The 72,089-nt window shown below is 37.5% G+C and overlaps 5 protein-coding genes and 1 pseudogene across 5 annotated transcripts; 2 read left to right on the forward strand and 4 right to left on the reverse strand.

The window, feature by feature from the left end:
• Window positions 1–6,455: 6,455 nt before the first annotated feature.
• On the forward strand, window positions 6,456–7,024 carry LOC143570725 (MLP-like protein 31; annotated as a pseudogene).
• Window positions 7,025–12,662: 5,638 nt separating this feature from the next.
• Window positions 12,663–13,481, reverse strand: LOC143570720 (MLP-like protein 31). The gene is made up of 2 exons (XM_077056301.1): window positions 13,014–13,481; window positions 12,663–12,940 (listed from the first exon to the last, which is right to left on the reverse strand). Exons 1-2 carry the CDS (start codon window positions 13,198–13,200, stop codon window positions 12,669–12,671), a joined length of 459 nt encoding a protein of 152 aa, XP_076912416.1. The 5' UTR covers window positions 13,201–13,481; the 3' UTR covers window positions 12,663–12,668.
• Window positions 13,482–15,625: 2,144 nt separating this feature from the next.
• Window positions 15,626–16,618, reverse strand: LOC143570718 (kirola-like). Its single transcript, XM_077056299.1, has 2 exons — window positions 16,344–16,618; window positions 15,626–16,271 (listed from the first exon to the last, which is right to left on the reverse strand). The coding sequence occupies exons 1-2, from the start codon at window positions 16,612–16,614 to the stop codon at window positions 16,000–16,002; spliced, it is 543 nt and encodes a 180-aa protein (XP_076912414.1). The 5' UTR covers window positions 16,615–16,618; the 3' UTR covers window positions 15,626–15,999.
• Window positions 16,619–20,371: 3,753 nt separating this feature from the next.
• On the forward strand, window positions 20,372–23,533 carry LOC143570724 (MLP-like protein 43). Its single transcript, XM_077056303.1, has 3 exons — window positions 20,372–20,745; window positions 22,860–22,867; window positions 23,204–23,533. The coding sequence occupies exons 1-3, from the start codon at window positions 20,559–20,561 to the stop codon at window positions 23,465–23,467; spliced, it is 459 nt and encodes a 152-aa protein (XP_076912418.1). The 5' UTR covers window positions 20,372–20,558; the 3' UTR covers window positions 23,468–23,533.
• A 3,880-nt stretch (window positions 23,534–27,413) lies between these two features.
• LOC143570719 (kirola-like) lies at window positions 27,414–28,156 on the reverse strand. Its single transcript, XM_077056300.1, has 2 exons — window positions 27,867–28,156; window positions 27,414–27,792 (listed from the first exon to the last, which is right to left on the reverse strand). The coding sequence occupies exons 1-2, from the start codon at window positions 28,051–28,053 to the stop codon at window positions 27,491–27,493; spliced, it is 489 nt and encodes a 162-aa protein (XP_076912415.1). The 5' UTR covers window positions 28,054–28,156; the 3' UTR covers window positions 27,414–27,490.
• A 1,664-nt stretch (window positions 28,157–29,820) lies between these two features.
• On the reverse strand, window positions 29,821–30,486 carry LOC143570710 (kirola-like). The gene is made up of 2 exons (XM_077056293.1): window positions 30,201–30,486; window positions 29,821–30,122 (listed from the first exon to the last, which is right to left on the reverse strand). The coding sequence occupies exons 1-2, from the start codon at window positions 30,385–30,387 to the stop codon at window positions 29,851–29,853; spliced, it is 459 nt and encodes a 152-aa protein (XP_076912408.1). The 5' UTR covers window positions 30,388–30,486; the 3' UTR covers window positions 29,821–29,850.
• Between the last annotated feature and the right edge of the window lie 41,603 nt (window positions 30,487–72,089).

A 72,089-nucleotide genomic window follows, 5' to 3' on the forward strand; every position in this document is an offset into this window, starting at 1 on the left:
CCTTTAGAGGGTGTCCAAATAAATGATAAGCTCAACATTGTAGAGGAGCCCATAGAAATAGTAGACGGGAAAATCAAACAACTTTGACACAATAAGATCTCGTTGGTCAAAGTTAGATGGAACTCGCTACGAGGCCCAGAATATACATGGGAACGAAAGGACGAATTTCGGAAGAAATATCCCCACCTATTTCCGCAAAAGAAAGTAGTTGATGCGTAAAATTTCGAGGACGAAATTTTTGTAACGGGGGGAGAATGTAACGATTCCGGCAAATTCAGGTATACCCTAGCCGGAATATACTATTTACGTGTTATTCAATACTGAATATATGAATTATAATGTGTTTATACGAGTATATAAGATTCACAGTACGAATTATACTCGAATATACAGCTAGTCGTATTGAAATTACGATTAATCGATGAACGATTATTGAAACCCGAACGAATCGGGGATTACATTATAGACGAAATATATAATGTTTAGTGATGTGTACGAAGTATTAAAGCTTCGGGATAAGTGAATTATAGCACAGAAAAAGGATTTCGATTTATTAGTACGTCGGTACGATAAACGAAACCTTTAACATCAAACCAAGCAAGTGACGATCGATCAAGCCGAAAAAGATGCACAATTACCGACAATATGATGTGTTAAGTCAATAAATGTCATGGTTTAAGTTTTTAAAGTTTTTAAATCGGTTTTATATAAATTTAAATTTTAAGCCGAAAAACGACCGTTTTGGCCTCGTTTTGAGCGGAATTAAACGTTTAACCGAAAAACGAACTGAACCAGATTATCCACAACATTATCCGGATTACACAATCCGAATGTGTGGCCAAGGTTGAAGATGTGGGCCCCACCCCACACCTTACTAGGACCGATCGGTCCATGATCACACACACACACACTTCATTTTCTTTTTTCGAAAATCACAACTCCACATTTCTCTCCATCCTTCACTCATTCAACCAAAAACCTTTGATTTTTAAGAAGATCCACAAGGTATAAACATGTTATTATGGTTTGATCTTGCTTTTTAATTCCAAATCATGAGAAAATGAGGTTTCAAGTGAAAAATGGGTGAAAACCCGAGATGAAACCGATTCTTGCATGATCAAGTGATGTATACAAGTTATACAAGGGATCTTGGTCCAAGAAAGGAGTTAAAAGAGTCAAAAACGAATTTTTACGGTTAAAATCTTTGTTTTGATGTCTTAACCGAAACCATGAAAGAAATGGCTTGATTGTGGGTATAACTTGCTTGGTGTGGTGTTGTTGCGCTTGTAGGTGTTGTAGCTAGTTGCTAGCAAAGGCTAGAAAGCAAGATCTTTGCGATCTAAAGCTAGAAACACAAGGTAGTTCGGTTTTTCGTATGATTTGTAAGATTTGGACAGATTGTGGTAGACTTAGAGTTGAGTCATGAAATTTCACAGAGATGATCTACACATGAAAATATGAGATCTGTGAAATTTTGGTAATTTTTAGATAAAGGATGAATATTTGGTGAATTTAATGCTCGGTTTTGGTTAAAAATGGTGAAAAATAGCTAAACATCATGAAAAATTCTGGAAAAATTTAGATAAGCTTTTTATAACAAATAAAAGTCACACACAAAATTTTAGGTCCATTGGAGAAGTCTAAGTAGGCTTTTCGGTAAAACGAGTTCTAGGGTTTTCTAGCTCGGTTTTGGTGAAAATGGCATGAAAAATGAGATTTTGGTTCTGGAAAAATTACAGGGGACTATGTGGCTGGCAAGGGTCATCCCAGAAAAATTTGGGATTTTTCTAAGGTCATTTGGTATTTTTGACATATTTGGTGTTTAAATGACGTTTAAAAATAGATAAATAAATGTTAAATATAGAGATTAAATCTGGAAATATTTTTATAAAATTCCTTACTGTCAAAAACTGAATTGTGCAAAATTTCAAGATCCGAGACTAAACGGTTATTTATTTGTGCTAAATGGAACTTAAAAACAAACTTTTAAAGCTTAAAACGCGTAAACCGGCAAAGTTCGCCAAAGCGAGCTAACCGGTGTATAAAAACCTTAAAAATGGACTATTTTCATGAAACTAAGTTAATCAAGTAAAAATAAATCATCCGAAAATAATTCGGATGATTTGGGTAATTTTACCCGATTTAGCCGTCTCCGGTCTATTAAAGACGGAAACGGGCCCCGCGGCCAAACGGGGTGTCTAAACCGAGCTCTAATTTCACAACTTTAATTAAAATATCAATAACAACTATTTTCGGGTCGTATGTGGCCAAGCTCATTTTTGAAAACATAAAGACGAATAACCGTGCTAGGCACGCAAAACGAGAAAACAAACTAATGGTAGTTTTGACTAAAGAACTCTAAGTGATATCACAATCTAAGTCCTGAGAAGTGTTTCGGGGTTAACATTGTCCCCGGATCGTGTACAGTACTGGGTTAACAGTGTCCCCGGACGTACCGGTTAACACGAATTTAAGTTATATTAATAGAAATTGTGTAGTAACGACTTAGGGATCGTATTACAGATCCGGACCGGTAGCTGTGCACGATATTACATCTTTGCTCACAAAAAGGTGAGTTTCACGAGCCCCTTTTTATTGAACTGTTTTAAATATTTTCCCGGGGCGGAAAGCATGTTTTTATCAAAGTGTTTAAGTACATGCCGATCGCATGGAAATGAATGTATTTATATAATGTTTATTGTACGGGAATCGTACGGTAATGTATTAAGATGGTAATTGTCTGAGTTGCTAATATTGTAAGACCCGAAACAGTGTTCTGGGTTAACAGTGTCCCCAGAGGTTATTAAAAGTATTTCTGGGTTAACAGTGTCCCCAGAGGCTATTAAATGTATTTCTGGGTTAACAGTGTCCCCAGAGGTTATTAAATGTGTTTCTGGGTTAACAGTGTCCCCAGAGGTTATTAAATGTGTTTCTGGGTTAACAGTGTCCCCAGAGGTTATTAAATGTGTTTCTGGGTTAACAGAGTTTTCACTTGTAGGCTCAGCATAATTACATCATTAATTTATGATTATTAAAATGATTTGTCATGATTTATTTAAATTAGTGAAACTCACCAACTATTCGTAGTTGACCCGTTTTCTTTACATGCTTTCTAGGTACACCCAAATTGGAATGAGTGATACGTGCTTGATGATGTGTGCTATTTTGTGGAAGCTTAAGGGTCTATATTTTGTTTTAAACATGTTAACGTACTATTGGTAAAACTTATGTGATAACGCCTAGTCGGTAACGAAACTCGGAACAATGTAATACGTTTAAATTATTGTAGTGGTGTTTTCTTTATAAGCAATGCTGTTGATATCAGATGTGTCTGTTGCATCCCGTGTACGTTTCCGCTGCGGTTACGGGGTGTTACAACTTGTGTCGTTCATATAGCCACATTCCCACCACTCTTTGGTTCAATACGCAATATGATTGCGAAACTCTTGTATAGCTCATCCACGAGATCTCCGTCAATTACCATGAATACAATCATGTGTTTTCCTCGTTAATTGATTCAATTATCCGTTTTGATTATTTTATTCTCTCCCTGTTTTAAATTTAGAAATTCGAAATGTAAAAAGTAATCAATATATGACACAACAAGTCATGTGTTATGTACCATGAGTGTAGTGCTAAGAGATGACTCACCCTATGACCCCTCTCACACCCTCATGTAACTCCCAATCATGAACCTAATTATAGGTTATTGCAACTATCTCGTGCGGTTTGTGCCTAAAGAGATCATGGAAAACATCATCGCTCTGACTGATATCCACGTAAACTTTCCTGATAGAGCTATTATCTTAAGTATTCTCACAAAGGTTGCAAAAAACATTTTACCAAGATTGTACTGATTTTATGGAAAATGCTGGTAGACATAGATGGGTTTACGTATAGGTTTTTATGGCATAAACAAAACCATAAGCTCTTCATGGGTAAAATGCGTAATATTAGTGATATGAGAAGTCGGACGTTACATATGACCATTGACATTATATAGGGTTATTAATGACCAATTAGGGGTCAACATTGGAGTTACATAAATCTAAGTGACATGTTATGGCTCGTTAAGAATTATCCATTGGTCAATATTGGTCACATAGTCAATCTGGGTTGGTATTGCTTATCAAATTTTGATTAATATAGTCAATGGTGGTATATCGTGGTTTGTGGCGGTGGTGTTTTATATAAATACATGTTTGTATTAAAAACTAGGTTAGAACCCGTGTGTTACACATGTTAGTAAAAAATATATAATTAAAGAAACAAAACATAAACACATGTAGTACACATGCTAATAATAAAACAAAAACGATAAAAAAATGATAATATAAACAATTAAAAACATTTTTGTTAATATCATAAAATTACCAATAGCATACACGTAATAGAAATTAGTGTTTTGTAGTAGTTAACAAACTTTATAAAACTTTAAAATTTTCTATTAGTAATCTTTCATAGAGACTAAATATATTTAGGCCATGTTATACAAAGTTATATAGAAATCTGAATAAACTCTTTAATTTCAAACCAAATTTATAAAATATGAGAAGTCCTATTTCATAAATTGGATTTAATCAAAGAACCAAAAGGATATAATTAATTTATCGAAACCCATGTTTTTACTAACGAATCTTCTATGCATGTTTTAATTTTTTGTTGCATTCGATAACTCGATGCCCATGTTGATGAGTATCGATTGAAACACGTGTAAAAAGAAAAATCAAACAAACCTTATAATTCTAATGTAGAAGATGAATGCAAAAGCAGACGACGATCGTTAATTGAATATGTATAGTCTAATCGCATTTATACTTTGAATTAGAGTATAATCATTATAAAATTAGAGTTAAGGATTACATAAAAGTGTTAGTTTCAAGCATGAACGATGGAAATGAAATTGCCTTTGACATAGTCCGGTTGTTTAACTTTATTAAAAATGAAAAAATAAAAAAAATGCCAAAATGTCATGAGACAATTTAAAGAGATTTGATGAAAAGTATTTTAATGAAAATAAAAAAATAAAAAAAATGTCAAAATGCCATGTGGTAATTTAAAGAGATATGATGTAAAGTATTTTAATGATAAAGAAAAAATAGAAAACATGCCAAAATGCCAAGAAACAAATAAAAAAAATGCTAAAATGTCATATGCTAATTTAAAAAGATTTGATGAAAAATATGACCAACCTGTTGCTTGAAAATTCACTCTTTTATTATATAGATAGATATACAACTTACATAGATCCTATAGAAATAAATAGTTTTTATAACAATTTAATTATAAAAACTTTCTTTAAAATTTGAACATCAAATATAATTTCATAGAAATAGCAAGTTTCACTTAATTTCATTTAGATATATACACGTTTTTATATAAGGCCCTTGTAATTTGGCTCATTTAACCTTTTCCGTTCAAAATTGATTTTTTTTACATTTTAAGCCATGAGGTTTGAATTTGTAACCATTTTCCCCCCTGTCACTGGATCGATCTGTTAGATTTTTTTTTCTATCGACTCTAGGTAATATATTAAAGGCATTTTACAAATATGGACTATTTATGTTAATTTGGCAAAAATCTTTTTTCTAATTAAGCCATCTAAACATTCAAAAAAGTTATGTTGTTGACTTAAAAATACTTAAACAGAGGTAGATACTGAATTTTCAAGTATCGACAAGGATATCTATAATATATATAAACAAAAACATAAAAATCTTAGGTGTCGCGATGTGGTCGCTTCCACTTTTTTTGGAGTTACCAGATTTGCTTGATTTTTAAATGGAGTCTTCTTATGCATTTGACCCGAATTCACGGGTATGGGTCTTACCAAACCCAGATATTCCTTAAACGGGTTATAACATCTCATTAAATTAAAAATTATTCTTACCAAATTATTGATGTAAAAATCCTATAAAATAGGATATACTAAAAATTATTATATTATTTTTTTAAAAAAAGATATTATTTATAATTAAGAAACAATTTTACTGTAAAAAAAAATAAGCGGGTCTTGGGTCTCACCAAAACAAGATAACTTTTAAACTGGGTTATAGCACATCTAAGTTATTTGTGAAACATTTTTATCATTGAACTCTAAGTATATTATAAATTTCTTTACAATAAATAAAATTAAACTTCGAAAAAATATATAAATATTAAAAACGAATAATGTAAAACAGCCTCGTAATAAAGGGGATAGAAAGTAGTATAATTATATACAAATGATACGATTTATGACGAGGTATGGACATTAAATTACATCTACAAATGTCAGTTTTAAAAGAAACAATAAAAAAGTGTAGAATTAATTAAATATATTTTCCTAATTCATAGTGTTTGGTAGCCAAAAAATTCTATATAAACTCATCTCTGTCTGCCAATATTTATCAACAACTTAGTACCGCTATCTTGTTTAAAAAGTTGTTTGGCCATTGTGAGAAAATAAATTAGAAATGGCTCTATCAGGAAAGTTAATCGGTTAAGTGGAGATCAGTAAGAGTGGTGATGTCTTTCATGATCTCTTTAGGCACAAACCGCATGAGATGGTTGCAATTGTCCCTGAGAAGATTCATGACTGTGAATTACACGAGGGTGAGAGAGGGGCCGTTGGATCAGTCATCTCTTGGCACTTAACTCGTGGTACGTATCACATGACTTGTTTTTTCCCGTATCTTGTGTCAACATATTGCTTAATGCTAATATTTTGCATTTCTGACTGTAAAAACTAAAAAAGACGGAAAGAAGAAAATATCAAAACAGATAATTGAGTCGGTTAACGATGACAACCAGATGATTGTGTTCAAGGTAATTGGTGGAGATCTTGTGGACAAGCTATACAAGAGTTTCAAAATCATATTGCATATTGAACCAAAGGGTGATGGGAAGGTGGCTGTGTGGACCTTTGAGTTTGAGAAACCGGACACAAGTGTACCCTATCCAACTGGTGAGATGGATTACCTTTGTAATCTTATTAAGGATTTGGATGCTCATAACAACGCTAAATAGTTCAAATTAAAGATGAATATGGCCGGATTGAGGGAACTAAAGTTATACGTGATGTGTGTTTTATTTTCTTTGGTAAGAATAAAGTTAAGGTATGCATGCATGTTACTTGTGTGTATGTATGCATGCTCTATTAATGGCTTGTAAGTTGTAATGTAACTTCTTTTAATATCATGCATGAATCTTTTTCGTATTGAGATGTGATATTAGGGATGACAATGAAACCCACACCTGATGGAGAATCCCGAAACCCGATATAATTGGGACGGGTAATACTCGAACCATTAGGGTTTGGGACGGGTTTGGGATGAATTTTGAAAATTTTCGTGGGTTTGAGACGGGTTTGGGATTTGTAATATACCTGATTAATCGTTCCGATTACCCGATAACATTAACCCATTTACCCGATTATAAACCCGATATACCCGACATAAATTTATTTATGGTTAATATAGTATAGTCTAGATATTTTAAATATATTATCTGTTGAAACTTGTTATTTACAATTATTTGAGACATTTGATTTTTATGGTGATCATTTTTTGTAATCGATTAGTTATATTTTGTCAACACCCGATAGAAACCCGATGGATTTTAGGCCGCGTATGCCCAACGGGTCTTTTGACAAAACCCGATTGGAAACCCGGAACCCGGTGGGAAACCCGATGGGTAATTACCCAATTAAAACCCGACGGGTTTGGGAGAGGTTTGGGATGGATTTTCATAACCGGGTATGGGATTGAAAATACCTAAACCCGACCCATTGCCATCTGATATTAATTATTTCATTTGCTGTTTATTTACATTGAAACTTGATCATATGTTCAGTGTTCTTACGTTATTCACTAACAACCCAACTATTTAAAGATCTACATAAAATGGGAAAATGCTAGGATCGAAAGAATAAAAGAACGCAAATTCTTGATCAAACTTGATCGACACTGTTATATAGATATAATACTAAAAAACCCAAACCTGCCGTCACTATAATCCTAACAATTTGTGGCAATACGATTGAATTAAGAATACGAACACCAGTTTTTTGGGAGACAGACTCGTCTCAACCCGTTTCTACTATACTCAAAAAACTCAACACTAGTAAAACAATTAAACTACTCTACATTAATATTAATACTAAACCTCTACTAATCCTGTGACGTAAATCAATTAAATAAACAAAAATAATCCTAACCAATAAACCTAAACTAAAACCAAAACATTAATTAAAACAATAAGCCTAACCTCTAATTTATCTTCAAATTCAAATCTTTATATTATTTTCTTGATCTTTGTCATGATCTTGAATTTTTTTTTTTGTCTTTTCTTCCTTTGATCCGATAAAATGGTGTAGGAAATGTGTGGTAAATGATTTTATACGAGCCATTTTTCTGTTTATTGCAAATTAATATGGATATGGACTTATCACTTATGAAATACTTTAAAATTTTGTATGGTTTAAAGACGTAGTGTTTTAAAAAATTTAAATTTATATACTGAAAGTACATTCAATCAGATAAGTAAACATTATTTTGTTAAAAAAATGAAGAAATGTTTTTAAAAAGTAAATTATTTTATAAAAGAAATGATTTAATTAAATACGAAATCCGACGGTATATACATTCCATCTTCCGACAATATATATGCGAGGCCGATGGCATATATTAGAGTATAAACTATAAAGGACACATGACAAATTGACAACTAACTAAACTCTTAAAATACACGAGTTTGACGAAATTTAAGGAGCCAGATCGATATTCGCTATAGACATTTGAGGAATTTATGATATATGGTCATGAACAAAGCCTTAAACATCTTATTCGAAATGGACATTTTAGGAATTTCAATTTGAAAAAAAGAAACACGGAATAAAAATAGCCTGTTATAAAAAAGGAATTTCCCCTATTAAATACTAGGTTGAGAACACGTGTATTACATGGGTTGGACAATAAAAACGGTATAATTAATAAATCTTTTTAAATATGTTACATGATTAAACTTACGTATTATAATAATGAAAAATGAAAAGTTCATAAATCACTAAACTTACAAATAAGTTGCAAGTTTTATATATACAAAAAAATTGCTATAGTTTTACTGAAACATTAACAAACCATACGTTGTATAGCAAAAAAGCATATACAAATCATATACAATTTTTTTATTTGAACTAATTGCTAGTTTTCCTAACCATTGATGAGGCCATCTGATGCCCAATTATTGTTTCTACTATTACCTGCATTTCATAACAAAAAATAACCAAACTAACCATGATTTAATGCCCAACACTTGTCTCATTCATTCAGTTCGATTTTTACCTTCATAATCAGTCACATAGATCGAAAGAGAGAGAAAAAAAAGGAACGAAAGATTGGCTAAATTCATTTCAGCTCGATTTCAAAATAATAAGGCTTTTGTATTCATATGTGACACCCATATTCCTAATCAAAATACTGGACAAGGAGTGTTCCAGACGTTCCAACCGGTCCATACGAAACTAGTCACTTTGACCTTCTACCCAACGCGCTTATGTTTTTGATCTTGTAAATAAGGTTTTTTTTGTCATAATAACCTAGAATAATATGATCGATTGGTTTCTACCCAACTCTCTAATGTTTCTGATTATGTTTGTATCATGATACATCCAAATTTGTCATTGACAAAGGGGATCTATTGCACGCAACTTGGAACAAACTATAAACCAAGAGTCAATATACTTCAAGTTTGTGAGAAGAGTAAATAAGTCATTTGGGCAATCATAATCAATAAAAGGGGTGGTGCAGTGAACATGACGTTATAATATGAATCAAACTCCCTTAGCTGCAATCCATAATAAGGCTAGATAAGGAATGGATGGGATAATGATAAGGCTATATAAAGAATGTTCTAAATCTAAGTTAAATTTTAGTTTAAATTAATAAATTTAATTAGAAATTATAGGTTAATACATGAGAGTGCCACTTAGCAAACTATTAGACCAATTAAGGAGTTTGTGGTTCAATCAACATTTTTGTTTATTATAATAGTAGATGTTTAATAAACACCCTTTAATTTACTAAAAAACTTACAATATACGTTTCAAGCTTGTTAGTTTAACAATCTAATAATCATTGTTGTTAGCCCTAGGGGTATACCTTAACACTCAGGACGTTAGAGTTGAGTTGGTAAAGATTAACGAGTGACATACCACTCTCTTTATGAGTAAAGGGGGTTAAATACAAGATGAGTTAAAATGTTAATTACAATGGGGTGGTGATGGGTTGTTAAACATTTTCCTTAGCTTGAGATTAATTGAAATGAGATAAAATAGGTGATGCGGTGACTGTGTGGAATGAAATAACGTGAATTTATACTAGATAACCTTATTGTTTTTTAATATTTAGATCCACTATAGTAGTTGCATTCCATAATATTGGTCAAATTATTAGCGTCGTATCTTAAGTAAAAAATCAAGTATTTTGTCTATACGTCCATAACTTGTATCAACCATATATCCATATGTATATTTTCTATACTTAACAATCAAGTATCTACCTTTATTTAAGTCTTTTCAAGCCAAAACAAATTTTGTTTTTTTGGATGTTTAATTTAGATAGTTTAAGAGAAAGAGAAGTGTTTTCAGGCGGTTTAAAAGATGGGAAAATCACTAAATTAATCATTTTGATCAATTTAGTTAACCATATAAACCAATTAAAATTATATCCATAACTTGCCATAAAGTTTTTTGTGTCAAGTCTTCATTAAAGACACCAATCCGACATCTATACTGCAAGAACATGTATCGTTGCACGGAGATCATTTAGTAATTTATAAATGTCATCCATCTACCAGTTTTAAATTTTTAATAATGCATCCACATGTGCACTACTTTATGATACTGATAATCAACAGGAATGAAGTTTTTCTAGGCGCGGCTGATCGTTGTGAAGAATAATAATGCGAAGTAAAAATTCGAGGCCATTCCATATTCTCTAACCAGCGTTGGAAAGGGGCGGACCTATTGGATTAGCATGAGTATAGTGCCAATCAAATTAAAAATATTTCATATAGATGTCAACGCATTTGTACCAGCTTGTTAATATAGCAATCTGATAATCATTAATCATTGTTGTTACAATTCTTTAGACTGAGATTGACAAAAGTAGCCAAGTCCCGGATCGATAATCAAACACGAATTAAACGACTAACTCTCGTTTATATTAATCAGAAAATCTAACTCTAAAAGCTGATTACAATCTCTCAAACCCTAACTCGGTTTGACTATTGATGAACCCTAACTTGGTTGCATCTAGATGACCCTAACTCGGTTACATCTCGTGTGTGCCTCTTGGATGAACCCTTAACTTGGTTACACCTCACACCACAATCTATAATGTCTAACCATGATTTGGTTTATATAGACTGATCTAACTTGCTAGCCAAGACATTACCTATTATAAGCACAATACAATTATGAAACCTAAAGAATTCGGAAACATAACAACTATGACCCACCTGTCATTGTCATTCTTGGCCCCTCAAGTTCACCGAACTGTGACTTGGAGCCCGAAATTACTTCCAACAAGTAGTTGCATAAAATATTGGTATTAGCATATTCAACCATCTATACTAATACAAGTGCTAGCATCTCTTATAACACTGGACCATGCATATAATAATTAAACCACTGTCGTGATGATCTTCAATGACATGCATAGCCCTTATCTTTGAACCACCGTCTCTGGCTACCAAACCAAAACTCGCTTAAAGTACACATGTGCGTAAATCGACTCAGAATTGCATCCTTGATAATTACTTGAATCAAAATTTCCTTTAAACCAAAATTCAATATGTTTTGATTTGAACCGTAAATAGTGTTGGATTTAATCATGTTTACATTAGAAACATAATTAAACACGCTAGTGAAGTTGGATTTCGTGTAGGGGCGTTATGGAATTGATCGAAACGAGTCATGGGCATATGAGTCATTTAGTTTGTTTTATTTGGGTTTAACAGTTTGGTGATTACTTGTGAAATTAGTCAGAGTTTTATCTAGGGTTTAGTTATTGTTTATGTTTAACTTAATGGCAGAAACTATTGCAGTTTGTGACACAATATTCCGTTGCAAATGCGTACCAAATAGAAGCTTTTTATGCATTTGTGAAAAAAATATAAAGATGGCATAAAAGGACTCGTTAAAAATCATTCACTACACTTTTTATGCATTTTTGGTGTCGCAAGTTGAAGGATTATAGCTATAGTAAGTTTGGTTTTAGTCTTATATAATAGGTCGATGTTTTGTATTTGTAAAAAAAAGTCAATTTACTCTATCAATAACACATTGTCGATCAATTTTGATCAATTGCTTGCTTGTTTGTTTGTTTGTTTCCTTTCGATTCTTGTGTAACGGACCTTTAAATAGTTGGGTTGTTTGTGAATGATGTAAGTACAAATCAAGACCCAAGGCAAATAAACAACATTTAGTGTCACTTGACCGGGGAACGATAATTATGATCGATACATATATCTCAACACGGCAATGATCCATGTATGATATGATCAAAAGAAATTATTACAAACCATTTCTAAAGCATGTATGCCTTGGCTTTATTCTTAGAAAACACACATCTTACAATAAGAGACTAAATGACGTAAACATCATGCATAGATAACTTTGATTTGAACTATTTAGTGTTGTTATGAGCATCCAAATCCTTAACAAGATTGCATAGGTAGTCCATGAAAGAAGTCGGATATGGTACACTTGTGTCCGGCTTCTCAAACTCAAAGGTCCATGTAACCACCTGCCTATCACCCTTTGGTTCAACATGAAATATGATTGTGAAGCTCTTGTATAGCTCCTCCACAAGCTCCCCTCCAATTACCTTGTACACAACCATGTGGTTTTCCTCATTCAGTGACTCAATTATCTCTTTCACAAATTTCTTCTTTCCATCTTTTTCCATTTATAAAAAACATCATTAATCAATGTGTTACACAACTAAAGAAACAAGTCATATGATACGTACCATGAGTATAGTGCCAAGTGATGACTGATCCAACTGCTCCTCTCTCGCCCTCATGCAGCTCACAGTCATGAACCTTGTCAGGGACTACTGCAACTATGTCGTGAGGTTTGTGCCTAAAGAGATCATGGAAGACATCACCGCTCTTACTGATCTCCACGTAACAAATTAACTTTCCCGATAGAGCCATTTCTTAATTATTCTCACAAAGGTTGCAAACAACTTTTTACCAAGATAATTAATGGTACTAAGTTCGTGGAAAATATTGAAAGACAGAGATGGGTTTATATAGAATTTTTTGGCAACCAAACACAATGATAGATTCACCCTACAACTTTTTTTATTGTTTTTTTTTTCCTTTCTAAAACTGACATTTGTAGATGTAATTTAATATCGATCCATACCACACCATAAATCGTGTCAACGTACCCATACGTAGATATCCTTATCGATAATTTAAAATCAAGTATCTAGCTACCTTAATTTAAGTCTTTTCGAAAAAAGTTCTTTTAGATGTCTAGATGTTTTAAGAATAATAGAAAGTGTTTGTAAATGGTTTAAAGCATTTCTAATGGGCAAAACTATATTCAAATTTGAAATCACTACAAGGAAACTGTTCGAACCCCACGGACATTTGTGTTTGGGATATCATCCTCTATAGCGACGACATGTCACGGGTATCGGGTTTGGCCATATTTCATTTCAGAACAATTCTATTGCGACAACATGTCGTAAGTAATTGATTACAAATCTATACTATATTTATTGAGGGGGTGTTTGGCCTAGCTTCTATTTTTTAGCTTATGCTTATATTTTTAAAGTAGCTTATAGCTTATTTTCAATTATTTGATAAGCTTCCTTTAAGTGTTTGGATTAGCTTATATTCTACAAGTTAATTATACTTCTTAATAAGTTGTTAAATCCATCCTTATTTAATTTGTTTTAGTAATAAGTTGCTTCAATATTATTAATCCATCATCATTTGAAGGCAAATGGGTAATTTACCCCATTAAACAAATAAGCTTCTTCAAATAAGCTAAAAAACCATCTTCAAATAAGCTTATTCAAATTAGCTTATATAAGCTTATAAGCATAAGCTAAAAAAGCTCAACCAAACACCAAATTAAGCTTATTTTATAGAGAAAAGCTAAAAAAGTTATAAGCTTTGCTAAAAAAGCTAGGCCAAACACCCCCTAAAGGAGACACCTCATTTTTAAGTAATTTACACCTTATATAGCATGTAAAATAGGGACAAACTTGTTACAATATAGGCCCTCAACTTTTGTAAATTTATGAAATAGTTACTACTTTGGACATTTATCTTTACCCATATATTACTTTTAATTTTAATTGTAAATAACTTCCCACAAACGATTTTGCCAACGGTCATAACTTTTTCGTACGGTAATATTTTTTATAAAAAATTGCACAATAAAAAATGAGCATTTTATTGTCTTTAATTTGGGTATGGTTTTGCTATAATTTTTCAAATAGAAAAATATCAACATATTACGTACGTATGGGTGTTCACAATTCGGTTTTAACGGTTTCTAAGTTATATCGTGAGCCAAACCGTTGATTCGATTTTTTGTTATTGAGAACCGCAACTGAACCGTTGAAACTTTAAACCGAATCATTACTAATTGTTTGGTTTCACGCATTGAGCTTCATTAATAAGTTTACCGTCCGTTTTATATGGCCAATTTTCTGTATAAACCATAAACCAAACCGTTTGCTATGGTTTGAACATTCGAACGCCGGCTGACCAAAATTGATGATTGGTTCAAACGCTTTCAAGGTTTCAAACGAACCTTGAACATCCACAATTGTTACATGAATACTATAATTTTTGTTCCCTGCTGCATTACACGAGCACCCGTCTAGTAAATGTCAATGCATTTGTACCAGCTTGTTAATTTAACAATCTAATAATAATACTGAAATCCATAAAAGTAGTTGCATTAAATATTGGGCAAATTATTGGCATCGTATGTATCTCAACCATCTATACAAGTGTTAGTATCTCTTAATTGATCTGGCTCCACCGGACCGGACCATACATGTTCCTATCCCGTTATAATAATTAAACAACTGTCGTGATAACCTTCACGGCTTCACAGCGACAAGCCTCCTATCTTCGAACCTGTAGCCACCAAACCCAAACTCGATTAGAGTACATAAGGTGTAAATCATCTCATAACTTATTGAATCCTTGATAACATGAATCAAAATTTCATTGAAACCAAAGTTTAAAAATCTTGTAGCACAAATGTAGGTTTTGATTTGAAACATATATAGTGTTAACTAAATCCTGTTTACATTAGAAACATAGTAAAACACGTTAGAGAAGTTGGACTTGGCGTGCAGGGCCTGCGTTGTGGAACTAATCGAACATAAACATGACATAAAATGGCTCGTTAAAAATTATTTACTACACATTTCCTATACAATTTCTACGCATTTTGAGTGTCTCATATTCTTAGGATTATAGTTATAGGTTTGGATGTTTGAGTTAGATAATGTGTCGATGTTTTGTATTTGAAAGAAAGTCAATTTACTGCTTATCAACGAAACGGCATCGATCAAGTTTGATCAAGAATCTGCGTTAATTCTTTTTTTCTTTCGATTCTTGCGTTTTGAATTTATTGGTCTGATCTAGAACTTTAAATAATTTGATTGTTTGTGAATAGTGTAAGGACAGATCAAGATACAAGGTAAATAAGCAACAAATTAGGATCATTTGGCCGAGGAGAACGCACAGTTATGATCAAATTAACATGTATATGATATCAAAAGAAATTACAATACAAGCTATTTCTAGAGCATACATGCACACACACAAACAGCATGTATATATGCCTTATTAACTTTATTCTTAACATAGGAAGACTAAAACACACATCTTAGAATTGGATATTAAAAATTTTAAAACACACATTAAGAATGCATAACTTTGGTTCCCTCAATCCATTTTCATCTTTGATTTGAACTATTTAGGATTGCTATGAGCATCCAAATCCTTAACAAGATTGCAAAGGTAATCCATAAAATCAGTTGGATAGGGTACACTTGTGTCCGGCTTCTCAAACTCAAAGGTCCATGTAACCAACTGCTTATCACCCTTTGGTTCAACATGAAATATGATTGTGAAGCTCTTGTATAGCTCATCCAAAAGCTCCCCTCCAATTACCTTGTACACAACCATGTGGTTTTCCTCGTTCACCGACTCAATTATTTCTTTCACAAATTTCTTCTTTCCGTCTTTTTCCATGCATACAAACATCAATAATCAATGTGTTACACAAGTAAAGAAACAAGTCATATGATACGTACCATGAGTATAGTGCCAAGTGATGACTGATCCAACTGCTCCTCTTTCGCCCTCATGCAGCTCACAGTCATGAACCTTGTCAGGGACTACTGCAACTATCTCGTGTGGTTTGTGCCTAAATAGATCATGAAAGACATCACCGCTCTTACTGATCTCTACGTAACCAATTAACTTTCCTGAAAGAGCCATCTTTAATTGATACTCTCTCCAAGGGCCAAACAATTTTTTTACAAGAGGTTCTGGTGAGTTTGTGGAAAATATAGGTAGACACATATGGCTTTAAATAGAAAATTTTGGCCACTAAACATGGACAACATTCGTGTGTCTTTACTAGAGCTGTTCAAACTGCTCGCCGCTCGTTCATCACTCGCTCGAAGACTTCTTGAAAAATGCTCGTTTGATTTTGGCTCGGTTTGGAAATGAGCCGTTCGGCTCGGCTCGGTTCGATTTAAAACCAAGCCAAGCATGAGCAAAGCCTCGCTCGGTTTGGTTCGGTTTGTTTTGCTCGAATATATTTAATTTATTAGTTTTATATATAAATTTTATGCATATATATAAAAGTATAGTATTTTTTTGATTTTTTTTTAATTTTCCCTCTTTTATGTTGACTTCAAAGTTTAAAGTTAAACCCTATCCTCTAGTTTAATATATGTTTTGTTGTTAACTTTGAGTTTTAAACATTTTAAACTTGATAGTTTAGATATTTTAAAGTTAAAAGTTTTAAATTAATAACATTTTGAAGTTTTAATCTAAAATTGAAAACTTTGTATGAAATCAAGCAAAACCAAGCCGAACCAAGCCGCTCGGTTTCAAACCAAGCCATGTTCAGGCATCAAAATATCGCTCGTTTATTTAAATTCAATCCGCTCAGTTCGGGTCACCTTCAATCCAAACCAAGTATGAGCAAACATGTGTTCCGTTCGGTTCGGCTCGGTTCGTGAACAAACCTAACCCTAGTCTTTACCCATTTTACAAGTCAAAGCACTCACTTATCACTATCAAGATTTTTTGATTTTTTGATTTTTTTTTTTTTGCATGGTTAGGTGGTTTGGCAAAGTCACCTTAATTATGGGTGATTTTGGCAATCTCTTGCATAAGTAATAGGCAACACAATCACGTTAGGATACACCATGTCGAGTCGGGATGGCATTGAAAAGGTGACGTAGCTGGACCACACGAACACAGCCCCTCTCAAATCGTATCGTGATTTTTCTATTTCCAATCTAGAATTTCATGTGTCCACATTTAATAGTGAAAATGAAAAGCTTATAACTAGTTTAATAATTTTATGTATATAATATACACATTTTTATGTAAAAATAAAATTTATTAAAACTAAGAACTATTCATAGAAATATTAATGTGCCTTTATATTAATTTCATGACATGGAAAAACATATCCTAGTGACTTTCGGTGATGATGTTCAGTTGGGAGTGGAAATCCCATTCATCATTTAGTGCATGTGTTTTACATGTTCTTTTTTTTAACGGGATACACTCGCCTTTCTGTTTTCAGTTGGGAGTGGAAATCCACATAGGGATACAATCATCTTTTGATTCGGGAAAACTCTCACCTACAGTCAACGCCCGTAAACACTCGTCCGAGAGTGAAACTGCGATGAGTACTAAAACCCGTTTAGTTTAAGGATTCAACTAGTGGAAGCCATCTACTTGTCTAGTTTCTAATCATCACTCTGGTTCCGGTAAAACTAAATGATGGGGGGCATGAATCGAACTCGTGTCACATGGAACATCAAGTCTCTTCCTTACCACTCCATCACCAGCTCATTGGCGTATTTTACTTGTTCTATGTGGGTCACATGCTAGCTTAATTGTGACGTGTTGGGTTGCATTCTTAGGCCCGATTATCTAACCGTAGTGATATATTTGTATCTCCTGGCGTCGCCCTATTGATTTTTAGTTTGTCTGGTATTTCTGAATGACAAACGAGCACTATGTCTCCACCCACTTTATCTGATTTCAAATTGTCCAAAATCGGAGAGAGATTTCCAAAAGAGTCTCAAAGATTTAAATATTCCCAAAATAATCCAAGGAAATTCATCTCCAGCGACACATTGGTATTCGTGACGTGATATTTGATTATCCAGTCACATTTTGACACGTGTAAATGTGACATGAAATTTACAATGAAATCTGTCTTCCCCGATAGTATTTAAGCCAAAATCATCTCCACAGAAATCATGGTTTTCGAATGAAATTCACCGGGCCCGTGAGTTTTAAAAAAAAGATGAAATTCGCGTTTTTTGAAATTCATCTCCTCGGACGCATTTTAGGTGAATTTCGTTTCCTACGATAAATTTCAAAAAAATTGCAAAAAAAAAACGATATTTTTCTAGTGAAGTTAGTCTTGTCTGATAATTTTCAAAAAAGTTTAAATAAAATGATAATTTTTCAAAAAAATTTAAAAAAAACGAGAATTTACCTTTGAATTTTATCTCCTCATATGATTTTCATTAAAGTTTTATAAATCCGATAAATGTGTATTTTAACCTTGTTATATTATGTTTTCCCTTATATGATCTCCCACTTCAACAAAAATCATTTGTAAAAATAATGAAAATTAAGAGAGGTGATAGGAATGAAGTTGTTGATATGGGTTCTGGGTTCGTCGGTTCGTTTTATGATGGCAACATAATGTCACGGGTTGGGAAGAAGACCTGCATCGTTCAGTTCCGTACCCTGTTTGAAGATGATCATTTAAACTCTCATTTCAGTGCAAAAAAAGATGAGTTTCATTTAAAAACCATCGAATACGATAATTTGTAACAAAATTCGTCTTTTATCACAACTATTCTTTTTATGCAAAAAAAGATGGCTTTCGTCTAAAAACCATCGAATTGAAAAAATGTGTAACAAAATCCGTCTTCTCTGACAACTCTTCTTTTTATGCAAATAAAGATGAAATTCATCTAAAATGCATCCGAGAAGATGAATTAAAAAAACGCGGAAAACGATGATTTTTGAAAACTCATGGGCCCGATAAATTTCATTCGAAAACCATGGTTTATGTGGAGATGATTTTGGCTTGAAAACTATCGGGGAAGACAGATTTCATTGTAAATCTTACGTCATCTTTACACGTGTCAAAATGTGTGGATAATCAAATCTCACGTCACGAATACCAATGTGTCGCTGGAGATGAATTTCCATGGACTATTTTGAAATTTTTTAAATCTTTGGGACTATTTTGAAAATCTATCTCATATTTTGGACTATTTTGAGAATTTTCTCTTCTACAATTGAATGAGCATCTACATTACTACATGAAACCATGAACCTTACCCTTGCATGTCCCCCTTCCCCTCTTAACTAAGATTATCACGACTAGGGGTTGTGAATTTATGACACATCCTGAAAGCCGGACAAGAAATTTGCGGGTTTGTATCTAGTATAAATGGTTTAGGACAATTTCAATTTCGGGTTGAACTTTTTAGTTACAGGGATTGGGTTCGAGTCGACTCATTTAACCCATTTATTTTTTATTTTATTTTTGCTAAAAATTGTTTTATGTAATAAATTAAACTAGTTGGGTATCTTATGCCAAAATTTAACAAAAAAAGGAAATTGATATAAGAATTTATAATTAAAATATAATTTTTTTTATATAAATTAGATTTTTGTGTGTGTGTAAAAATGTAAATTTAAGTATTAATATAAGAAAAAATAAAAAATAAAAACTTTCTAGTCAAACGTGTTGTGTTTGGGTCAACTCGTGAATATGCTGGTTATGTTCAGGTTCATGTGCCTTGCATGATTTCGGGTTTATGTTGGATTGGGCCGCAAACATGACCCGTTTAACATCCCCACTATTCAAGACTTCATTAGTTGACATCTAAAGGCCAAATTATGTCCAAAATTTTGAACATATAGGTTGCTATTTTGTTATCTTTATCATGTGCAGGTGGGTTAGACCGGATCCAATGGTTCCTAGTTCCTACATATATATATACAAATCAATGTCAGTTTTAGAATAAAAATTTAATTAAAAAAAAGGGTGTAGGGTGAATCTATCATGGTGCCCTTGTTACAATGTTTTCTCCACAAGTAAAAGAATTAATTAATATTTCTTAGCTCATGGTGTCTGGTAGGCAAAATTTTCTATATAAACCCTCTATGTCTGCCCATAATTTCCATAAACTCATAACCACTATCTTGGAAAAAAAGTTGTAATTAACATTTGTGAGAACATTTAAGAAATGGCTCTATCAGGCAAGATAACCGGTTACGTTGAGATCAGTAAGAGCGGCGATATCTTCCATGATCTCTTTAGGCACAAACCACACGAGATGGCTGCAATTGTCCCTGATAAGATTCATGACTGTGAGTTACATGAGGGTGAGAGAGGTGCCGTTGGATCAGTCGTTTCTTGGCACTACACTCATGGTACGTTACATACGTATCACATGGCTTGTTTTTTTGTTTTTTTTCCGGAATCTTGTGTCACATATTGATTAATGATAGTGTTTTGCATTTCTACATGTTAAAAGAGGGAAAGAAGATGTAACATCCTACTTTCGGTTATATTAATAAAATAAAGTTCGTTTATTTTATAGCGGGTCGTTATCGGTTTAGTTGAATAGAATACGAGATGGACTTGTGTTGGGTAAATGGATATGGGTTATGGACTTGGGTTATGGAGGAATGAAGGAAAGACCATGGGCTTAAGCCCATGATCAAAAATATATATACCCTTAATCCTCCATTTAATTCATTTACACATATCCCTTACACCATCCAAAACACACACTTAAGATTCTCTCTCTAGTTTCTCTCTCACTCTAGCCAAAATATAGAAGAAGAAACGGATCCCGACCCAAGGTATGATAGTATTTTGTTGTAGGAGCTTAAATCCGTTAGATATAATCATGAAACAACGAGCCGACACCGTTAAACCTTTTAAGTCACGAGATCCGGGTGGAATCGGGTATAAACCGAACCTATGATGAGCTTAGGGGTCACCCTAGCTCAGATCTGGATCGAACGGGACGAAAAACGGTGAAAAACGAGTTAAAACTCGTTTTTCCGACGTGTTCGCGGTTTTCCGGCGGCTTTCCGGCAAAGGCGGCGCCGGAATAGTGGTACGAGGTTAAGGGGAATGTCAGGGAATGTTCTGACATTCCTGACCTAACCCTAGTTCGCTATGGGGACTTAACGAACTGAGGGTGATTCGCTATGGGGACTTAACGAACTGAGGGTGATTCGTTAGTCGATTCGCATAAGGGGGCACAGCGAACTAGCCCTAGTTCGCCTATGATTCGTCTCTGATTCGTTAAGGGAAAAGGGTAACGAATTACCCTTGATTCGTTATGACCAGTTCGTTAAAGGAGATAACGAATTAGAAGGTCCAATTCGCTACTTGGACTGGTTCGCTACATGGACTGATTCGCTAAGAGTCCAGTTCGTTAAAAGTCCAATTCGTGTAAGTAAGCAGTTCGTTAAAGGTTCCAATTCGTTACAAGAACCAGTTCGTCATGGCAAGTCAGTTCGTTAAGGATAAGTAACGAACTAGAAGTTTAACAGAATGACAGAATGGTCCCTGGACTTAGAAAAGAATGATTTAATTATAAATAAGCCATTGAACTTTTAAGTAGCATATTATTCAATGATTCAAAATGCTAATGGAAAATGTGTTAAGACAGTTAATGAAAATAAAATTTTTCCAAGCTGACCTGGCAGCTTAACCCCAGCCAGGGGCTCTGCCCCTTGGACCCCGCTAGGGGCTGCCGCCCCTAGAACCCCGCTGCCAGGGCGCTGCCCCCGGACCCTCGTTCGTTGAGGGTAATAATTAAACTAGAAAGACGATATGTGTAGTGATAGTTATTGATACGTATAATTATTATACAGTTAGTCGCGCACGGCTAAAGAAGGGGATAACCGTAAACGGTGAACGCAACCGCCTTGAGGTGAGTTTCTCGCCCCACTTCCTTGTTATGTTTTCGGGGCTGTGTGCATACTCGATGTGATAGTGAATACACTTATCTTAAGTGATAAGTGTATGCCTTGTATGATTTACGTATGATGATTGCTTGACGGTGCGTGAACGATTTTCGGATATTGCATGAACCGTCAGGTGGTAGTTAAGACATGATTGATAAGTATGATGAGAGATATGATGTATGTATGAATATATGATGTATGCATAATGTATGTATGTTATGATGATGGTACGTGAACGCTCTTCGGAGATTACACGTATTGTCAAGGAAAGCATGTATGAACAGGTATGGTGCAGTTACACGAAACAAAGGGACCAGACCCTTATAATATCTGTGATGTTAGGGACCAGAGCCTTATAATATCTGTGATGTTAGGGACCAGACCCTTATAATATCTGTGATGTTAGGGACCAGACCCTTATAATATCTGTGAGGTTATAGGGCGAAAGGTTCTTTAAAACGTATGATTATGTATATATAGAAAGTATGAAAGTAAGAATGAAAGTATATGCACTTATGTGTGTATGAAAGAAAGTTAAGAGGTTAAGTATGAAATGTAAGAAGGTATTGTATGATTATGTGATTAACTAGAACTCACTCAGCGTAGCTGACTTTTAGTATGCACGCAGGTGAGTAGAATGAGACAGGTAGCTTGAGGAGGACACATGGCAGAGTTGGACGAAGCTGGCATCTGAAGATTTTGCTATGACGTTTTATTTTAAAAGACTATGTTTTGTTTTTAAATGACCATAAATGCTCGATAAGACCAGAATTATGGTTATGGAATGTAATGGTTTGAATGTTTTTAATGTTCCGCGAATGTTTTAATTAACTCTGATATTTAGAACTGCGTTTATGAGTAAATCCAACACGAAAGTAGGGCTACCGGTAACGGGGCCTTACAGAAGAAAACATCAAAACAGATAATAGAATTAGTTAACGAGGAAAACCAGATGGTTGTGTTCAAGGTAATTGGTGGAGATATCGTGGACGAGCTATACAAGAGTTTCAGAACCATATTGCAAATTGAACCAAAGGGTGATGGGAAGGTGGCTTCATGGACCTTTGAGTTTGAGAGGCCGGACACAAGTGTACCCTATCCAACTTCTCTTATGGATTACGTTTGCAATCTTGTTAAGGATTTGGATGCTCATAACAATGCTAAATAGTTCAAATCAAAGATGAAAATGGATTTAGGGAACCAAAGTTATGCATGCATGATGTGTGTTTTAATATCCTATAAGATGTGTGTTTTAGTCTTCCTATGGTAAGAATAAAGTTAAATAAGGCATATATACATGCTGCTTGTGTGTGTGTGCATGCATGCTCTAGAAATGGCTTATAATGTTATTTGTTTTGATATCATGCATGGATCTTTTTCATCATGAGATATATGTTTTGACCAATGTCGTTCTCCCCGGCCAAATGATAGATTTCTTGTTTATTTACCTTGGATCTTGATCTGTCTATGGAAGAAACTAAGAACAAGATGCTGGAGTGCCTAGCATCTTGTTATTTCTGCTCAAATTTGTTTGAAAGGGATTATATATATAGTTGTTAAAAAAAGTAGGAATAGTAATAAAATATAAAACGTCGATGGAAGAGGTTAAAGAAGTGTCGGCCGCCACCTCTTGCAAAAAGGAATTAACCAGAGATGGTAAGAGCAAACGTAATGGGGCGTTTTTCCCATGACATGGCCTTTGAAGAGCAAACACCACTAAGATGATTCAACAAATAGAGCGTTGCCCATGGAAGGCAAAAATTGGAGACCATTAATGTCTTGACTAAATACTAAACCTAGGGGTGCGTTGGAAATTTTTGATTTAAGGAAAGAAAAAAAATGTGTAATTGTTTTTCAAAATTTTGGTTTAAAGGAAATTTTGATTCAGGTTATGCAATCAATTCGACAGTTCTGAGTCAATTTACTCACTTGTGTACTTTAATCGAGTTTGGGTTTGGTGGCTACAGACAGTGGTTCGAAGTTAGGGGGCTTGTAGGCTGTCCATGTGAAGGTTATCACGCCAGTGTTTAATTATTATAATGGTATCAATTATACAAATTCCAAACTAATCTAGCTACCACATAAATAATGCGTTGCAAAACTTATTTGGTGGAGAAGATTCAACTTTCGGAGTGTTAGATGAATATTAGGCCATGATGATGATCTTGATTAAGAGTCTAATTGCCCTTCAACTTTGATGGATAGAGTTATGGTGTTAAAGAATTTTGTATTCACGTTGTCGCATGAATAAGAAACTATCGTATCAGAATAATCTTTTAACCACTATATTTACATTTTGGGGCTACACACATTTAGTCCATATAAACGGTATAAAAGGTCATATAAATATTTGTAACAAGATTCAATCATTTCGCGGTTCTCAGACGATTACGCACTTGTGTACTTTAGTCGAGTCGAGTTTGGGTTTGCTGGCTACAAACGGTGGTTCAAAGATAGGGGGGCTTGTCGCTATGAAGGTTATCATGAAAGTGGTTTAATTATTATAATGGGATATGGAACATGCATGGTCCCGTGGAGTCAAATCAATTAAGAGATGCTAACGCACTTGTATAGATGGTTGAGATACAACGCCAATAATTTTCCCAATATTAATGCAGCTACTATTAATTAAAAACTTGTAACAATTATTATTAAAGAATTTGTAACAGGTATTCTATGATATAAGAATGGTTCTTTGTATTATATAGAGTGGTTGTACGTAGATGAAAGAGAAATATTGCTGTTAATGAATACATTTATAAAAAAAACATTGTTCACCCTGTTAAAAGTGTTGTGTGTATAGTAGTGAGAAAAACTAATGATAAATACAAAAATGGTATTTCACATGGCAAATGAGGGATGACCCGGCCTTTGGCCTGGGTTCGAATCTCGATGCCGCCTGGATTTTACCGTTTGTTTCCAGACTCGTTCTGGTTAACTCGACTGTCATGCCTTCGGGCGGGTTGGGGCTGTCGGGTTTTACCAGGAACGCCCAAGCCAAACTCGGATGCCAGCGTGGATCCGGCTAAGACAACATAGTCTGACCTGAGTGGGGTGGTGGGGCTCTTCTCGTAGGAGTTGTGATTATCCTTAACTGAGAAAGTCACCGTTCCAAAAAAAACTAGTGATTTTTAGTATGATAATAGAGATGAAGATAGAGAAGCTATTAAGTAGCAGCATATCTCTATAATTACACTAAAAAACACTATTTTTTCTTTTCTTTTCATTTAAATAATACTTTTATAATTAAATTTTCATCCACTCACAACAAAATAAAATGTCGGTTTATTTACAATAGCTCATAAGATCACGATGAGTTTAGAACACGTGCTCCTAAACCTGTTTTTTTAATTGATTTTTAAAGTTGATAATTATTGATGCAAATTGATATCCATGCCCATAAATCGTATAAACCATACATATCCTTTTCCCTACTAACTAAAAAGGCAGTATCTATCTCTATCATCCTTAAATGTCTTTTTTTTTTCTTTTCTTTTTTCTAATAGTTGTGATACGTGTCTATGGTAGCCATCATGAAGAACTAGAGAATCAACCACGTTTATTATTATTATTATTATTATTATTATTATTATTATTATTATTATTATTAATCTGTTATATTTGTTTTTAATCATTGTTAATGGTTAGTTTATTATGTTAGTGCCATGTTCTCCTAATTAGTTGTATCTACACGTTTAGTATTTTGCATCTTTGTATACATGTTCAAGGGCTTTATCATTGAGTAATGAATGAATAGAAGAAAATTGGATCAAATGTCTTGTTTGCTCTCGTCTATGTTCTTTGGAGTTTAACCTGCTCAAAGGGTCACTATCAAATGGGAGATTACTCGTCTCAAATCGGCTTACTATCACAATGTTGATGGCCAATGATCCTCATCCCAACTCCCAAGTGGTCAAGGCACATAGCACTCAATGATTTAATTTTAAATGGGAGGTCTTGTATTCAAGTCTCACCTTAGACAAAACAGGGTTTCAGGTTGGGTAATAGTGTTTTCTCACCTATGTGGGTCTCTTGCTGAGGGTGGTCTTCAGGTCGAGACTGATGGGGTGGACCGACGTACAAATTTCCCTTTGTGAACATGTAAAACTAGTGGTCTGTCAATGATTCACATTGCTGTAAAGAAAAGGCAGTTATTGTCGGTGACTCAAACAACGGTGTAATCTACTGGTAGTGGCGGATATAAATTTTTTTTGTATGGGGAGATCAATACGGATTGACTAAAAGCAGGTCAAACAAAAAATGATAATAAAATACCATAGTTGATTAAATATTAAAATAAAATTAAAAATACATCGATTACAGTTATCCGCTACATTCTTTCATATTGTAGGTAAAAATTTGGCATCTTCTTTGCTTCATGTGAAGACATGATGTAAAATCACTAAACGATCAAGTCACCAACGCAAATGTAAATTAGCAATTAAATCTGTATTAAGTATTAACAATAATATATGTATTAATATTAAGTTATAAAGAGTTCAAGATTTCATGAGCCTCGTTTGTAATTCATCTATGTAAAAAGAACGAAAAGAATGAAGAGAAAAAGAGATGGGATTTAAAAATGAAGAAAATGTTTTTTTAATTTTATCTCGATGGATTTTGAGTTAAAGCTGATTTATCCATGCTAGCTTAACCGTGACGCGCTATGTTGTGTTCTTAGACCCGATTATCTAATCATAATAGTGTATCTAGTTGGATGTTGTCGCCCTATTGTTAATTTGTGTAGTGTTTCTGTATAAGAAAACTTGCATATTTTACATGATGAAACCAAACAATAAACAGACTATGCCATAACTATATTCAAATGTATCAGTGAAAGTCGAACAAGATTATATTAACTAAGATTATATGGACTAGGGAATGTGAATTTATGACACACTTTGAAAGCCCGACAAGAAATTCGCGGGTTTGTGTTTAGAATAGATGGGTTTCATCAATATTCTCATTGAAATCTATATCAGAGTTTCATCAAACATGTAGTTGATTGCCCCTCTTTAACTATTTATTTGCATTACAACAATCACAAAGATCCATGCATTACTTTAAACGAAACATATTACCTATCAAATATGAAATATCACAACATACACACACAAGAAGGCATATCCGCCTCTAACTTTATTCTGCTTACTACCATCTTTGCTTTATTCTTTTAACCTAAAAACACACTTCAACCCACTCCATTTTTATCTTTGATACTATAACTATTTAGTTCGGTTATGGGTATCAAGACTTTAATAATATTGCAAAGGTAGTCCATGAAAGAAGTTGGATATGGTACACTTGTGTCTGGCCTCTCAAACTCAAAGGTCCATGTAGCCAACTGCCCATCACCCTTTGGTTCAACATGAAATATGATTGTGAAGCTCTTGTATAGCTCATCAAGCTCCCCTCCAATTACCTTGAACACAATCATGTGGTTTTCCTCGTTCACCGACTCAATTATCTCTTTCATAAATTTCCTCTTTCCATCTATTTATGTGCATAAAACATCATTAATCAGTATGTTACACAAGACACCTTAATAAACAAGTCGTGCTACGTACCATGAGTGTAGTGCCAAGTGATGACAGATCCAACGGCCCCTCTTTCACCCTCATGTAGCTCACAGTCATGAACCTTATCAGGGACGATTGCAACCAAATCGTGCGGCTTGTGCCTAATAAGATCATGGAAGACATCACCGCTCTTACTGATCTCTACATAACCGATTAATTTTCCAGATAGAGCCATTTCTTAATTAGTTATTGTCACAAATGCCTGCAAACAAGTGTTTACCAAGATAGATGGTGAGTTCTTGGAACATGTAGGAATGCATGCGTAGATGAGTTTATATAGAAAACTTTGGCAATCACACACGTTCCTAAACCTGTTTTTTTTTTATTGATTTCAAGGTTAATTATCGATGCAAATTAATATCCATACCTATAAATCGTATAAACCATATCTTAATCATAAATATATATAAACGAAACCTTTAAAAAGATTCCTGGTTGTGTCCTACATTCTCTTAAGTCACCAGCTTGTTTATTTGTAAATAGAAGTTTCTCATGCATTTGACCTAAAAATCACGGGTATGAGTCTCACCCATAAACAGATTATAGCATATCATTAAATTAAAAATTAATCTCACCAAATATTTGATATTAAAATCCTATAAAATAAGGATATACTAAAAATTAATATTCGTCTTTAAAAAAAAAGATATTTATTATAATTAAGAAACATTTTATAGTAAAATAAATAAGCGGGCCATAAGTCTTATCAAATCTAGATAGCTTTTAAATTGGACTATAACATCTCATTTATTTGTGAACACTTTCATCATCAAATCCTAAGTATATTATTAACTTTCTCACAATAAATTAAATTATAATCCAAAAAATATAAATAATATAAACGAATAATGTAAAACAACCCCGTAATACAGAGAGAGTAAAAGCTAGTGTGTGTGTATATATATAGGGTAAGGATCCTAAGAGAACTCTTTGGAACTTGAGAACTTTGAGAACTATTTTGAGCCACAAAAGAAACCTCTAAAAAATTATATAAAAAAATTATAGACCGTAATGAGAACCATTTTGAGCTACAAAAGAAACCTCTAAAAAAATATTTAAAAATTAAAAAAAATTATCGGTGGATTTAATACGCCCCATAAGATGGAGGATGCGTCAGAGACTCCAATCTTGGACCGTAATGAGAGAAATGGCGTATAGGACAGCTGTTTACTGAGCACGTCAACAAGTTGATCTTTGGAATTAATGTGACGAACCTTCAATTTGCCATCAACAACCTTTTCACGTACAAAGTGGTAATCCAAGGCAACATGCTTCATGCGATAATGATAAACCGGGTTTGCACACATGAGTACGTTGCGTATACATGGTGGAACAACACATGTTAAAAGCAGATTTTCTATACACATGCTTATTCAGCGGCAGCTGGTGCTTTGTACTCTGATTCGGTGGAGAACCGTGAAACTGATTTCTGTCTAGCAGATTTCCACAAAATGATGTTAAAACTAGGTACAAAAATGTAAGTACAACCGACACAATGTTGATACCCGTCCCCAATCTGAATCCGAGAAGCTAGACTGTAAGTTCCATTGGTGTGATTTCTTGTTTAAAAAATCGTGATACAAAGTCCCTTTGAGATAACGTAGCAAGCGCTTAAGAGCAGGATTAGTATCGATGGATTTAATACGTTTAAAACTAATTTTGCTCGAGTATCATCGTTGATCTAAACCATCTATAAATAATAAATTATGCAAAAACATCTCAAGATTCTATAAATAAACAACAAATTAAGATTAATTTGGAGAGAAAGACAATACCGATGGATACATATATATATCTCAAGCTCCCAATTACGTCCATGCAAATATGCATTGGTATAGAAACAAATAACTTAACAAACCATTATTTTTACATAAGACACACAAAGTCAAACACACAAGCAGGCATATCTGCTTATTTTTATTCTTATAATAGGAGATTAAATTACTTCAGTTCCCTCCATTTTTCATTAGGCTTATTTAGTGGTGTTGTGGGCATCCAAATCCTTAATGACATTGCAACAAACGTCCATCAAAGAAGTTGGATACGGTACACTTGTGTCTCGCTTCTCAAACTCAAAGGTCAATACCGCGACCTGTCCTTCACCCATTGGTTCAACATGAAATATGACTTTGAAGCTCTTGTATAGCTCATCCACAAGCTCCCCTCCAATTACCTTGAACACAACCGTGTGGTTTTCCTCATTCACTGACTCAATTATCTCTTTCGTAAATTTCTTCTTTCCATCTGTTTCCATGCATAAAAACATCATTAATCAATATGTTACACAAGATACTTGAAGAATTACGGTTATGTGATACGTACCATGAGTGTAATGCCAAGTGAAGATTGATCCAACAGCCCCTCTCTCACCCTCATGCAGCTCACAGTCATGAACCTTATCAGGGGATATTGCAACCAACTCGTGCGGTTTGTGTCTAATGAAATCATGGAAGACGTCACCGCCCTTACTGATTTCTACGTAACCAATTAACTTTCCAGAAAGAGCCATTTCTTAATTATTCTTATACAAATGCTTGCAAACAAGTTTCTACCAAGATAGATGGTGAGTTTATGAAAATGTAGGAACTCATAGATGGGTATATATAGATAATTTTGGCTACAACATATGTGCCTAAGGAAAGCATAAATAATAACAAATAAATAAATAAATAAATTAAATTAAAAACATTTACTAGTGCGGTATGATGGATTCACCCTACACCTTTTTCTTTGTTGTTTTTAAAGTTGATAATTGTGGATATCATATCAAATGTCAGGGCAATTAGAGACTCATACCTCTAGACTCACGATTATTTTCCTACGCAGTTACTTTTTCTTTTTTTTTTTTTACTTTTCGGGGCTAGATTTATTAATGGTTTTACAAGTCATTTGTTTTAAATTCAGCCTCACTACAAATTGTTTTCGCAAACCCAAACTTTGGGCCATTGCATTTGAAACGCGTTTTAACATTATAGATGGTGACATCAAGCACAATATGAAGTTACAGGCAAAAGTTTGGTTATTCGAGTCAATCAAAAAATGTTTATTTTATTATTATTATTGGTTTGTATGTTTTTATTTTTCCGTTATATCATGCGATTTACTTCATGTTTGAATGTGGTTATCAAGAACATTAGGAACATTAGCTCAAAACAACTTAACTTCCATAATCAGTGGGGATTCATGAAGGTGCACTGTTATTAAATGTTTCAATTTCACAGAGTCGTATAAAAAATTTCGGGGCGGTTCGATAGTTTGGGCAAAGCTCACTACAAAATAACAAATTAAAAAGCTAACAAACTATCAAATTACAAAATTGTTCAAATAACTAATTTGAAATGATTGAATGTCAGATTTTGAGTTAAACTGAATATGTTGAATTAGACTCAAGTTTAACAGACAATGACAAGGGATTTCCATTATTTGCACACATAGAATTTGCACACAAGATCGGACTAAGTTCCTTCACATAATAATGTTTTACCACCGATTTACTTTGTTATTATAAACTAAAATTTAACAAATAAGTTGGCAATTAACGACATGAAGAACAATTAAGAAATGAATATAAAGTTATCTTCACAGTAGCAAGGTCAGAGGAAGGAACAAAAGTGGTCGGCCGGAAAAGCAACAACGTTGGTCTACTGGTTGTGGTGTGTCGTTGTGGAGTTTGGAGAGAAGCACAGAGTGGCGTTTGTGTTTGTATAATTGTTTTATGAAACCCTAAATTGCTAAAAGGCTACATTAGAAAAAAAAAGTTCTAAATAATAGTAGCGGTACACGGAATCAAACCCGTAACTATGAATATACTAAAACAATGACTTATCCACTAGACAAGCCGCTTGTATTTTAATTAAGATGCTTCCCTCCTAATTTATAAAGCGGTTCACTCTAGTATTTTCTATACACCAATACATTATTATTCTGAAACTCTTGAAAGAATATAATTATTATTATTATTATTATTATTATTATTATGAGCTTACGGTCCCTTAGATATCTAGGGTTTGTATTTTGTTATCTATATTTTGTATTGCAATGCCCAGTAATAATGAATTTAGTATTTTACCGTTATAGTAAATGAACCAGATCGGACTAAGTTCCGGACTATTAATATGACAAAATCTTGAGAGAATATAGTATTAAGGTAAATAGGCAATGCTCTTTAACTTTGTCATCACACCAAGTAGACTTAAGCTTGGTATGCATAGAAGTTTGGTATCAGGCACCGATCTAGGGGGTGCCCGGATACCCACAACTTTCATAGAGAAATTAATGTAAAAATTGTTTTTCTTATTTATTTTATGTATTCAGATACCTATACCTTTGAACAAATATTACAATACCCATCGATTCAAATTTTTTTTTTGAAATACTCCTAAATATTTCTTCTAGATCCGCCACTTGAAGTAAAACGTCAACTTTAGTATTGAAAGATACGTATTATACGGTTAACTTTAAGCATGAGCGGTGTCGAGTGTATATTGGGTACTACTTAATGCATAATGAAACTTTTTGTATTATTAAAGCAACTACTTTTGGCATGAAATTGATGATCACTTGTTAGTGAAATAATATCTTACCAAAATGTACGTATGGCTAAATATTCATGCAAATACTATTTTCTTGGTCTTAGTGATCATACAAACAAGTATGTTGAAAGGAAACATAACTTATCATGTGAAGGTAGAATTTTGAGAAGGAAAAAGCTTGTGATGTGAAAATCAATTTTAGTGATAAATAGACAACTCTAGAGGTGCACAACTAGTTAAAGTTAAAATCGGGTCTGGTCGAGTCAAAGAAAGTCAAGCCCGACTTTTAACCGGATTATCAGACACCAACTTATTACTTATTGCTCATGGATTATAGTAACCAATTAATTTTGGGTTGTTTGTGAATGACATAAAACCACCCGTAGTGGCAACGTTGCCACTGCGTTATGTGACGAAAACGCGGGGGGTACACTGCCCCCCTGCGTTATGTGAAGCTTGTTTTTGGCTGCGTTGTATACAAAACGCGGGGGTTGGCACAGAAATAAAAAAAATAGCCGTTGGGTGGGTGGGTTTTGAGCCGTTGGGAATTTTAAAAAAAAAATTATATTAATTATATTTATACTATATAAACAAACCAAACTCATTTTTTTAACACACTCCTTCCACTTCTATACCAATTTATATCTTTTACAATAATATTTCTACCATCATGTTTCCAAACAACAACCAAAATATTCTCGGTTTAGGTCAATATGCCCGTCAAGCCAACCAAAATCCACAACCGAACCAATCTACCGCCTCGACGCCAACCGTACCCGTCCCGAAAATGTATGACCCGCAAATGGTCGCGTACATTGCATATCTACAAAACGGTATGCCAAATGCGGTGCCCGGTTTCCAAAACCCGGCGGCGAACATTTTTGCCGGTTCGGGTTCCCAACCCGCCCCGGAGACCCAACCCGAGGTCGAGTTCGTGCCGGAGACACAACCCGTCCCGGAGAACGTAGGCGGTTCGAGCCAACGCGGACGTTCGAAAAAACACGCAAAGAAGCCCGCCGGCGAACCTCGGGTTAAAAAGACGGTGATCCAGTGGAGTACCGACGAGTGCGTAGTATGTGCTCGTGCTTGGTGCCATATATCGGAAGATGCCAAATGCGGTAGGTTTTTAAAATGTATATATATTTTTTTAAATTTCTTATAACAAACATTAAACTTGTAATGTTTTTATTTTTTTAGCGAACTATCAAAAAGCGGGGGTATTTTGGCACAAAATTATAGAGAGGTTTCATAACCTTGGCGGGGACTCGCGTCGAGAAAAAGATTCGTTACTGTCGAAATGGGGCGACATAAACACCAAATGCATGTCTTTCCATACGGTTTTCTCTCGGATGAATCGAACTAGGAGTAGCGGTGTCTCGGACGCGGAAGTCATGGAAAAAGCGTTGGTTGAGTTTCAACATAAGGTCGGCGGGACCTTCAACTACTTTGGCATTTGGAAAGACCTATTGAGGCATCACCCAAAATGGGGCTTGGTGTTGGATGCCGAAGCCGAAGCCGAAGCCGACGGTGGCCCGAGTAAAAAAAAGTCTAAATTCTTCATTATCCGCATATGGCCTTTTTTTCCCAGGTGCTCATTTTGTATGGGCTTTTAGTTTAATGTTTTTATTCAGTGGACGTGGTTATTGGCAAGAACTTATTGAATCCATCGTTTGGGCTCATAATAAATTAAAAGTTGCTCCTGCTACCCAGCCGAGAGCCTTAAGCATTGTACAAGGACGTGCTGTAGAAGTAACCCATTACCTTCTGGGTGGAATTGCCACGACATGGGCGTTCTTCTTAGCAAGAATTATTGCAGTAGGATAATGGCTAGGAGGATTTGAAAGGCATTATGGCATTAAGATTTCCAAGGTTTAGCCAAGGCTTAGCTCAGGACCCCAAATACGACATCGTCTTCGGTTGATCCAGACACGCCCCGTTCCGACGCTCGAAACTTCAACTTAAGCGATAATGACCCCGTGAATACTACCGAGATGCCTCGGCCGGGGGTAGAAGAACCAAAGGCAAAGGAAAGGGGAAAGGGGCCGCTTCGTCTTCGGCAACGGGTTCGAATCCCGAATTGGAAAGCCAATTCAAATTAATGAACTCTCGACTCCAAGATTTACACGAACTTGGAACCCAACGACTTCAAGTAAATTTGGACGCCGTCGACCTACTTCGAAGGAATGAGATGGACAAAGACATCGAGGTTTTATCAAACGAGCTATCCGAAGACGACCCGATAGTCCAATCTCTAAAAGCCGCTCGACGAGCGAAAATTTTAGAAAAATATAAATGAGTTTTAGTTTTATTAGTATTATTTATGTTTTTTTTAATTTGATGTATTTTTTTTAATTTAGTTTAATGTATTTTTTTATTTGGAAGTTTAATGTAATTTTTAATTTTATGTTAATTTATTTAAATGATTTAGTATTTAAAAAAATAAATAAAATTAATAATGACTGGGCGCCACATGGCGCATAATGCCCGGATGTTGAGAGTTATGACTAAAACCTGTTTTTGTACAAAATCATAACTCTGACTGGGCGCCACGTGACGCATAATCCCTGGTAGTGGAGACTACACATGGTCTAAGAACTGATCGAGTTTTTGGATGGTTGATAGCCAAAGCGAGGCAAGATTCAATATAAACGAAAGTGAGTGAAAATCAAACATTTAAATGACCCTCTATGTAATTTACAATAATATAAAGAACAAACACTGTAATTTAGTCATTTATTATTTTCGCAATTATCTTTTTAATTATGGTATCTCTGGTCAATATTAATCTACATTACCTATATTCCAATAAAAGAAAATAATGGGACGAAGATTCATTCATAGCTTAAATTTATAGCCAAACAATTATTCCATTTAATGAAAACGTATTTATGTCAGTATAATTAAAGCATATCAATTCATCATTCAATCAAATAATTAATTGCCTAAATTTTATTGATTAAAAATATGTGGGTATATATGTCAACTAGTTTTTATCCCCCGTATTACGGGGGTTGTTTTATATTGTTGTTCTAATATTTATTTATTTTTTTAATTTATATTTTTTTATTGTATGAAAGTTAATAACATAATTATGATTTGATGATAAATTGTTTCACAAATAAATAAGATGTTATAACCCAGTTTAAAAGCTATATGGTTTTGATGAGACCCAAGACCCGTTTATTTTTTTACTATGAAATTGGTTTTTTAATTATAAATAATATTTATTAAAGTTAATAATATATTTATGGTTTGATGAGACCCAAGACCCGTTTATTTTTTTTACTATCAAATTGGTTTTTTAATTTAAATAATATGTATATCTTTTTTTTAAAATAAATAAGATATTATTTTTTATTATATCCTATTATATAGGATTTTTACATATATAATTTGGTGAGAATAATAATTTTTAATTTAATGAGATGTTATAACCCGTTTAAGAAATATCTGGGTTTGGTAAGACCCATACCCATGAATTCGGGTCAAATGCATGAGAAGACTTCATTTAAAAATCAAGCAAATCTGGTGACTCCAAAAAAAGGGGAAGCGACCACATCGCGACAAGGATTTTTATGTCTTCGTTTATATATATTATAGATATAATCAAAACACATATATCTTTAATGAGATTAGATCTATCATTTTTATATTAAATCAATTTATATACACTTTTGTGTGTGGTTGATTAATGTGGTAAAATTCAATAGACGATATTTATAGATTTAATATGATAAAGACAAAACAACATTATGAATGAATATCAATTTTATTTTCACATATTTATTCAACATATGTGGATCCATGGAGTTTTTATCCATCTCTTTCGAAACTGTAATACAAAAGCGTTATGTTCTTTTTTTAATGTTACTCATGATGAAACATCTTACCATTTTTTGTTAGAATTCGTTATTCCATTAAAAAAATATAATTACAAATTATAAATTTACAAGGTGATATCTTTTTCGTGATTATAAAGAAATTATATAAGAATACACCACGTATTCGTATAAATATGCCATTATAATATATAATTCAAACTTATAAACCATTTAATTAGATAGTTTTATTTTAATTTAATCATTTAAAATCTATAACTTAATCGCATTTCTTTTAAGTATCTCGTGTATCACATGGGTTCTAAAGCTAGTTCCCATGAATAAAAAAAAACACGCTCAATAGATTTTGAGTTAAAGTTGATTCATCTATGCTCGTTCAATCATGTTTGTTTGTCTAGTTTTTCTGTATCACAACTACAACTATCGGTCTTTGGCTCTTTGCATGTTTTAAAGTTGATAATATCAAATTATTTATGTTGCCTACTTTGATTCCTATCATATTGCCACCCACGCCATTTGTGTGGTGCATGTATTGATACACTCTTGTGGATTGCCAATAATTCTTCAAAGCACAAATTGGTAGCGTACACCTATTTAAGGGGCCAGAGTCCTGAGTCACTCCTTTTAATTTAATGGCACGTCAGGCCATGGGTACGTAATTGTTAATGGTTTTACGTCTTTTAAGAGGCATTTTCTGTCACATTATTAACGTCATTTTTTTTTCAAAAACATGTGTGATTAAGATAATACCCCCTTCAATCATTGTCACTTCAACACACATATAATTTTTATTGTAAAAATGTGCATGCCTTTATAAAGCCCATATAATGTCCATGAGAATGGTGTAGAGACTTTATCAACTCATATAATGCACAGTTTCACTTAAGGTGTGTTTGGGATTGCTTATATAAGTGAAAAAGTACTTTTGGCTAAAAGAAATTATAAACTTATGAATTTTTTTAAAAAAAGTTATCAAAAAAAAAAAGAAATTTGGATTAGCTTATTTGTTGGGAGAAACCAAAATGACTAAAAAATACACTAATTTTTAAAAGGAGTGTAACGGGTTTTGAGGGTTAAAGGGCATAACAGATAAATCAAACTCATTAAGTTAATAAGTTACATATTCCTAGCTTTTCAAAATCCATTTATTTTGCATTATCCATAAGTTTGAATCCATAAGGCCTTATGGTTTGCCAAACACATTATACCTCTTATTAACTTTTCAAAAAATTAATAATTTATAAGTTAATAAAAATAAGAAATCCGAAACACCTCCTGTATATATTCACCCTCTTTTTGTCAAATTGTTAACAAATTTTAGTTGGTCTTTCAAAAAGAATCCTTATCTAATCATTTTTTTTAATTTGTGGGTCCAAAGAGCAGTAATATGGATCTGCAGCATGCTTCACGTGAAAAACTGCTGCACCAAAGAATAATTAAAAATCAGCCGCTTGAGATCGTAAGAGCATTCATATTTCATTTCTCATTCTTATCTCTATAATTACAATAAAAAACACTATATTTTTCTCTTCTGTTTAATTAAATAATATTTTTATACCTTTATCATTACAGTTTTCTCTCTCCTCTACTCACAACCAATCCAACAAATATTAAAAAATAAATAGGGGTAAACAATGTTCCCCAAATGTTTCCCCAAATTTAAAAAAAATCACTACATTTTTCTCTCCACCCTATAATTTACACTCACAACCACTCAACCTCACCCTATAATTTAAATACTCTCATCAGATAAATTTAAAGGATGGGATGTGAATGCTCTAATATGTTATCAAAACACACATGTCAAATTGTGGTTAATATATAATTTAAAAAAGTCCAAGGCCATTATATGGTTATTTCGGTGAAGTTTTCAATTGTTGAGTGATGACCATTTGTCAAGACTACTCTTATTAGATCTGTTTAGAAATAATGTTTATTTGGTTGAAATTATATCAAATATTTGATCTGATAATATCTTGGTGTGAGGTAGGTGCTCTCTCCCTTGGAGGAGTCAAGGGTTCAAGTCGCCTGATAGAAATCGACGTAATATTATATTATGTGTAGACTAGATTGTTGTTAAAAAAATTTTGCACGCAATTAGTACAAAATTATTGCTAACAAATCCTCTGATAATCCTTATTAACCGTTACAATCTTCAAACGTACAAAACCATGTAACTTTATTGCAACATTAAAGACTGGTCGAATTATTACCCGGGCCAGCCCAACAGTTATGTTAGATCAAGCAAAGGCTTAAGGCCTCACAAAAAATAAGTTCCATTTAAAAGTTTTATATTGTTATATTTTTTTCTTAACAAATTATAAAATTTAAAATTGACTTGCATATCAATACCATGCAAATGGCATGGCTGTTACAAAAGGGCCACGTGAAAGCTCTAAAATATCAAATTGATCTTATTCTCTCGTATGGTGATAAAATATTCGATGAAAGTCTCCAAGACCGAAAATATGGTCAGATTCGGTAAATAGCCCAATACTCAGTTTTTTCGGGCTGACGGTATACCCACACCTTTGGTCGTAATAGCAAAATTTCGAACGGGTAAGGGGAAATCTCCAGAGACATCAAATTGAACATATTATTTCGTAGGGTAATAAAATATTCGATGGAACTCTCCAGGACCGAAAATATGGTCAGATTTGGTGAATAGCCCCATACTCAGTTTTTTCGAGCTGACGGTGAACCTACCCGGCCGTAGAAGCAAAATTTCGAACGGGCCACAGGAAAGCTCTAGGGATATAAAATTGATCCGATTCTTTCGTAGTGTCATAAAATATTCGATGTAGGTCAGCAGGATCGAAAATATGGTCAGATTCGGTGAATAGCCCCATACTCAGTTTTTTTGGGCTAACGGTGAACCTACCCCTTTGGCCGTAGTAGCAAAATTTCAAACGGGCCACGGGAAAGCACTAGGGACATCAAATTGATTCGATTATTTCGAAGGGTCATAAATATTCGATGCAGGTCTGCAGGATCGAAAACATGGTCAGATTCGGTGAATAGCCCCATACTCAGTTTTTTCGGGCTAACAGTGAACATACCCCTTTGGCCGTAGTAGCAAAATTTCGAACGGGCCACGGGAAAGCTTTAGGGATATAAAATTGATCCGATTCTTTTGTAGTGTCATAAAATATTCGATGCAGGTCTCCAGGACCGAAAATATTGTCATTTTCGGTGAATAACCCCATACTCAGTTTTTTCGGAGTGACGGTGAACATACCTCTTTGGTCGTATTAGCAAAATTCCGAACGGGCAACGGGAAATCTCTAGGGATATCAAATTGAACCTATTATTTCGTAGGGTAATAAAATATTCGATTGAACTCTCCAAGACAAAAAATAAGGTCATATTCGGTGAATAGCCCCATACTCAGTTTTTTCGGGCTGATGGTGAACCTACCCCTTTGGCCGTAGTAGCAAAAATTCGTACGGGCCACGGGAAAGCTTTAGGGAATTCAAATTGATCCGATTCTTTCGTAGTGTCATAAAGTATTCGATGCAGGTCTCCAGGACCGAAAATATTGTCATTTTCGGTGAATAGCCCCATACTCAGTTTTTTCGGGCTAACGGTGAACATACCCCTTTGGCCGTAATAGCAAAATTTCGAACGGGCCACGGGAAAGCTCTAGGGACATAAAATTGAACCGATTCTTTCTTAGGGTCATAAAATATTCGATGCAGGTCTTCAGGACCGAAAATATAGTCATTTTCGGTGAATAGCCCCATACTCAGTTTTTTCAGGCTGACGTTGAACATACCCCTTTGGCCGTAGTAGTAAAATTTCGAACGGGCCACGGGAAAGATCTAGGGATATCAAATTGATCCGATTCTTTCGTAGGGTCATAAAATATTCGACGCAGGTCTCCAGGACCGAAAATATCGTCAGATTCGGTGAATAGCCTCACACTCAGTTTTTTCGGGCAGACGGTGAACATACGCCTTTGGCCGTTGTAGCAAAATTTCGAACTGGGCACGGGAAAGCTATAGGGACATCAAATTGATCCGATTCTTTCGTAAGGTCATAAAATATTCGATGCAGTCTCCAGGACCGAAAATATGGTCATTTTCGGTGGATAGACCCATACTCAGTTTTTTCGGGCTGACGGTGAACATACCCCTTTGACCGTAGTAACAAAATTTCGAACGGGCCACGGGAAAGCTTTAGGGACATCAAATTGATCCGATTCTTTCGTAAGGTCATAAAATATTCGATTCATTCTCCAGGACCGAAAATATGGTCATTTTCGCTGAATAGCCCCATACTCAGTTTTTTCGGGCTGATGGTGAACATACGCCTTTGGCCGTTGTAGCAAAATTTCGAACTGGGCACGGGAAAACTCTAGGGACATCAAATTGATCCGATTCTTTCGTAGGGTCATAAAATATTCGATGCAGTCTCCAGGACCGAAAATATGGTCATTTTCGGTGGATAGACCCATACTCAGTTTTTTCGGGCTGATGGTGAACATACCCCTTTGGCCGTAGTTACAAAATTTCGAACGTGTCACGGGAAAGCTCTAGGGACATCAAATTGATCCGATTCTTTCGTAGGATCAAAACACATTCGATGCAGTCTCCAGGACCGAAAATATGGTCATTTTCGGTGAATAGCCCCATACTCAGTTTTTTCGGGCAGACGGTGAACATACTACTTTGGCCATAGTAGCAAAATTTCGAATGGGGCACGGGAAAGCACTAGAGACATCAAATTGATCCGATTCTTTTGTAGGGTCATAAAATATTCGATCCAGGTCTCTATGATCGAAAATATGGTCAAATTCGGTGAATAGACACATACTCAGGTTTTTCGGGCTGACGGTGAACATACCCCTTTGGGCATAATAGCAAAATTTCGAACAGGCCACAGGAAAGCTTTAGGGACATCAAATTGATCCGATTCTTTCGCAGGTCTCCAGCACCAAAAATATCGTCAGATTCGGTGAATAGCGCCACACTCAGTTTTCTCGGGCTGACAGTGAACATACCCCTTTGGCCGTAGTAGCAAAATTTCGAACGGGCCATGGGAAAGTTCATGGGACATCAAATTGATCTGATTCTTTCATAGTGTCATAAAATATTTGATGCAGGTCTCCAGGACAGAAAATATAGTCATTTTCGGTGAATAGCCCCATACTCAGCTTTTTCGGGCTGACGACAAACATACCCCTTAGGCCGTAGTAGCAAAATTTCGAACGGGCCAGGAAAAAGTTATATGGACATCAAATTGATCCGATTCTTTCGTAGGGTCATAAAATATTCGATGTAGTCTCCAGGACCGAAAATATGGTGATTTTCGGTGGATAGACCCATACTCAGTTTTTTTGGGCTGACGGTGAACATACCCTTTTGGCCGTAGTACCAAAATTTCGAACGGGCCACGGGAAAGCTTTAGGGACATCAAATTGATCCGATTCTTTCATAGGATCATAAAATATTCGATGCAGTCTCAAAAACCGAAAATATGGTCATCTTCGGTGAATAGCCCCATACTCAGTTTTTTCGGGCTGACGGTGAACAAACTACTTTGGCCGTAGTAGCAAAATTTCGAACGGGGCACGGGAAAGCTCTAGGGACATCAAATTGATCCAATTCTTTTGTAGGGTCATAAAATATTCGATGCAGGTCTCTAGGATCGAAAATATGGTCAGATTCGGTGAGTAGACACATACTCAGGTTTTTCGGGCGGACGGTGAACATACCCCTTTGGCCGTAGTAGCAAAATTTCGAACATGCCACAAGAAAGCTTTAGGGACATCAAATTGATCCTAATCTTTCGTTGGGTCATAAAATATTCGACGCAGGTCTCCAGAACCGAAAATATCGTCAGACTCGGTGAATAGCCCCACACTTAGTTTTTTCGGGCTGACGGTGAACATACCTCTTTGCCCGTTGTTGCAAAATTTCGTACGGGCCATGGGAAAGTTTTACGGACATCAAATTGATCTGATTCTTTCATAGTGTCATTAAATATTTGATGCTGGTCTCCAAGACCGAAAATATAGTCATTTTCGGTGAATAGCCCAATACTCAGCTTTTTCGGGCTGACGACAAACATACCCCTTTGGCCGTAGTAGCAAAATTTCGAACGGGCCACGAGAAAGTTTTAGGGACATCAAATCGATTCGATTATTTCGTAGGGTTATAAAATATTCGATGCAGGTCTTAAGGGCTGAAAATATGGTTATTTTCTGTGAATAGCCCCATACTCATATTTTTCGGGCTGACGGTGAACATACTCTTTGGCCGTAGTAGAAAAATTTCGAACGGGCCTCGGGAAAGCTCTAGGGACATAAAATCGATCCGATTCTTTCGTAGGGTTATAAAATAATCGATGCAGGTCTCCTAGACTAAACATATGGTCAGATTCGGTGAATAGCCCCATACTCAGTTTTTTCGGGCTGACAGTGAACATACCCATTTGGCCGTAGTAGCAAAATTTCGAATTGGCCACGGGAAAGCTCTAGGGACATCAAATTGATCCGATTCTTTTGTAGGGTCATAAAATATGCGATGCAGGTCTCTAGGATAAAAAATATGGTCAGATTCGGTGAATAGACACATACTCAGGTTTTTCGGGCTGACGGTGAACATACCCCTTTGGCCGTAGTAGCAAAATTTCGAACAGGCCACAGGAAAGCTTTAGGGACATCAAATTGATCCGATTCTTTTGTAGGGTCATAAAATATGCGATGCAGGTCTTTAGGATAAAAAATATCGTCAGATTCGGTGAATAGCCCCACACTCAGTTTTTTCGGGCTGACGGTGAACATACCCCTTTGGCCGTAGTAGCAAAATTTCGAACGGGCCATGGGAAAGCTCTAGGGACATCAAATTGATCTGATTCTTTCATAGTGTCATAAAATATTTGATGCAGGTCTCCAGGACCGAAAATATAGTCATTTTCGGTGAATAGCCCATACTCAGCTTTTTCGGGCTGATGACAAACATACCCCTTTGGCCGTAGTAGCAAAATTTCGAACGGGCCACGAGAAAGTTTAAGGGACATCAAATCGATTCGATTATTTCGTAGGGTTATAAAATATTCGACACAGGTCTTAAGGGCTGAAAATATGGTTATTTTCTGTGAATAGCCCCATACTCATATTATTCGGGCTGACGGTGAACATACCCTTTTGGTCGTAGTAGAAAAATATCGAACGGGCCATGGGAAAGCTCTAGGGACATTAAATCGATCCGATTCTTTGGTAGGGTTATAAAATATTCGATGCAGGTCTCCTTGACTAAACATATGGTCAGATTCGGTGAATAGCCCCATACTAAGTTTTTTCTGCCAGGCAGTGAACATACCCATTTGTCCGTAGTAGGAAAATTTCGAACGGGTCACGGGAAAGCTCTAGGGACATTAAATCGATTCGATTCTTTCGTAGGGTTACAAAATATTCGATACAGGTCTCCAGGACCGAACATATGGTCAGATTCGGTGAATAGCCCCATACTTACTTTTCCGGGCTGACGGTGAACATACCCCTTTGGCCGTAGCAGCAAAATTTCGAACGGGGCACGGGAAAGCTTTAGGGATATCAAATTGATCCAATTCTTTTGTAGGGTCATAAAATATTCGATGCAGGTCTCTAGGATCGAAGATATGGTCAGATTCGGTGAATAGCCACATACTCAGTTTTTTCGAGCTGATGGTGAACATACCCCTTTGCCCGTAATAGCAAAATTTCGAACAGGCCACGGGAAAGATTTAGGGACATCAAATTGATCTGATTATTTCGTAGGGTTGTAAAATATTCGACGCATGTCTCCAGGACCGAAAATATGGTTAGATTCGGTGAATAGCCCCACATTCAGTTTTTTCGGGCTGACGGTGAACATACCCATTTGGTCGTAGTAGAAGAATTTCTAACGGGCCACGTGAAAGCTCTAGGGACATCAAATTGATCTAATTCTTTCATAGTGTCATAAAATATTCGATACAGGTCTCTAGGACCGAAAATATTGTCATTTTCGGTGAATAGCCCCATACTCAGCTTTTTCGGGCTGATGGTGAACATACCTCTTTGCCCGTAGTAGCAAAATTTCGAACAGGCCACGGGAAAGATTTAGGGTCATCAAATTGATCTGATTATTTCGTAGGGTTGTAAAATATTTGACGCATGTCTCCAGGACCGAAAATATGGTTAGATTCGGTGAATAGCCCTACACTCAGTTTTTTCGGGCTGACGGTGAACATACCCATTTGGTCGTAGTAGAAGAATTTCTAACGGGCCACGGGAAAGCTCTAGGGACATCAAATTGATCTGATTCTTTCATAGTGTCATAAAATATTCGATGCAGGTCTCTAGGACCGAAAATATTGTCATTTTCGGTGAATAGCCCATACTCAGCTTTTTCGGGCTAACGGTGAACAAACTACTTTGGCCGTAGTAGCAAAATTTCGAACGGGGCACGGGAAAACTCTAGGGACATCAAATTGATCCAATTCTTTTGTAGGGTCATAAAATATTCGATGCAGGTCTCTAGGATCGAAAATATGGTCAGATTCGGTGAGTAGACACATACTCAGGTTTTTCGGGCGGACGATGAACATACCCCTCTGGCCGTAGTAGCAAAATTTCGAACAGGCCACAAGAAAGCTTTAGGGACATCAAATTGATCCTATTCTTTCGTTGGGTCATAAAATATTCGACGCAGGTCTCCAGAACCGAAAATATCGTCAGACTCGGTGAATAGCCCCGCACTCAGTTTTTTCGGGCTGACGGTGAACATACCGCTTTGGCCGTAGTAGCAAAATTTCGTACGGGCCATGGGAAAGTTTTAGGGACATCAAATTGATCTGATTCTTTCATAGTGTCATAAAATATTTGATGCTGGTCTCCAAGACCGAAAATATAGTCATTTTCGGTGAATAGCCCAACACTCAGCTTTTTCGGGCTGACGACAAACATACCCCTTTGGCCGTAGTAGCAAAATTTCGAACGGGCCACGAGAAAGTTTTAGGGACATCAAATCGATTCGATTATTTCGTAGGGTTATAAAATCTTCGATGCAGGTCTTAAGGGCTGAAAATATGGTTATTTTCTGTGAATAGCCCCATACTCATATTTTTCGGGCTGACGGTGAACATACCCCTTTGGCCGTAGTAGAAAAATTTCGAACGGGCCTCGGGAAAGCTCTAGGGACATAAAATCGATCCGATTCTTTCGTAGGGTTATAAAATAATCGATGCAGGTCTCCTAGACTAAACATATGGTCAGATTCGGTGAATAGCCCCATACTCAGTTTTTTCGGGCTGACAGTGAACATACCCATTTGGCCGTAGTAGCAAAATTTCGAATGGGCCACGGGAAAGCTCTAGGGACATCAAATTGATCCGATTCTTTTGTAGGGTCATAAAATATGCGATGCAGGTCTCTAGGATAAAAAATATGGTCAGATTCGGTGAATAGACACATACTCAGGTTTTTCGGGCTGACGGTGAACATACCCCTTTGGCCGTAGTAGCAAAATTTCGAACAGGCCACAGGAAAGCTTTAGGGACATCAAATTGATCCGATTCTTTCGTAGGGTCATAAAATATTCGACGCAGGTCCCTAGGACAGAAAATATCGTCAGATTCGGTGAATAGCCCCACACTTAGTTTTTTCGGGCTGACGGCGAACATACCCCTTTGGCCGTAGTAGCAAAATTTCGAACGGGCCATGGGAAAGCTCTAGGGACATCAAATTGATCTAATTCTTTCATAGTGTCATAAAATATTTGATGCAGATCTCCAGGAACGAAAATATAGTCATTTTCGGTGAATAGCCCATACTAAGCTTTTTCGGGCTGACGACAAACATACCCCTTTGGCTGTAGTAGCAAAATTTCGAACGGGCCATGAGAAAGTTTAAGGGACATCAAATCGATTCGATTATTTCGTAGGGTTATAAAATATTCGATGCAGGTCTTAAGGGCTGAAAATATGGTTATTTTCTGTGAATAGCCCCATACTCATATTATTCGGGCTGACGGTGAACATACCCCTTTGGCCGTAGTAGAAAAATATCGAACGGGCCATTGGAAATCTCTAGGGACATTAAATCGATCCGATTCTTTCTTAGGGTTATAAAATATTCGATGCAGGTCTCCTTGACTAAACATATGGTCAGATTCGGTGAATAGCCCCATACTCAGTTTTTTCGGGCTGGCAGTGAACATACCCATTTGTTCGTAGTAGGAAAATTTTGAACGGGCCACGGGAAAGCTCTAGGGACATTAAATCGATTCGATTCTTTCGTAGGGTTATAAAATATTCGATGCAGGTCTCCAGGACCGAACATATGGTCAGATTCGGTGAATAGCCCCATACTTAGTTTTCCGGGCTGACGGTGAACATACCCCTTTGGCCGTAGCAGCAAAATTTCGAACGGGGCACGGGAAAGCTTTAGGGACATCAAATTGATCCAATTCTTTTGTAGGGTCATAAAATATTCGATGCAGGTCTCTAAGATCGAAAATATGGTCAGATTCGGTGAATAGCCACATACTCAGTTTTTTCGAGCTGATGGTGAACATACCCCTTTGCCCGTAGTAGCAAAATTTCGAACAGGCCACGGGAAATATTTACGGACATCAAATTGATCTGATTATTTCGTAGGGTTGTAAAATATTCGACGCATGTCTCCAGGACCGAAAATATGGTTAGATTCGGTGAATAGCCCCACACTCAGTTTTTTCGGGTTGACGGTGAACAAACCCATTTGGTCGTAGTAGAAGAATTTCTAACGGGCCATGGGAAAGCTCTAGGGACATCAAATTGATCTGATTCTTTCATAGTGTCATAAAATATTCGATGCAGGTCTTTAGGACCGAAAATATTGTCATTTTCGGTGAATAGTCCCATACTCAGCTTTTTCGGGCTGACGACAAACATACCCCTTTGGCCGTAGTAGCAAAATTTCGAACGGGCCACGAAAACGTTTTAGGGACATTAAATCGATTCGATTATTTCGTAGGGTTATAAAATATTCGATGCAGGTCTCCAGGGCGGAAAATATGGTTATTTTCTTTGAATAGCCCCATACTCATATTTTTCGGGCTGACGGTGAACATACTCCTTTGGCCGTAGTAGCAAAACTTCGAACGGGCCACGAGAAAGCTCTAGTGACATTAAATTGATCTTATTCTTTCGTAGGGTTATAAAATATTCGATGCAGGTCTTTAGGATGAACATATGGTCAGATTCGGTGAATAGCCCCATACTCAGTTTTTCGGGTTAACGGTGAACATACCCCTTTGCCCCTAATAGCAAAATTTCGAACGGGCCACGGGAAAGCTCTAGAGACATCAAATCGATCCGATTCTTTCGTAGGGTTATAAAATATTCGATGGAGGTCTCCAGGACCGAACATATGGTCAGATTCGGTGATTAGCCCCATTCTCAGTTTTTTTGGGAAGACGGTGAACATACCCCTTTGGCAGTAGTAGCAAAATTTGAATGGGCCACGGGAAAGCTCTAGGGACATCAAATCAATCCGATTCTTTCGTAGGGTCATAAAATATTCGATGGAGGTCTCTAGGACCGAAAATATGGTTATTTTCTATGAATAGCCCCGCACTCAGTTTTTTCGGGCTGACGGTGAACATACCGCTTTGGCCGTAGTAGCAAAATTACGTACGGGCCATGGGAAAGTTTTAGGGACATCAAATTGATCTGATTCTTTCATAGTGTCATAAAATATTCGATGCACGTCTACAGGACTGAACATATGGTCAGATTCGGTGAATAGCCCCATACTCAGTTTTTCGGGCTGACAGAGAACATACCCCTTTGGCCGTAATAGAAAAATTTCGAACGAGCCATGGGAAAGCTCTAGGGACATCGAATAGATCCGATTCATTCATAGTGTCATAAAATATTCGATGCAGGTCTCTAAGACCGAAAATATTGTCATTTTCGGTGAATAGCCCCATTCTCAGTTTTTTCGGGCTGACGGTGAACTTACTCTTTTGGCCGTAGTAGCGAAATTTCGAACGGGCCACGGGAAAGCTCTAGGGAAATAAAATCGATCCGATTCTTTCGTAGTGTCATAAAATATTCGAAGGAGGTCTCCAGGAACGAAAATATTCTCATTTTCGGTGAATAACCACATATCAGTTTTTTTGGGCTGACGGTGAACGTACCCCTTTGGCCAAAGTAGCAAAATTTCGGACGGGCCACGGGGAAGCTCTAGAGATATCGAATCGATCTGATTCTTTCGTAGTGTCATAAAATATTCGATGCAGGTTTCCAGGACCGAAAATATTGTCATTTTCGGTGAATAGCCCCATTCACAGTTTTTTTGGGCTGACGGTGAACATACCCTATGGCCGTAGTAGCAAAATTTCGAACGGGCCACGGGGAAGTTTTAGGGACTTATAATCGATCTGATTCTTTCATAGGGTCATAAAATATTCGATGGAGGTCTCCAGGACCGAAAATGTGGTTATTTTCGGTGAATAGCCCCATACTCAGTTTTTTCGGGGTGACGGTGAACATACCCCTTTGGCCGTAGTAGCAAAATTTCGAACGGGCCACGGGAAAGCTCTAGGGACATCAAATTGATCTGATTCTTTCATAGGGTCATAAAATATTCGATGCAAGTCTCCAGGACCGAAAATATGATCATTTTCGGTGAATAGCCACATATTCAGGTTTTTCGGGCTGACGGTGAACATAACCCTTTGGCCGTAGTAGCAAAATTTCGAATGGGGCATGGGAAAGATCTTGGGACATCAAATTGATCCGATTCTTTTGTAGGGTCATAAAATATTCGATGCAGGTCTCCAGGATAGAAAATATGTTCAGATTCGGTGAATAGCCCCATACACAGTTTTTTCGAGCTGACGGTGAACATACCCCTTTGGCCGAATTATCAAAATTTCGAAAGGGCCACGGGAAAGCTATAGGGACATCAAATCCATCCGATTCTCTTGTAGGGTTATAAAATATTCGATGGAGGTATCCATGTCCGAACATATGGTCAGATTCGGTGAATAGCCCCATTCTAAGTTTTTTCGGGCATACGGTGAACATACCACTTTGGTCGAAGTAGCAAAATTTCCAACGGGCCACGGGAAAGCTCTAGGGATATCAAATCGATCCGATTCTTTCGTAGGGTCATTAAATATTAGATAGAGGTCTCCACGACCGAAAATATGGTTATTTTCTGTGAATAGCCCCATACTCATATTTTTCGGGCTGACGGTTAACATACCCTTTTGGCCGTAGTAGCAAAATTTCGAAAGGGCCACGGGAAAGCTCTAGGGACATCAAATCGATCCGATTCTTTCGTTGGGTCAAAAAATATTCGATGGAGGTCTCCAGGACCGAAAATATGGTTATTTTCTGTGAATAGCCCCATACTCATATTTTTCTGGCTGACGGTTAACATACTATTTTGGCCGTAGTAGCAAAACTTCGAAAGGGCCACGGGAAAGCTCTATGGACATTAAATCGATCCGATTCTTCCGTAGGGTTATAAAATATTCGATACAGGTCTACAGGACTGAACATATGGACAAATTCGGTGAATTGCCCCATACTCAGTATTTCGGGCTGACGGTGAACATACCCCTTTGGCCGTAATAGCAAAATTTCGAACAAGCCACGGGAAAGCTCTAGGGACATCGAATTGATCTGATTCTTTCTTAGGGTCAAAAAATATTTGATGCATGTCTACAGGACCGAAAATATTGTCATTTTCGGTGAATAACCTCAAATCAGTTTTTTCGGGCTGACGGTGAACATACCCCTTTGGCCGTAGTAGCAAAATTTCGGACGGGCCACGGGGAAGCTCTAGCGATATCAAATCGATCCGATTCTTTCGTAGTGTCATAAAATATTCGATGCAGTTCTGCAGAACCGAAAATATTGTCATTTTCCGTGAATATCCCAATTCTCAGTTTTTCCGAGTTGACGGTAAACATACCCCTTTGACCGTAGTAGCAAAATTTCGAACGGGCCACGGAAAAGCTCTAGGGAAATAAAATTGATCCGATTCATTCGTAGTGTCATAAAATATTCGATGTAGGTCACCAGGACCGAAAATATTGTCATTTTCGGTGAATAGTCCCATTCTCAGTTTTTTCGGGCTGACGGTGAACATACCCTTTGGCCGTAGTAGCAAAATTTCGAACGAGCCACGCGAAAGCTCTAGGAACATCAAATTGATCTGATTCTTTCTTAGGGTCAAAAAATATTTGATGCATGTCTCCAGTATTGAAAATATTGTCATTTTCGGTGAATAACCCCATATCAGTTTTATCGGGCTGACGGTGAACATACCTCTTTGGCGGTAGTAGCAAAATTTCGGACGGGCTACGGGGAAGCTCTAGCGATTTCAAATCGATCTGATTCTTTCGTAATGTCATAAAATATTCGATGCAGGTCTCCAGGACCGAAAATATTGTCATTTTCGGTGAATAGCACCATACTCAGTTTTTTCGGACTAATGGTGAACATACCCCTTTGGCCGTAGTAGCAAAATTTCGAACGGGCCACGGGAAAGCTCTAGGGACATCAAATCGATCCGATTTATTCGTAGGGTCATAAAATATTCGATGCAGTTCTCCAAGATCGAAAATATGGTCATTTTGGGTGAATAGCCCCATACACAGTTTTTCGGGCTGACGTTGAGTATATCTCTTTGGCCGTAGTAGCAAAATTTCGAACGGGCCACGGGAAAGCTCTAGGGAAATCAAATTGATCCGATTCTTTCGTAGGGTGATAAAATATTCGATGCAGGTCTCCAAGACCGAAAATATGGTCATTTTCGGTGAATAGCCAAATACTCAGTTTTTTCGGGCTGACGGTGAACATAACCCTTTGGCCGTAGTAGCAAAATTTCGAAAGGGCCACGGGAAAGTTCTAGGGACATCAATTCGATCTGATTCTTTCGTAGGGTCATAAAATATTCGATGGAGGTCTCCAGGACCGAAAATATGGTTATTTTCAGTGAATAGTACCATACTCAGTTTTTTCGGGCTGACGGTGAACATACCCCTTTGGCCGTAGTAGCAAAATTTCGAACATGCCACGGGAAAGCTCTAGGGACATCAAATTGTTCTGATTCTTTCGTATGGTCATAAAATATTCGATGCAAGTCTCCAGGGCTGAAAATATGGTTATTTTCTGTGAATAGCCCCATACTCATATTTTTCGGGCTAGCGGTGAACATACCCCATTGGCCATAGTAGCAAAATTTAGAACGGGCCACGGGAAAGATCTAGGGATATCAAATTGATCCGATTCTTTCGTAGTGTCAAAAAATATTCGATGCAGGTCTCCAGAACCGAAAATATTGTTATTTTCGGTGAATAACCCTATTCACAGTTTTTTCGGGCTGACGGTGAACATACCCATTTGGCCGTAGCAGCAAAATTTCGAACGGGCCACGGGAAAGCTATAGGGACATCAAATTAATCCGATTCTTTCTTAGGGTCATAAAATATTCTATGCAGGTCTCCAGGACCAAAAATATGCTCATTTTCGGTGAATAGCCCCATACTCAGTTTTTTCGGGCTGATGGAGAACATACCTCTTTGGCCGTAGTAGCAAAATTTCGAACGGGGCACGGGAAAGCAATAGGAACTCAAATTGATCCGATTCTTTCATAGGGTTATAAAATATTCGATGCAGGTTTACAGGATCAAAAATATTGTCAGATTCGGTGAATAGTCCCATGCTCAGTTTTTTCGGGCTGACGGTGAACATACCCCTTTGGCCGTAGTAGTAAATCTTAGAACGGGCCACGGGAAAGCTCTAGGGATATCAAATTTATCCGATTCTTTCGTAGTGTCATAAAATATTCGATGCAGGTCTCTAGGACCGAAAATATTTTCATTTTCTGTGAATAGACTCATTCTCAATTTTTTCGGGCTAACGGTGAACATACCCTTTTGGCCGTAATAGCAAAATTTCGAACTGGCCACGGGAAAGCTCTAGGGACATCAAATCGATCCGATTCTTTCGTAGGGTTATAAAATATTCGAAGGAGGTCTCCAGGACAAAAAATATGGTTATTTTCTGTGGATAGACCCATACTCAGTTTTTTCGGGTTGACGGTGAACATACCACTTAGACCGTAGTAACAAAATTTCGAACGGGCCACGGGAAAGATTTAGGGACATCAAATTGATCCGATTCTTTCGTTGGGTAATAAAATATTCGATGCATTCTCCAGGACCGAAAATATGGTCATTTTCGCTGTATAGCCCCATACTCAGTTTTTTTGGGCTGACGGTGAACACACTACTTTGGCCGTAGTAGCAAAATTTCGAACGGGGCACGGGAAAGCACTAGGGACATCAAATTGATCCGATTCTTTTGTAGGGTAATAAAATATTCGATGCAGGTCTCTAGGATCGAAAATATGGTCAGATTCGGTGAATAGACACATACTCAGGTTTTTCGGGCTGACGGTGAACATACCTCTTTAGGCGTAATAGCAAAATTTCGAACAGGTCACACGAAAGCTTTAGGGACATCACATTGATCCGATTTTTTCGTAGGGTCATAAAATATTCGACGCAGGTCTCCAGCACCAAAAATATCGTCAGATTCGGTGAATAGCCCCACACTCAGTTTTTTCGGGCTGACAGTGAACATACCCCTTTTGCCGTAGTAGCAAAATTTCGAACGGGCCATGGGAAAGTTCTTGGGACATCAAATTGATCTGATTCTTTCATAGTGTCATAAAATATTTGATGCAGGTCTCCAGGACCGGAAATATAGTCATTTTCGGTGAATAGCCCCATACTCAGCTTTTTCGGGTTGACGACAAACTTACGCCTTTGGCCGTAGTAGCAAAATTTCGAACGGGCCACGAGAAAGTTGTAGGGAAATCAAATCGATTTGATAATTTCGTAGGGTTATAAAATATTCGATGCATTCTCCAGGACCGAAAATATGGTCATTTTCGCTGAATAGCCCCATACTCAGTTTTTTCGGGCTGATGGTGAACATACGCCTTTTGCCGATGTAGCAAAATTTCGAACGGGGCACGGGAAAGCTCTAGGGACATCAAATTGATCCGATTTTTTCGTAGGGTCATAAAATATTCGATGCAGTCTCCAGGACCGAAAATATGGTGATTTTCGGTGGATAGACCCATACTCAGTTTTTTTGGGCTGACGGTGAACATACCCCTTTGGCCGTAGTACCAAAATTTCGAACGGGCCACGGGAAAGCTCTAGGGACATCAAATTGATCCGATTCTTTCATAGGATCATAAAATATTCGATGCAGTTTCAAGAACCGAAAATATGGTCATCTTCGGTGAATAGCCCCATACTCAGTTTTTTCGGGCTGACGGTGAACAAACTACTTTGGCCGTAGTAGCAAAATTTCGAACGGGGCACGGGAAAGCTCTAGGGACATCAAATTGATCCAATTCTTTTGTAGGGTCATAAAATATTCGATGCAGGTCTCTAGGATCGAAAATATGGTCAGATTCGGTGAGTAGACACATACTCAGGTTTTTCGGGCGGACGGTGAACATACCCCTTTGGCCGTAGTAGCAAAATTTCGAACAGGCCACAGGAAAGCTTTAGGGACATCAAATTGATCCTATTCTTTCGTTGGGTCATAAAATATTCGACGCAGGTCTCCAGAACCGAAAATATCGTCAGACTCGGTGAATAGCCCCACACTCAGTTTTTTCGGGCTGACGGTGAACATACCCCTTTGCCCGTAGTAGCAAAATTTCGTACGGGCCATGGGAAAGTTTTACGGACATCAAATTGATCTGATTCTTTCATAGTGTCATTAAATATTTGATGCTGGTCTCCAAGACCGAAAATATAGTCATTTTCGGTGAATAGCCCAATACTCAGCTTTTTCGGGCTGACGACAAACATACCCCTTTGGCCGTAGTAGCAAAATTTCGAACGGGCCACGAGAAAGTTTTAGGGACATCAAATCGATTCGATTATTTCGTAGGGTTATAAAATATTCGATGCTGGTCTTAAGGGCTGAAAATATGGTTAATTTCTGTGAATAGCCCCATACTCATATTTTTCGGGCTGACAGTGAACATACCCCTTTGGCTGTAGTAGAAAAATTTCGAACGGGCCACAGGAAAGCTCTAGGGACATTAAATCGATCCGATTCTTTCGTAGGGTTATAAAATATTCGATGCAGGTCTCCTAGACTAAACATATGGTCAGATTCGGTGAATAGCCCCATACTCAGTTTTTTCGGGCTGACAGTGAACAAACCCATTTGGTCGTAGTAGCAAAATTTCGAACGGGCCACGGGAAAACTCTAGGGACATCAAATTGATCCGATTCTTTTGTAGGGTCATAAAATATTCGATGCAGGTCTCTAGGATCAAAAATATGGTCAGATTCGGTGAATAGACACATACTCAGGTTTTTCGGTCAGACGGTGAAGTTTTTCACTCGTTTTTCATTTTCGTACGTCGTTCAAGTTTGATAAAAAAAATAATAATAAAAATGTCCATTGTTTTTAGTTTCTTTTGCATTAAAGTGGGAGATGATGATTTTATTCGGAAATTGGTTTTTCAAACTACTAATAATATGAGATAAATAAAAGAGAACGCATTTAACTTGGGATGTGTCGGTAGGCTCAGCCTTGAAAATGAAAGGGCAAATTTGATTAAACGGTTAAACGGAAATCTTTTGTGGGTAAAGCGTTTTGTCCGTGGAAAATAAGCAATGAAAGGTCGGGCCATACTCAAGCCTCAAATTTTGGTATGAAAAAGTGGAAATATCATGAGTTTTAAAAAAATTGAATACGTTATCATATGATGCTTGGGTAGGTTTAACGTTAGAGTATGCCGTGTAGCCTGTGATATAAATCTTAAAATGCTAGTTTAGTGTTTTACACCTCATCGGCGTATGGTTTTATAACCTTAAATCCTGTATTGATGGGATGCTTCGGGTCCGGAGACCATGGGTCTGTATGCAATCTATTTAGCTGGGTATTCACAATTCCTAAGTGGGGTTGTGGATATTTAAAATTAAGCCAAAGAGCAAACCCTTATAAGTCTATAAACATGATCACAAAAGTACAAAAGTACAAATACACTACAGACTTGATCATCCACGCTGTTAGCCATGTGGGGTCCCCTTGCTCGCGTCTCATTACCATTAAGAAACAGACCACAAGGGACACGCTACATGTAAGCCCTACAGATGAAATTTTGCATATTCACCTATGGTGATGGTTTCGGGGTATTGCTTGATAACGGGGGTATGTCATGTTGTTGGGAGCACTAGCTATAAATAATTGAACCTTAATCATATCTAATGGCTGCTTGGTAGACTTTGATGCTTAAGCTTAGGTGGATAAACAATACCCTTGATCGTCTTAACTATTCCTAAATATGGAGCAATAAAGTTTTAATTCTGCTAATTTTGAGGTTTAAGTCAAGTTGGGGTGGTCTGGTCCGGTAAAAGTAGAAAATAAGCGGGTCTTAATTGTGTAAAACACTAAGTAATATTATTGTCGGATCTTATTTGTCCCGGTAAAGATTAAGGCATGGGTTTAGGTGGACAACAATATCGATGATCGCGGTTTTTGCGCTTTTCTGAGCTTTAAAATATAACCTATATGTTTGATTTAACTTTGATTTTCCGATTCTGATCCAACTGCATTAGACTTTTTCAGGGACGAAAAAGGTTTAAGTGTGGGGATGTTTGATGTGTAGTGAAACACACTTACTTTCCGTATCATTTTCATCATGTTTTAATTACTTTTTAGTTTAATTATTAAGTTTTATGGTTTGTTTATGCTTGATATTACAAAGATGATTGTTTTCTTGTAGGTTATGAAGTTTGGTGGAAAAAAGAGTTCAATTGAAGAGTTTAGGGGCTTAATTGTTCAACTTTCAAACTTATAAGTCAAGGCCCGACCCAAGCCCACATCTTAAAGGCCTTATATAATATTATATTAAGTTGATTAATGGAGTATTCAGCCATTCATTCATCCAATATACCTGAAATCACAGAAGCCAAAACCCTAACATAGGGTTGCGATCGGAACAGCAGCCGCCGGCCAAAGAAGAAAGAAAAAAGGAAGAAGCAAGGCGGCTGTGGTCTTTTGGCGGCTGGAGAAGGAAGAAGGAAGCTTGAGGCTGCTGCTAGGGACTTTATATATCATCAATATCAGCCATAATACTCAGTAAAACATCCTTAATCTTTACTTTTTTGTTCAAGAACCCTAACTTTATTAATTTGGTCTTTTGATTTGAATTGTTTGGCAATTGATTGATTGTTTGTCTTATAATTGATTGTGTTTGGATCTTGAATGAGTTTTATAATGTTTATGATGATGTTTATGGTGTTTTTCTTAAGTATGCATGGCTGTCCAAAAGTAATGAGTAGCTAAACTTGTTTGTTCTACCTAGGATAGATGATTGTTGAATGGTTTTAACTCGTTTAATGGATTGTTAATGTTCAAGACTTAAATTATTGATGTAAAGTTTAACTAAACCATAAATTAGATTGTGTGTGATGGCTGTGTTTTATTTGTTATTACTTATAATCCTCTTGCATTAGTTAATTGAATTGGTTTTGATTAATTGATTGCTTGTTAAACTCTTACTTGGTGTTTTGGGTTTATTTGCGGGATGTACAACCGTAGGGATAAGTGGGTAATATATCATCTAAAATCAGTTAAAATACACCTTCTTTGAGACCGAGAGGTGATAAGAAGTAATATTGTCTCGTTGCTTTTACTTGTTAGAATTAAGACCGCGCGAGAGCGGGTTTTTGTCTTGTCAAGTTTGAGTGTTTATGTGCAATTAGTTGGTTTAATTTGGGTTAAGTTAAATTGTTCCTCTATCCTTGGTTGCGTAGTATTCGTCTCCATTAGGATAGTGTGTTGAGGAGACCGAGAGGAGAGTCGATATTTGAACACGTTAATAATTGTTTTTCCGGTTTGTTCTTTAAAAATCAACTAAAATAAGTTAAAGTTTGTTAGAGAGACTGAGAGGTAATTTGACTTTCTTAAACAAGTTTTGGTTGTGTCATCTTTTATAACCGGTGTCTTGAATATTTTCAATCCGTTGTCTTGTTATTTCTGTCAACATGATTCATTCCTAGGTAGACATTTTTACATATTGAATTTAAATCAAAGTTTTCTAAAAGTGTTTTGTCAAACGTTTTCGTTTAGTTAAATTAATTTAAGTAGTTAAATAAAATCTTAAAAATTAAATAAATATTATTTTGGTAAGTCTTGGTTAGAGTTTTCTTAATCATAAACGTTTTCACGTGTCTTTGAGTTCGACATCCGGACTTCCTTGATGCTATACTATTTATGATCGGTACACTTGCCAGTTTTGTGTGGTTTCTATAGGATTTTCGTTTTTATAAATTTAAAGATTAATTGTGATTCGTTCTTTATTTATATTATACATTTTCACACATCAAGTTTTTGGCGCCGTTGCCGGGGACACGGTTAGAGGCATATTAAGAACGACTCGAGTTAAGATTTGCCTTGTTTACTACTTGTCTTTCTTAATTGTTTTGTTTGTTAGTTTAAAATAGTTTAGCTTATTAATATTTCTTTTATTTATTTTAATAGTTGTATGCGACGTACTCGATCTCTAGGACCACCAGAAGTTGAAGGATTTCCCGAACCAGAGAGAGAGTTTCTTGAGTGACGTCGTACAAAACCGTCTTCCAGTTCAACTACATCCGTCGGTAATACGTTCTCTTCTCCTATTTTTTCTGAACCCGTCAATAGGGATAGGATTATGGGCGACGCAAATCCACTACCGAGGAGGACAGTTGCAGATCGGGCCCGTCCGGTCGATGCTTGTGGGAGATCCAGCATTGCTCCACCAGCTATAGGAGTTCAAACGACTTGGCAGATTCCATCTAACGTTCTGAACACGATTGCTCATTCTGCTCAGTTTCACGGGTTGCTCCACGAGAACCCGCATTCTCATCTCACTCGTATTGCACGTATCTGCGACACGTTTCATCTTGCCGGCGTATCCGAAGACGCCATCAAACTCCGAATCTTTCCGTTCTCACTCGTTGATCATGCGAGTCTGTGGCTTGAGTCCCTCCCACAGGGATCCATTGCTACTTGGGCTGCCATGCAGACCCAATTTCTTAAAAAATACGATCCTCCGGCTAAGGCCGCTCGTTTGCGTAACCAAATTCATTCTTTCCAGATGGAGGACACCGAGAGCTTCTACGAGGCGTGGGAAAGGTTCAAAAATCAACTTACGTTATGTCCAAACCACGGCCTACAAGACTGGGCGGTTGTTGAGAAGTTCTATAACGGAGTGACGTACGCAACTCAGAGTATGCTCGACACAGCTGCAGGAGGTAACCTACTGACAACGAAAGACACGGATGAGTCCATTGCCTTGTTTAACGGTTTAGCCATGAGTGGATACCAGCGACCACCAGTTAAGAGTACCAAAACCGTCGATTCCCTATCACGCGGCATGCATTCGGTCGACACGAGCACCGCACTTGCGGCACAAGTTGAAGTGTTAGCAAAGATCGTGAAGGACTTGCAGGTGAAAAGTAAGTTATGCGAGATCTGTAGAGGGGGACATGATATTGTTCAGTGCCCGGTAGGTTTCCAGGAGGAGGCAGTCGACTTCGTTAATAATCCAAACCGAAATCAACATTCTTTCAATTCTTATAATTTGGGGTGGAGAGGTAACCAAAACTCAAACTGGAGGAACGGAAATCAGTCCGGCTTCCAGCAACGTCAGAGCCTATTCCAGGACTCCGGTGAGGGACTGAGTAGTGGGGAGAAGAAGCCCACGTTAGAGTCGATGATGGCACAGCAGACACAGATGCTGTCGCAACTCATGACTCGAGAGGACTCCCGTCACAAAGAAACTCAAGAGAAATTCCGGGAGCACGAGTCATTCATGAGAAATCAAGGAGCATCAATTCAAAATCTTGAGCTTCAGATGGGAGAGATAGCAAGTCGTCTAAATGAGAGGTCGCCAGGTACACTTCCAAGTAACACTGAACAAAATCCGAAGGCGTTTGCGAAGGCTGTGACGACAAGGAGCGGTGCAGGGGCACGTAGCGAGCCCGTGATTCAAAAGGCGACGAGAGGAGTCGTTAACAAGCCTGCGGTAGATGTGGAGGAGCAGGTAGACGAGGAGATTCAGTTGGAGTCTCCACCGGCCGAGGTGCATCAAAGGGACAGACCCGGAAGTTCAGCACAGGCCGAGAACCAACCATTACCCAGCACACCACCGAGAGTCTACAAACCTAGACTCCCATTTCCCGGGAGAGTCCATAGGGATAGAGACGAGGAGCAAAACTCCAAATTTCTTGATCTTCTGAAGCAACTTCATCTTAATATTCCTTTCCTTGAGGCACTTACGCAAATGCCCAAATACGCAAAGTTTCTCAAGGATATTCTTTCAAACAAAGAGAAGTTAGCCGAAGTCTCTTCCATTCCTCTGAGTGCTGGTTGCTCTGCAGTCTTGCAGAGAAAGTTACCAGAAAAGATGTCCGATCCTGGGAGTTTCACAATTCCCTTCATCTTAAGTGATAATACGGTCGTCCATGCGCTGGCAGATCTTGGTGCCAGTATTAATCTCATGCCGTATTCCGTGTATCGCAAGTTAGGACTAGGCAAACCAAGGCCTACCCGTATGAGTATCCAGCTTGCTGATCGTTCTGTGAAATACCCCCGAGGGGTGGTCGAGAACATGCTTGTTCGTGTCGACAAGTTCATCTTCCCGGTGGACTTTTTCATCCTGGACATGAACGATGACGATAGTGTCCCACTCATCTTGGGCCGGCCATTCCTTGCCACTACACAGGCATTGATCGATGTCTGCGAGGGTAAATTAATCTTAAGAGTTGGGGATGAGAACGTCACCTTTGACGTTCGACAGTCACTGAAACACCCCAAGTCTGCTGATGACTCCTTATACTTCATTGATACCATCATGGAGCATGTCGGGGAGTTTTTCAGCGAAATCTGTGGAGGATCTGCCTCCGACACCCAGATTCTCGATAGGGAGGTTCCGGAGATTGAAATGGTTGCCGTAACCAATCAGTCCTTAAATGACGACACCGAGTCGCATACCCCTGAATCTGGCGTGTCTGCTGAGATCGTACGAGACGATCTGATGGAACGACCTTCAGTCGAGAGTCCTCCTCTTTCCTTAGAGCTTAAGGATTTACCTTCCCACCTTGAGTATGCTTTTCTAGATGAAGAGAGGAAGCTTCCAGTTATCATTGCATCTGCTTTGACGGAGGTCGAGAAGGAGAAGTTGTTGAGGGTGCTATGAGAGCACAAAGAGGCAATTGCATGGAAGATTATCGACATCAAGGGTATCAACCCTTCGTTTTGCACTCATAAAATCCTCATGGAGGAAAATTTCAAAACTGTCGTCCAGCCGCAACGGCAGCTCAATCCGAAAATGCAAGAGGTCGTAAAGAAGGAGATCATTAAACTCCTTGATGCGGGGATCATTTTCCCCATTTCTGATAGTGCTTGGGTGAGTCCAGTCCAAGTGGTTCCTAAAAAGGGTGGTATGACTGTCGTCACCAACGAGAGGAACGAGCTTATTCCCACGAGAACTGTGACGGGATGGCGAGTCTGCATCGACTATCGCCGACTGAATGATGCCACCAGGAAAGACCACTTTCCTTTACCCTTTATTGATCAAATGTTGGAGCGTTTAGCGGGTCAGCAGTACTACTGCTTATTGATCAAATATTTTCATTTTCGGTGAATAGCCCCATACTCAGCTTTTTCGGGCTGACGACAAACATACCCCTTTGGACGTAGTAGCAAAATTTCGAACGGGCCACGAAAAAGTTCTAGAGACATCAAATCGATCTGATTTTTTCGTAGTGTCATAAAATATTCGATGCAGGTCTCCAGGACCGAAAATATTGTCATTTTCGGTGAATAGCCCCATTCACAGTTTTTTCGGGCTGACGATGAACATACCCCTTGGCCATAGTAGCAAAATTTCGAACGGGCCACGAGAAAGTTCTAGGGACATCAAATCGATCTGATTCTTTCTTAGGGTCATAAAATATTAGATGGAGGTCTCCAGGACAGAAAATATGGTTATTTTCGTTGAATAGCCCCATACTCAGTTTTTTCGGGCAGACGGTGAACATACCCATTTGGTCGTAGTAGAAGAATTTCTAACGGGCCACGGGAAAGCTCTAGGGACATCAAATTGATCTGATTCTTTCATAGTGTCATAAAATATTCGATGCAGGTCTCCAGGACCGAAAATATTGTCATTTTCGGTGAATAGCCCCATTCTCAGTTTTTTCGAGCTGACGGTGAACATACTCCTTTGGCCGTAGTAGCGAAATTTCGAACGGGCCACGGGAAAGCTCTAAGGAAATAAAATCGATCCGATTCTTTCGTAGTGTCATAAAATATTCGAAGGAGATCTCCAGGACCGAAAATATTGTCATTTTCGGTGAATAACCCCATATCAGTTTTTTTAGGCTGACGGTGAACATACCAATTTGGTCAAAGTAGCAAATTTCGGACGGGCCACGGGGAAGCTCTAGCGATATCAAATCGATCTGATTCTTTCGTAGTGTCATAAAATATTCGATGCATGTCTCCAGGACCGAAAATATTGTCATTTTCGGTGAATATCCCCATTCACAGTTTTTTCGGGCTGACGGTGAACATACCCTTTGGCCGTAGTAGCAAAATTTCGAACGGGCCACGGGAAAGCTCTAGGGAAATAAAATCGATCCGATTCTTTCGTACTGTCATAAAATATTCAATGGAGGTCTCCAGGACCGAAAATATTGTCATTTTCGGTGAATAACCCCATATCAGTTTTTTCGGGCTGACGGTGAACATACCCTTTGGCCGTAGTAGCAAAATTTCGAACGAGCCACGGGAAAGCTCTAGGGACATCAAATTGATCTGATTCTTTCATAGTGTCATAAAATATTCGATGCAGGTCTTTAGGACCGAAATATTTCCATTTTTGGTGAATAGCCCCATACTCAGCTTTTTCGGGCTGACGACAAACATACCCCATTGGCCGTAGTAGCAAAATTTCGAACGGGCCACGAAAAAGTTCTAGGGACATCAAATCGATCTGATTTTTTCGTAGGGTCATAAAATATTCGATGCAGGTCTCCAGGACTGAAAATAGTGTCATTTTCGGTGAATAGCCCATTCACAGTTTTTTCGGGCTGACGATGAACATACCCTTTGGCCGTAGTAGCAAAATTTCGAACGGGCCACGAGAAAGTTCTAGGGACATCAAATCGATCTGATTCTTTCGTAGGGTCATAAAATATTAGATGGAGATCTCCAGGACCGAAAATATGGTTATTTTCGGTGAATAGCCCCATACTCAGTTTTTTCGGGCTTACGGTGAACATACCCATTTGGTCGTAGTAGAAGAATTTCTAACGGGCCACGGGAAAGCTCTAGGGACATCAAGTTGATCTGATTCTTTCATAGTGTCATTAAATATTCGATGCAGGTCTCCAGGACCGAAAATATGGTCATTTTCGGTGAATAGCCACATATTCAGGTTTTTCGGGCTGACGGTGAACATAACCTTTTGGCCGTAGTAGCAAAATTTCGAATGGGGCATGGGAAAGATCTAGGGATATCAAATTGATCCGATTCTTTTGTAGGGTCATAAAATATTCGATGCAGGTCTCCAGGATAGAAAACATTTTCAGATTCGGTGAATAGCCCCATACACAGTTTTTTCGGGCTGACGGTGAACATACCTCTTTGGCAGAATTAGCAAAATTTCGAACGGGCCACGGGAAAGCTATATGGACATCAAATCGATCCGATTCTTTCGTAGGGTTATAAAATATTCGATGGAGGTATCCATGTCCGAACATATGGTCAGATTCGGTGAATAGCCCCATTCTCAGTTTTTTCGGGCAGACGGTGAACATATACCACTTTGGTTGTAGTAGCAAAATTTCGAACGGGCCACGGGAAAGCTCTAGGGACATCAAATCGATCCGATTCTTTCGTAGGGTCATAAAATATTCGATGGAGGTCTCCAGGACCGAAAATATGGTTATTTTATGTGAATAGCCCCATACTCATATTTTTCGGGCTGACGGTTAACATACTCTTTTGGCCGTAGTAGCAAAACTTCGAACGCGCCACGGGAAAGCTCTAGGGACATTAAATCGATCCGATTCTTTTGTAGGGTTATAAAATATTCAATGCAGGTCTACAGGACTGAACATATGGTCAGATTCGGTGAATAGCCCCATACTCATTTGGCCGTAAAAGCAAAATTTCGAACGAGCCACGGGAAAGCACTAGGGACATCGAATTGATCTGATTCTTTCTTAGGGTCAAAAAATATTTGATGCATGTCTACATGACCGACAATATTGTCATTTTCGGTGAATAACCCCATATCAGTTTTTTCGGGCTGACGGTGAACATACCCCTTTGGACGTAATAGCAAAATTTCGGACGGGCCACGGGGAAGCTCTAGCGATATCAAATCGATCCGATTCTTTCGTAGTGTCATAAAATATTCGAAGGAGGTCCCCAGGACCGAAAATATTGTCATTTTCGGTGAATAACCCCATATCAGTTTTTTCGTGCTGACGGTGAACATACCCCTTTGGCGGTAGTAGCAAAATTTCGGACGGGCCACGGGGAAGCTCTAGCGATTTCAAATCGATCTGATTCTGTCGTAGTGTCATAAAATATTCGATGCAGGTCTCCAGGACGGAAAATATTGTCATTTTCGGTGAATAGCCCCATACTCAGTTTTTTCGGGCTAATGGTGAACATACCCCTTTGGCCGTAGTAGCAAAATTTCGAACCGGCCACGGGAAAGCTCTAGGGACATCAAATCGATGATTTATTCGTAGGGTAATAAAATATTCGATGCAGTTCTCCAAGATCGAAAATATGGTCATTTTGTGTGAATAGCCCCATACTCAGTTTTTCGGGCTGACGTTGAGTATATCTCTTTGGCCGTAGTAGCAAAATTTCAAACGGGCCACAGGAAGACTCTAGAGACATCAAATTGATCCGATTCTTTGGTAGTGTCATAAAATATTCGATGCAGGTCTCCAGGACCGAAAATATTGTCATTTTCGGTGAATAGCCCCATACTCAGTTTTTTCGGGCTGACGGTGAACATACCCCTTTGGCCGTAGTAGAAAAATTTCGAACGGGCCACGGGAAAGTTTTAAGGATATCAAATCGATCCGATTCTTTCGTAGTGTCATAAAATATTCGAAGGGGGTCTCCAGGACCGAAAATATTGTCATTTTCGGTGAATAACCCCATATCAGGTTTTTTGGGCTGACGGTGAACATACCCCTTTGGCCAAAGTAGCAAAATTTCGGACGGGCCACGGGGAAGCTCTAGCGATATCAAATCGATCTGATTCTTTCGTAGTGTCATAAAATATTCGATGCAGGTCTCCAGGACCGAAAATATTGTCATTTTCGGTGAATAGACCCATTCACAGTTTTTTCGGGCTGACGGTGAACATACCATTTGGCCGTAGTAGCAAAATTTCGAACGGGCCACGGGAAAGTTATAGGGACATCAAATCGATCTGATTCTTTCTTAGGGTCATAAAATATTCGATGGAGGTCTCCTGGACCGAAAATATTGTTATTTTCGGTGAAAAGCCCCATACTCAGTTTTTTCGGGCTGACGGTGAACATACCCATCTGGTCGTAGTAGAAGAATTTCTAACGGGGCACGGGAAAGCTCTAGGGACATCAAATTGATCTGATTCTTTCATAGTGTCATAAAATATTCAATTCAGGTTTCCAGGAACGAAAATATGGTCATTTTCGGTGAATAGCCACATATTCAGGTTTTTCGGACTGACGGTGAACATAACCCTTTGGCCGTAGTAGCAAAATTTCGAATGGGGCATGGGAAAGATCTAGGGATATCAAATTGATCCAATTCTTTTGTAGGGTCATAAAATATTCGATGCAGGTCTCCAGGATATAAAATATTTTCAGATTCGGTGAATAGCCCCATACACAGTTTTTTCGGGCTGACGGTGAACATACCCCTTTGGCCAAATTAGCAAAATTTCGAACGGGCCACGGGAAAGCTATAGGGACATCAAATCGATCCGATTCTTTCGTAGGGTGATAAAATCTTCGATGGAGGTATCCATGTCCGAACATATGGTCAGATTCGGTGAATAGCCCCATTCTCAGTTTTTTCGGGCAGACGGTGAACATACCACTTTGGTCGTAGTAGCAAAATTTCGAACGGGCCACGGGAAAGCTCTAGGGATATCAAATCGATCTGATTCTTTCGTAGGGTTATAAAATATTCGATGGAGGTCTCCAGGACCGAAAATATGGTTATTTTATTTGAATAGTGTCAGGTCACGTTTAGAATCGGATCTTAATCAATCGTGTCATAACTCACACAAAATTAATCGTGTTGACAAGAGAGTTAATGACGGGTTACTAAGTTTAGAAAGATGACCATTTGTTAAAGGCGGAATCAATAACAAACATACGGTTGCAATGAATATTCAAAATACGAGGACACACGAAGGATTCACTCAAAAGATTTCCATTTATATAACGTTAATCATACAAAAGGATAATCGATTAGGGTTTAGGAGGAATCCTAGGACAGTCGTCACACACACAATATTCTCTTAATTAATGTGTCGGTCTTATCCACTCGTATATTCCCGTCTGTTCCGTGTGTCTCTGGCGGCGTGCCCTAATTATTCTATTTATAGGCCTGCCAACCTGGGACAGGCTGTCATTCCTTATACAAACCCTATCCGATAGTACATATTCAATTTACATATTCAAAAATATACTAAGTGTAAAACAAGTCTTCCGGGTAAGCTTTTCATTAAACTTCAGTCTCCGAGTACGCAGTGTACTCGGCCTTCCTTCAGACTTGGTAAACATAGAAGTGTACTCGGAATCAGTTTCCGGGTAGACTTTACTTAGAGAATATTTTACCAAGTAAAATATTCACCGAGTAGACTTCAATCTTCTTGGACTTATCAAACTTTGCTCGACAAATCCTCACGAGCAACCTTGTTCTTCTATGATCCTGTTCGGCTCTTTGTTAGTTGAATAACTTATTGATAAGGCGTACTCGGGAGTACATACCTTACTCGAGCAGAACCTTACTCGATATAACTTAGAGATATTCCATCAACTCATCAAGTATACTCGGACCATAATTATTAAATAATACCTTGCCCGGTCTTCCAATTACTTGGCTTCTTGGACTAGGTTGACCATACCTTACTCGGAAGAGTAAAATACTTGGTCTTGAAGAACAACCCTGCTTGACAAAGGGAACCTTACTCGGATATGCCAAATAGATGAACCTTACTCGGAAATCACCAAAAAGCATACCTTGCTCGGATATCCACTTAAGAAGATTATTTGAAGTAAACCGTGCCCGGAAGGCAAAATCTCGTACTCGGCTAAGTAAAAGCTTACTCGAAGGTCCAAGGTGTACCCGGATTCAATACTTAGCAGTTTCTGAGAAGGTTGAGAAGATTCCAATCTTCAATATTCTTCAATTAGGTCAAATCTTCTCATTTGGGTCAAACTCTTGACCCAACAATCTCCCCCTAGATTGGAACACCTCAGCTGACCCAAAACATTCTATGGTTACTTACACTTAGCAAAATACACATCAAATTTCATAATTGAATTACATAAGTAAAAATTACATAATCAAAGATTTGTCCCAAGACATTGCAAAGCAAAGCCTATTCTATCTCATTTGTCTTTTCCTCTCATTGTAGGCTGCTTGTCTTCTCAGCTGGATCACAGATGCTGCCCTTTCTCTGAATATATTGAGCACTTGGTAGTGAATGTGTCCTTCTTGTATCACCAAGTCTCTTATATCAGCAAGATCATCATTATGTAGGCATGTCAGATCTGCATCCTTCTTGATTGTTGCCAAGGCCTTCCCATCTGAATTCCTCAGCACATAGTGGCCAGTGTCTTCTCTGTATTCAACTTCTGTAATGACACCATTTTTCTACACTGTGTAATTCGGCCTTCTCATCCTTCTTCCCAAGCTTATACAAGTCTCCATGTTGGACAGAGGATTTTGATCTCGGACTCTCATCTGGAAGTTCAGCTCAGCCCTGTCCATTTTCTTCAGTTTTTCTGACCTCCTTGACTTGTGAAGTTGGATCAGTCTCCAACTTCTCTTTTCTTTTAAAAATTTGAAGCCATCAGCCGCCTGTTCTTGCAGATACTTAGATAAGTCATTCATTTGTCTTCCTGCTGATCTGTCTCTGTCCTTGAAATCATATAAGTGAAGTGACTCCATTCTTCTTAGTTGTTCTTCTTTGTATTCTCTGAAATCACTTCTTACAACAATCTCCCTTAACTGCCTACTTTCCATTATGACTTTCAAAGAATCAGTAACTGAGTCATAGTAAGGCTCTCTTGGTAGATCCACATCAGACTGTGGTCCATATGATCTTTGTTGTGTAGAGCTACTTGACTCACCTCTTCCACCATGACCTCTTCCTCTAGGGAATCTCTGATGAAATGGAGGTCTAATAGGAATTGACTTTCTTGGCTTTTCAGGACCCAAATTAAAGAATTTTCTGTATGTGGCCTCCACCATTTCAGTTGGTAAATTTTCAAGCTCTCTCACATTCACCCCATGCTTGTGAAGCTCATTCAACATCTTTGCCATTCCCACTGTGTTTGCTGATCTGACTGGTACAAACCTGCCATCTGCATAATACCTAGGGTTTTCACCCTCCTTTAAGGCCTTTTCCCATTCTGCCTTCTGGATATAAAATAAGTCTTTCAGATCAACCTTTTCCAGGGCATTGAAATCAGCTTCAGTCATGCCTCTTTGATGTATCATTATGTTCATGAGGATGTTTATCATTTCCTCATTCTCCCATGGCAAGAACTTCTCTTCATCAGACTCAGGCTCAGGCTGTTCTGGCTGAGGGATATGAGTTTCAGCAATTTTCTCTAGTTCCTTCTCTTTCTCCCTCACAGTCCTGATTCTTCTTCTTTTCACAGGTGGCTCATCATCAGTTTCTTTCATAATTGAGCTCTCAGTTTGGACCCTTTTCATCTCTTTCTTTTTCATTTTGGAGTATTGGTCAAAAACTGCCTCTTTGCTTAAGTTTCTCACAACTTCAGGCTTTATCCCTTTCTCAATCAGATAACCACACATTCCATCATATTTCTTCTTTAATTCTTCCAGCTCAACCCTGTCATCCTTTTTAACAAATTTTTCTGACACTATCTCTTTCTCACTTTTGTACATATCTTCAATTTGATCAACAGTGTATCTTTCTAAAGCAGCTTCAGGATACCCTCTAACCTTCAAAAAGGTTTTATAGTGCTCAGTGTTTTTCTTTCTTTTCTCAACCTTCTTTAGGACTTCCTCTGCATTTATTTCAATTATGCCCCTTTGAATATAAGTCATTTCAGCTTGAGGGGTCTCAGCATTAGAGCTTGTGTCAACTTTCTCACCTCCTTGATCAGGGTGATCATCACCCTTTCCATCAGACTCCTCAGAGTCATCCTCCCCATCATCTGATAGATCATTCATGGCATCTATCTTTGGTTCATCAGAGGCAGGATGCTCTGGTTCAGTAACATCAACATCATGAACCTCAGCCTCAGGGACATCAACATCAGGGACCCCTGGTAATTTTTCTCCTGGTTTCAGTGTTTTCAAGGGGATTGCTCTGATTGGTTCATCATCAGTCTGTTCAGCAGATTTCTTTCTTCTTGATAGGTCTTTTCATATCTTTGTTGGTGCATAGATGTCAGTAGTTCATATGTCTAATGTCTGTAATCGAGTCTGTAATATTGTTTGTGTATTTGTTTGTAAAAGCGAAGTTGTTGACAAGTTCGCCTAGGCGAACTTGTTAACCAAGCGAAGTTGTTGACAAGTTCGCCTAGGCGAACTTGTTGAACGAGCGAAGTTATGGACAACTTCGCCTGAGGCGAAGTTGTCGTGTATTTAAATAGTTTACAGTTTACTGTTTACGTGTTAGAGTTTTGGTAGATCGAGTTGGTTATTTACGTGTATTTCAGTAAGTCTATTGACGTGAGGTCGAGAGTTTGTAAGTAACACGGTTCGAGTTATTAATATAACGTGTGTTTGTTCGTATCGTGTTCGTGTGTTTGTGTGATTATATTCTACGTCCGTAACGATCTACACAGGGATTCCGCACCTGTGTATATCGGGATATCTCGTGTGATCCGTCCGGGGAACCTACAATTGGTATCAGAGCATTTGCTCGATTGTGTGGTTCGGGATATTCACGCGGTTGTAGAATTCGTCTCATTTCGGGTATTACCGGGACGAGTTTGTGGTGTTTTTGCTCATTCTAGCCTCCTACCAGTGTGTTCAAGCCTTTAAACCGTCAAAATCGTCGTTAAAATCTGATTTTCAGATCTGCAGAAAGTTTCAGTTCGTCAGGCGAAGTTGCTGTTCATCAGGCGAAGTTGCCGTCAGGAAACGTAGGGTTTCAGCGAAGATATAAGGAGAAGCGAAGTTATTCACAACTTCGCCTACCTCCTCAACTTCGCCTAACTCAGCGAAGTTCTCATCAAGTTCGCCTAGTTCAGCGAAGTTCTCTTCAAGTTCGCTTACTTTCTAAGTTCGCTTAGCCTAAGCGAAGTTATTCTCAACTTCGCCCAGTCACGCGAATTTAAGAAGAATCCAGCGAAGTTATTACTTAAGCGAAGTTATCCTTAACTTCGCCTACAGTACTGTTTCGAAGAATTTTTTTTAACTTCGCCCTACTCAGAATTTTTTCGGGTTTCTTAGTCTTCAAGAAGGATGTCGTCGATCAACATTTCGGAGCTTGTCAAGATGGAAGTTGAAGCGGGGTCAGCTACAAAGGCCCCAAGGTTGCTGAAGGGAACCGATTTTGTCGCGTGGAAGGATCGGTTCATACAATATGTTAAGTACCAGGATGCAAAAATGTGGGTATGCATCCAAGATGGATATATTCCACCAATCATGGAGTATGAGGGTCGAGACCAAATCAAGAAATACAGTAAAATGGAAGAGGATGAGAAGAAGATGTATGAAGCCGAAAGCAAGGCTCATGCTGCAATCACAATGGCTCTTCCACATGAGATCCTCCATACGTTCAGAAAGTATACATCAGCTAGAGAGCTTTGGGAAGCTCTTGAGAGCAGATTCGAAGGAAATGTAGGCATTCGGGCTTCAAAGATAAAGTTGCTCAAGACTCAATTTTCAGTCTTTAAGTACTTAAAGAACGAATCTCTTGATGATATTATCACTCGATATTATCATCTTATGACTGAATTGAGTAACTACTCCATTTCCTACCGAGAAGAAGAGATTGTGGAAAAACTTCTCGATGCTCTCCCACCAAAATGGGAGATGTATACTGTACTAATGAGGGAAGACAAGGACTTCCCTACTTATGATCTTGAAACTGCTGTCAACAAGCTCAGAACTTTTGAGCTTAATATGGTAAGAAAAGAAACATCTATGGATCAGGTTCAAGATCCAGGCATGTACGGTGCGAAAGTAAACTCCAATACAAGTTCAAAGACTGATTCTGCCGCCTACTACTCGAAAGGTGAGTCGGGTGCCAATTCTTCACAGGAGGGGCATGTGTCAGTAAACTCAAATGGGGATGTTTGCTTTGTTGCGGGTGGATCAAGTGGTACTCAGCAGACAGCAAGCCAGAGTAGTGGATCTTCAAGTTCCTCAAGCAATAATTACTCTAAGATGCCAATGAGCGTCAAATCTGCTGAAGAGCAGTTTGGCCTCTATGCTTCATTTATTGCTTCATATGAAAACTATATTCAAGGAAAGGTGGTTGATCCAGCAATGCTAGATGAAGACTATGACCAGATCGATGCTGATGATCTGGAGGAAATGGATTTACAATGGCAGATGGCCATGATAGTGAGGAGAGTGAAGAAGTTTATGAGAAAGACGGGGAGAAAGTTTGTTGGTGGCAGGCCAGGGTTCGACAAGTCTAAGGTGAGGTGCTATAACTGTCAACAAAACGGGCACTTTGCCAAAGATTGCAGAAACGAGCGAGTTGAACGTGGTCAGGGCCGGTCTGCACAGCACACTGGGAGTACTAAAGAAGTCAATGCCATGCTATCCAGAGAAGCAGGTGAATACAACTGGAACCTGCATTTGAATGAAACTAGTGAACAGGCAAATATGGCTAAGGTTGAGAATGAAGAATGTGAGAAGACTACCGGAGAAGAGAAAGCTACTGGTAAGGAAAAAGCTTTCATGGCAGATAACGAGGATCAACTCTCCGAGGTAAGTTCTAAATCTATTTGTACTAAATGTGAGAATTTGTCTGAGCAACTTGCTACCATAACTGATCAGTATGTTCGTTTAGATGCTGAATTTAAAACTCTTAAAGAAGATCATCACTTTATGAAAGCAAGAGAAAACAGTTACAAAGTTAAAATAAAAGCATGTGAAAAAGATGTTAAAAGCTTAAAAACAAAACTTGCTGAGAAAATTGAAGTAATTGATCTAAGTTATGAGGTTTTAGAAGAAAAGACTAAACTGATTGCTGAACGAGAAAAGCAGATTGCTGACCACCAGGTGAAAGTGGTTGAACTGAACCGAAAACTTGAGCAGTTCCGAAATTCCTCAGCTATTCTTGATCACCTTGTTAGTGATCAAGGTACCTCTACAAAGAGGGGAGGAATTGGTTATCACGAGGTTCCACCACCTTATAACCACAATTACACTTTTAACCATAGTGTAAAGAAATCTGTTGATTTTGAAGTTCCTCAGACAGTTCCAATCAAGGTTACAAGTAAAGAACCAAGTGTTAGTAGTGGCGAAACGAGTTCGCCTGTTTCAAGTGTAAATATTTCTGTTACGAGTCCAGTCTCATCGGATTCGGA

This window comes from Bidens hawaiensis, unplaced genomic scaffold (assembly GCF_021521415.1).
Source record: "Bidens hawaiensis isolate Kalapana, Puna unplaced genomic scaffold, B.hawaiensis_p1.1 tig00025021_1, whole genome shotgun sequence".
Taxonomy (NCBI): Eukaryota; Viridiplantae; Streptophyta; class Magnoliopsida; order Asterales; family Asteraceae; genus Bidens; species Bidens hawaiensis.

Bases quoted from the DNA above. Each gene is read 5' to 3' on its own strand.
- LOC143570720 (XM_077056301.1), bottom strand. From the start codon at position 13,200: ATGGCTCTATCGGGAAAGTTAATTTGTTACGTGGAGATCAGTAAGAGC. The intron at 12,941-13,013 runs GTACGTATCATA...AAATGGAAAAAG, and splicing joins CACTTGGCACTATACTCATG to ATGGAAAGAAGAAATTTGTG.
- LOC143570718 (XM_077056299.1), bottom strand. From the start codon at position 16,614: ATGTGTCTACCTATATTTTCCACAAACTCACCAGAACCTCTTGTAAAA. The intron at 16,272-16,343 runs GTACGTATCATA...GCATGGAAAAAG, and splicing joins CACTTGGCACTATACTCATG to ACGGAAAGAAGAAATTTGTG.
- LOC143570724 (XM_077056303.1), top strand. From the start codon at position 20,559: ATGGCTCTATCAGGCAAGATAACCGGTTACGTTGAGATCAGTAAGAGC.
- LOC143570719 (XM_077056300.1), bottom strand. From the start codon at position 28,053: ATGGCTCTATCTGGAAAATTAATCGGTTATGTAGAGATCAGTAAGAGC. The intron at 27,793-27,866 runs GTACGTAGCACG...GCACATAAATAG, and splicing joins CACTTGGCACTACACTCATG to ATGGAAAGAGGAAATTTATG.
- LOC143570710 (XM_077056293.1), bottom strand. From the start codon at position 30,387: ATGGCTCTTTCTGGAAAGTTAATTGGTTACGTAGAAATCAGTAAGGGC. The intron at 30,123-30,200 runs GTACGTATCACA...GCATGGAAACAG, and splicing joins CACTTGGCATTACACTCATG to ATGGAAAGAAGAAATTTACG.